The 66,870-nt window shown below is 42.4% G+C and overlaps 4 protein-coding genes across 4 annotated transcripts in view; all 4 read right to left on the bottom strand.

Annotated features, from left to right (window-relative positions):
* baiap2l2b (BAR/IMD domain containing adaptor protein 2 like 2b) overlaps nt 1-3,745 on the bottom strand; it is a 10,306-nt gene extending 6,561 nt beyond the window's left edge. Inside the window, exons 1-4 of the mRNA XM_071530031.1 lie at nt 3,692-3,745; nt 3,315-3,390; nt 1,865-1,951; nt 335-396 (exon numbers count right to left, since the gene is read on the bottom strand). Of these exons, the coding sequence (XP_071386132.1) occupies nt 335-396; nt 1,865-1,951; nt 3,315-3,390; nt 3,692-3,745 (279 nt within the window). The remainder of the gene's footprint in view (nt 1-334; nt 397-1,864; nt 1,952-3,314; nt 3,391-3,691) is intronic.
* A 2,382-nt stretch (nt 3,746-6,127) lies between these two features.
* Nucleotides 6,128-46,370, bottom strand: LOC139653059 (extracellular serine/threonine protein kinase FAM20C-like). Its single transcript, XM_071530008.1, has 11 exons — nt 46,118-46,370; nt 45,787-45,964; nt 44,855-45,030; nt 43,269-43,347; nt 42,679-42,771; nt 42,256-42,371; nt 41,503-41,683; nt 39,768-39,877; nt 7,260-7,341; nt 6,823-6,882; nt 6,128-6,401 (listed from the first exon to the last, which is right to left on the bottom strand). Exons 1-11 carry the CDS (start codon nt 46,368-46,370, stop codon nt 6,128-6,130), a joined length of 1,602 nt encoding a protein of 533 aa, XP_071386109.1.
* LOC139653074 (dynein heavy chain domain-containing protein 1) lies at nt 8,270-38,069 on the bottom strand. Its single transcript, XM_071530030.1, has 44 exons — nt 37,660-38,069; nt 37,149-37,337; nt 36,593-36,796; nt 36,371-36,481; nt 35,970-36,126; nt 35,379-35,633; nt 34,926-35,069; nt 34,212-34,317; nt 33,709-33,950; nt 32,816-33,059; nt 32,135-32,292; nt 31,072-31,197; nt 30,635-30,911; nt 30,068-30,195; nt 29,616-29,814; nt 29,437-29,528; nt 28,937-29,165; nt 28,422-28,547; nt 28,150-28,247; nt 24,425-27,602; nt 24,207-24,318; nt 23,853-24,018; nt 23,133-23,415; nt 22,239-23,030; nt 21,203-21,980; nt 20,586-20,688; nt 20,046-20,164; nt 19,573-19,752; nt 19,064-19,166; nt 18,652-18,780; nt 18,220-18,411; nt 17,506-17,937; nt 16,218-16,638; nt 15,624-15,722; nt 15,330-15,506; nt 14,192-14,370; nt 12,811-13,854; nt 12,535-12,716; nt 12,154-12,221; nt 10,545-10,770; nt 10,004-10,095; nt 9,770-9,919; nt 8,862-9,478; nt 8,270-8,680 (listed from the first exon to the last, which is right to left on the bottom strand). The coding sequence occupies exons 1-44, from the start codon at nt 38,067-38,069 to the stop codon at nt 8,270-8,272; spliced, it is 13,728 nt and encodes a 4,575-aa protein (XP_071386131.1).
* A 13,606-nt stretch (nt 46,371-59,976) lies between the features above and the next one.
* Nucleotides 59,977-63,371, bottom strand: LOC139653073 (dynein axonemal light chain 4). Its single transcript, XM_071530029.1, has 4 exons — nt 63,302-63,371; nt 62,674-62,753; nt 62,048-62,131; nt 59,977-61,055 (listed from the first exon to the last, which is right to left on the bottom strand). Exons 2-4 carry the CDS (start codon nt 62,743-62,745, stop codon nt 60,891-60,893), a joined length of 321 nt encoding a protein of 106 aa, XP_071386130.1. The 5' UTR covers nt 62,746-62,753; nt 63,302-63,371; the 3' UTR covers nt 59,977-60,890.
* Nucleotides 63,372-66,870: the final 3,499 nt, after the last annotated feature.

Below are 66,870 nucleotides of genomic sequence, written 5' to 3'. Positions count from 1 at the left end.
TCACTGTGTTAGATAAAACCACCTATTCAGCCTGTTTTAGCGAGATAAAACTGTCACTTGAGAAATTTGTTATTTGGGTTATTATTATTCCTTCAAAGATGACCTGATCTGCCACGCTCCAAGCATGATTAAACACTTGACTGGCAAAGGAAAACAAAGGAACAGATTCCCATGACATTTCAAAAACGATTTGGATATTTATAATTCTCCTTAGCCTTCCCAGGCCTGGAAAATCAAATATTCAAATTCTAAGATCTTGCCAGGATTGCAAAGACTGGAGGAACCCTGTGTTACGCTCTTATGAAATGAGTTCGTATTGAAGAAACGTACTGACCACTCCCTCCATCTCTGCAGTGAGTCTCCTCTGTGTTTCTGATATCTGGATCAGAACGTCCCCTGTTGTTTTAATGAAGACACAGGAAAAACACACTGATAATGTTGACTGATGTTCCTGAATTTCCCCAAGGGGATTAATAAAGTGCCATCTTATCTTATTTTATCTTTCTTATAAACAGATCAACAAACAGACCAGAAGAAGTTTGGACACACTGCCACAATTCAAGCTAATGGACAAAGTCTGTGACACTTAGAAGGTCTAGACTGTTTCTACAGCCTCCACTTGTTTGAGATTATACTTCCTGGAAACAGCATTTTGGTGCTAATGCAACAAAAAAAACAAAAAAAACAGTAAGGAAAAAAAGGAAAGAAAATCCAGGAGGTAAAGAAAACTAAATCACTACAGCCTTAAAAGGTTGAGGCCCCGTAGAGTTGCAAATTATATCTTTATATAAATAAGCAATAAAATAATAAACAGTATAGCCATTTGAGGGAAAATATGTGAAGTTCATCATTTAAATCTCTGAAATACAAGGGACCAAGTGTTAAGTGCTACAACTTAAGTTGTCCACTATCTTTTACTAAAGTACTACTTTTATTAATTTTACTATTGTGCAATCAATCATTTTGCATTAACATATGTCCCTTTTGATGATGATGAAGATGAATATACAGCATTATTTCAGAAGGAAGCTCTGTATTTTGATATATGACTCTGCCACAATTCCAAACCTCTCAAGTCATCCAGGTATTTCTTTGATCTAAAGAATAGGCTGCCAAGATGGTGGAAAGTTAGCCAAAGCCTTTACATTAGGGGTGCTTCTGGTCTTGTCCATTGTCATGGGTTGTGGGTGAGCTAATGAATTGAATGCGGCTGCAAGACTGTCCCCATCTATAATTCAGGAGCAGTCACTCGATCGGGGCCGTGGTCACGCTGTGGCTCCCTGACCTTCTCAGTTAGCCGGCCTAGCAGGGCCGCCTATGTCATGCTATGCTAGCGCTGATGTATGAGCCCACACACTCTCAATGGAGGCGCGTTAGCATGAAGCTAATTACTGCTAACAATGCTATCGCAGGTCCCATGGGTCAGAGGGAAAGTGAAGCTTGTGGAAAATATGCACTCATGCATGCACAAACACACCAAACACACACACAGGCACATACTTACACACACAACACACATACTTACGCACACCCACAGACATGCACAGGTACACACACAGATACACAAATAACATGAACACACACAAACATATACTGTACGAGAGAATGAGGAAGAGCAAGAGAGGGGACAGATAACTTTGAGGTTATTGAGGGTGTGTGTGGTGTTTTACGACCTACGATGCTACAGTATGAGGCTTGACATTAATGTGACAAAGCACTTGGCCGTCTCTCGAGGACAATTCTGTTCCTGTCCGGCTAATGAACGCAATAAATTAACGACGAATACGGGGAATCCTGAAAGGGAAGGACTCAGCCATCAATCATACACACAAACACACACACACACACACACACACACACTTACCAAGGGAGCGAGATGAAAGTGTGTGAAGTGCCTGATCACCCATCTTAGCCACAGCGCTGAAGTAGGCCTCACTGCAAACAGCCAGGGCTGTAGTACACACACACACACACACACACACACACACACACACACACACACACACACACAATAGACAGAATGCTTTTCAAATACTTAATACTATATGATACACTCATTAGCTCACATTTGGAAGCATCCTCACACTCTAACAATCTCCAGCCGGTATAACTGCTCCTAATTGGTTCAATCAATTCTCATTTCATTCACTAGATGAAAACGAGCCTGGAAGCCTTGCAGTGCTGATATGCGATAGGCCGATTTCTGTCCAGGAATAGCCCCATGCCAGTGGCTATCGTTTTACCACGCTGACTAGTTGCCCCGGGACTGGAGGCCTGTCATGGGTTTATCAGGCAGAGAGGTGCATTAATGATACATGCTGCTCACCCAATTACCAACGTAACACGCATGATAAAGGCTGGAGGAGCGTAGACAAGTGGGAGGAGTGAGGTCAGACAGGCGCATACACTTGGTTACATACAGAAAGTCCTATTCCAAAACACAATATGTCAATTTGGGGGGGGAAATCATTACCTGAAGTTCACTGTTCAATAATTCTATGTAAAAGTGTTTGGACATCCAAGAACTTAAGTTAGTAGTAGTTAGTAGTAAGATGTACTAAAATTTGTTTTCATTTTGTGTCATCATTTTGTTATAATTTTGATCAAATGGGAGATATCTAATTTTGGAACAAAACTCTTCATATCCATATAATGGCACATGCATATAACATTTGGCCATCAAATTCAAGGGCTTTTCTGCTACTTTCAAGGTCTTGTTTAGTGAAATTCAAGGACTCACAATTGGTATGTTTTGAGGTTAGATAGACATCACAGATGCCTCATTTTTAAGTCAAGTGAAATCAGTCAATTTAAAACTTTATTTTTCTCAAATCCACAAACTTTCAAGGATTTTCAAGGCCTGTGGAAACCCTGATACAACTACAGTAATAAAACAACAAAATATTAGGACGTCCTTCCTAAGTTGCTTCCCTTTCTGCATAGTCCATGTCTACATTTCCTTAATGCTTAAAAATCCTCCTCCTTCATCTACGCTACTACAGCAGCAAGTGTAAAAAAAAAACATCCTCCATTACAGCATATATGTCCTCAAATGCAGGTGACAGCAGTAAGAGACTGTAGTATGTAGTATGTAGATACACTCGGTCACACACACTATTCCTTGGCAAATGTACATCAAAATAACAGATCTGTCGGTGTCTGTCTGTCTCACATACACCCACACACACACACACACACACACACACACGGTCAGACACACACACACACCCACACACACACAGTCATACACAATCACACACACTCATTCAATCACACACCCATCTAAACACCCAGTCACTCACATACTCACTCACCTTGGAAAGCCTTGATATAGCTGTTTCCTAGAGCGACCAGCTTCTGAAGGCCCGGGTTGAAGTGCTCCATCAGGTTCTAGAGGGACACACACACACACACACACACACACACACACACACACACAAATACATACACATAATACATACAGAACCGCACACCAAAAGAAATAGCTCTGTCAAAAACATTGGCAGGATGTGGAACTCACTGACGAAACTGGAATTCAAAATGTGTTTTTTTCCTCACCCAGGTCACATAGAGAAACTTTTTTACATCTCAGCTTTTCCTCTGATAATAACCATCTGAAATATTACAGCCCATGCGTCCCCACCATGAACAGAAGGCAAAAGCAGTAAAGTAGGAGACAATGTAAACTCACCGAATAGACCGACAAAGTGGATCTGTGCAGCTGGTCACTGTTGGCTCCCGACATAGTGACCAACTTCAAAATAAACTTGAAAAATCAACTTCAAAATCAACTTCAAACCAAAAGAAAAACCTCAAAAAAGACAAAATATGTTCGCAACGTGAACCTCAGAGAAAGTACAAAGTTCTGGAAGGAGTAGGTAGTCCCATTCAAACTTCTGAAGCAGTTTCCTCGGGCCTTTCTGCTCCTGTGGGTTATCAGCGTCTTAAGGCAGTGAAAGTCACCTTCACTGCAATCCCACCGCCACTGCTGCTGTTTTCCTCAGACCGATAACACCTGTCTGATGGAGTGATAGCTCTTTCCTCTCCCTCTCTCTCTCTCTCTATCTTTGTCTCATTCGTTAATGAGTCTTTTTATCCCGCTGTCATCGGCCGTTTTCGCGAAGAGAGCGAGCGGGCGGGCGAGGGGGAAGAGAAAAGGGAGCAGGTGCCATCGATACGGCCGGGCCAGGTGAATTATTGATCGGAGCCCTGAAAGGAAAGGAGAAGAACAGCCAGCTGCCCAACTGGCTGTGACGTAGACTCACACCTCAGGGAATACCTGGGTGAAGCAAACACCGCCTTAAAAAATCTAAATATTAGGCATCTACATGCAATCCTAATGCAATGAATACTCTCAGTGTACAAAATATGCTCTTTCTGATGGAACAGACTGAGAACCAGGGAAATGCTACGACTCAGCCTCAACCACAAAAACTCCTCTCTCATGAGACTCAAATATTAATTATCTACATCTATAATGCTGCAAAACACCAACTGTATAAAAATATTAACACCACTTGCTCTCTCTCAGGTGAACCCTGGTGAAAGCTATGATATATTTTTATTTCACCTATGAAATCCAGGCTTCAGTCATGAGGAGGAGATGTAGAGGGAAGGCAAGTTAAAGAAGGATTTCAAGTCTTGAAACAACTGAGATGTGGATTATAGAAAAGGAAGGTGCAACTCAATATGATGTTTTGTACTTTGTACTGTAGTTTATGGACTGCACTAAATGTGCTGCTCTTCATTTGTCATGCAGCAGATGTACCGACTGAAATTTTGCTGCTGGAGCCAGAATCTATGGCCTATAAATTATAGCTTATAAATGCTTAACTGAGCCTACAAATTTGATTGCTTTTTCTTTGTTTCTTTATTCCATCTCAGAACTATAATGTCAACCCACCACATCGACTCATAAACATAGTACATACAGAAGTTGGGAAAACAAAGCAATAACATGTTATTATTCTTTTGGGAATTTATTGTGCCACATTCTTTGTCAAGGAAACTGTTGCTCAATAAATTCATGAAACAATGATTTTGTCCTACAGCTCAATGTATGGAGTACGATTGTAATACTGTGACGGCAAGAGTTTAATTTACTACTGTCTTATATATTATATTAGTATAGAAAAACTGTATACACTCATGGTTAGGGCTAGGCATCTAAATTTGATACTTCTTAGGGACCGAGTCCGACTAAATAACAACAATAATTACATATATATATTACATGTGTTACATGTATGTATGTATTACATACATGTAATACATACATACATACATATATAATAATAACAAAAGGACTGGCCAAAAGTACAGGAACACATGCACACACACACACACACATACACACACATACACAAACACACACGCACACACACACACACACACACACACACAAGCTCTGACCTAATGTCAAATTTCAAAATTGTTGCATTTATTGGAATTGTGAACCTGTTTTTATCTGTGACAGACCAATTTTGTTCAAGTCACAATGAAATGAAAAATGACTTTTTTACCTTGTTAGCTAATTCTCCATATCATAACATACACATTAAAAATAAATTCCAAAAGATTTACGAAATTTGTATTATCTTGTATTTTTATGTCAAAATCCTACTAGTTTTAGTTCCTGGAAACCGGGGTATCTGTAGTGGTTACATATCAGTAGGCGTACAGAAAAATTCCCACCAAAGCTTCACCCTCTGCCCGTCCCATCATATAAAACCTGCAACCTCACAGCTTTCAAAGTCACACGAGTGGCAGCACGATATGGCGGTGCATTTTTTTTTCACCCCCGAAAACCCTGTTACCTTTTCCTAAGACACACCGTGGTTGCTATCCCAGTGGCAGGAATTTATTACTTTTGAAGACTCCAAAATTTGTGACAGCTCAAGATCATAGATCAAAGAATTTTTTAACAGTCCCTCCTCACGCTATGTCCCGCCGCGACTTCCTGTTTCAACCGGAAATACACTGAATTATGGAAAGCAAGACGCCGTTGAAATGCTGTTTCCTTGTTACTTTAAAAACATTTATCGATAAACTTGACTTGACTGGTGCCACCATGTCACTGCAGTGCTGCACCTTTTCATCTAGATAACATAATAGAGGTGTGTTGGCTCTACCCGGCAGGAGTGACCATGCCTTTGAAGTAGGCAATATCATCATATATGACCTCATCATCGCCACCATCCCCACTCTGTCGCTCTTGGCAGCGGCTGACGGTCTGCAGCACGGTGGCTAAACGCCGGTCGAGAGCGGCGAGGTGGGGCTCCGACAGCAGAGGAGCCACGCTGGCCAGAGGATCATGGGATAGCGACTGCCGCATGACGTCGCTGAGGCGGTACTGAGGCAGAGACAGGAGGCGCAGACGAAGCCAGGTGGAGCGACGGATCCTGGAGAAGAGGGAGAGGTGATGGAGAGAGGGGAGGAGAGGATGGGAGAGGGAGGAATAGAGGAGAGGGGGGTGATGGAGAAGAGAAGCAGAGAGAGAGAGAAGGGAGAGAAGGGATAAAAGAGGGAATGAAAATAGGGAGAGAGAATTGTTAGAATGATAAATTTGTAGGTGCAGCCTCTGATGGTTTTAACAGAACTTTGTATTTTGAGGTTATGGGTGATTTCACATTGCACTTAACTGATTCACTGACTCCCACTCTGGTAATATCAAATGGCACTTTTCTTGAGGTGATTTGTTATGATTTTTTGCAATAAATAACTGGAGTGAACTGAACTGAACTGCACTTAACTGGATTGCATTGAATTGAACTGGACTGAAGAGTTCACATTCCCCATGCTTTATCACATTGTTGTTTGTACCTGCAGCACTGTTCTAGTGGAGCTAAGATAGATGGCTCATCTTTGGAGTGGCGCCCAAATCTGCAGTGAGAACAGACCCAGTGTCAGTCAAGTCACATTTACAGCCATACGATTAAACCATTAAACTAAGAAGGATTTGCCTCCAAACATTAAAGTGAGAAGAACTCAGACAAGGACAAACATATAACATTAGGAACAGTATATCAGAAAATACAACAGTAATGTTACAGAGCCAGTAAAATCCCAATACATCTAAGCATCACTCCAGACCTCTTAAAAACTTAAAAAGACTTGTTTAAGTTTAAATGCATCAACACTGACTTGTTAAAACAAGTTAAAGTTGCAGTGCATTACAACAAAATGATCGTTCATTCTAACACACACACACACACACTTAAAACACACACACTGACCAACACATCACCAGAGATACTCACGCCCTCCCGTTGTCGAGGTGCAGCAGAAAAGTGTTGTTGCCGAACTTCTCAAATGTTTCATAATGGTGCCTGTCCATGTTACCTGGGGGAAAAGACAGAGGTCATCAGTTACTCTTGGTAATTATCATAAGGCCATCACTTAAAGTACAAGCCTCCTCAGTAGGTCTTTCTGCTGTAAATATCCTGTGGGAAAGTATATACATCAACCCAAAAACCAGCTAGCCTCTTGACACAGTTACCTTATCTGAACTGCAGGTATTTTCAGTGGAGGTCTTTCTCAAGGTGCAATAGAAATATTTTTGTTGGAAATAGCCGTTGAGAATCTACCACCGAGACAAACTCCTGCACATTTACTGTACTTGACAAATAAAGTGTTTCTGGGTGGAATTAAATATATTCAGGTGAAATGCACAGTAGGTCGTGACCAACCCATGTTAAAACTACAAAATCTTAAGCCTGGAATTTCCTTCATGCAGTTATAAAAGGCATTATAACTGCAAATTTATTTCAGGGCATTTTGTGTGTGTATGTGTGTAGGTGTGGAGGTGCGTATAGTCATATGTATGAGTATATGCAACTACATGTGTTAAAATAAATAAAGCTTTGGCATGACATTTCAGTGACATTCCCATTCCTCCATTCCCAGGGGTCTGTGAGATTCTGTTTTATCACACAAGTTATAAAACAATCGATTTAAGAAACGATCAAAACGATCTAAGGATCACCAAGATATTTTGTATTAAGATATTATGTAACAATGTTTTAATAAAAAAGAAATCAGAACATTTCAAAACTGAATGCATAAAGAGGTTGATAAATTGTCACACAATTCATGTGAACATTGATTCTAACGACACCTGTTCAAGATTTCTCATAAAAAGTATGGCACAAAAAGAATCGTGACTCTCTTCTATAGATCTAGTCTCGTTTATTCACAAGTGTCGTAGCTACATCAGTGTGTGTGAGCCTCAGTCAGGAGTATCACAGCGGTAAACATCAGGTCTGTACAGTCAGAGCGTGCTCACTAGCCTCACTCTTCTCAAACTACACAACACAGGATTTATCTTAGCTGGGAGGGGAACCGTGGTGATAATGTTAGCATCAGCCAGTCCCCAGTCTGCACTCTCCCGCTCTCCATCCAGATAGAGCGGACAGTGGTAGACTGGAAACTGAGGGGCGTCAGATGGAGGAGCGTCTGAGACTTGGACAGCGTCTGCGTTCTTCAAGTGTGAGGTTTTACGAGGGCGGGTGTCTAGGGCTCGAGCCTGGACGTGAAACAGAGGCATCAAACACGACTGGGGAGAGAGTGTGTCCTGCAGGGCTCCCAGCCGTGTATCCCACAATGCCCCTCTCAGCTCCAGGCCGCACAAATACACACCGTCCAGGGGGAGAGAGGCCGGGGATGTCAAAACACTCAGAACCTGGCGGGACAAGAAGAAACATCAGAGTCAGGGTGGGAAACTAACTTTTTTGATGAATTTGATTCCAAAATGTTGCCAGCCAAAATGCTTTTGAACTGCCTACTTGAACAGCATTTGCCTGAAATGGAGTTCATTTCCCACCCTGGTTACATTTTAAAACTTTAAGACTTTCTTGCTTTACCTGGAAATGTAGGGCTATATTACTGAAACATTTGCGTTTTGCTTGAGCAGCCTCCCTCATCACCGCCGCTAGAAAACCTCTGGCATTTTTGAAAGCAGCTAGTCGGTAGGCAGCGGGTGGATCTGTAGTGGCGTCATCCCAGAGATAAACACTGAGCAGCTCCGCCCTCCTCTCCAGGAGAGACAGGTTAGTGAGCTGGAGGAGGGAAGTGAAGGTCGGTGTGCTGTATTGAACGGGCTGGTGGAGCTGTGAGAGGAGCGAGGACACCAAATCAATGAGATCATCCCACTCAGCCTGGAGGAAGGCACGCAGAGGGCCGTGAGAAACGCCTCCTGCATTCATGTCATCCTTGTTCTCTAGGTAACTCTTCAGAGCCTGCAGTCTGTCCCTGGCCTGGCTGTAATCTGGCAGAGTGGCAGGGGGGTTCAGCTCGTTGCTGGAGCTCCTGACTCTTCCTAGAGGAGTCTGGGAGTCCCGCAGCAGGACATTCAGGGTGTGACCTTTGATCTTGACCATCTCTGCCGCCAGATCAGCGCTGAAGCCCAACACCAGGGGGTCACTGATGTTGACCAAGTCCTGAACACGTTGCTCCAGGACCTGCAGTAGTCCTGACAAATCTGTGGATGTGAAATGATACGGTGACAAAAACAAGTTTTATTTACACAGAATAGATGAGAAAACACACTCTCTGATCCTTGTACTTCTCATTATTGGTTATGATTTAGGAATTTAAGCTCATTCTACTGCTGCACTCATTTATAACTTGCTCTCGACAAGTGCCAAATGTCAAAAACGTAAAAACAGAAAATCTTGGCAGGAGTCATTGTCTTGCCTGCAGATTACTGTATGATCAATGAGTTTGTAAGCTGTACAGTTTACAACGCATGAGTAGAAAGTTGTTTGAGTACCAAAGCGGCCAGGATTGCTGATGATATTAGAGAGGACGTGTGGCCCACTGCCCCACAGAGGCGACACCGTACTGAGGCAGGTCTTGGCAACACTCTCCACCACCGCCAGGTCTGCAGAGTCTGACACATGGCCGCCATGTACCAGACTGACTATGAATGAAAAGTACAATGAGGTCAAAGCATAATACAGTAACTGAACTAGCGGGACAGTTCCACCTGTTAATGCAGCCTCACCTGCTATGTACTCCAGAGCCTTCGTCTTGTCGTGGCAGAGACTGGCGATGCGAACGTGTGCCTCCACCAAAGCCAGGAGGTCTTCCTGAGTCCTTCGAAAAGAAATAACCCACATACACATACAAAGGCTACAGTCTTCTTCCATCATGACATATCCACAATTATGACAATATCTCACAAAAAATGTGAAGCTCATAACCTCATGTGAATGTGAAGCTCATAATGTTGATTTAATATCATTTAGTTATCATAAGTTATTAGTTATATATTAAGACATTTAAAAATTGTGATATTGTTGAGAATGGGATATCCTGTTTATTAAGTAACATTAGCATTATTATTAAGTATTAAGTAAGTCATGAATTACAATTATATTTTGATTTTCTGTAAATACAAATACAAATATTTTGGGATGGGACATACAGTTTTGAATTTCAACACCGCATCAAGCAGAGATTTCAAATTGTTTAAATGAATTAATGAGAGGAAGGATGAATCTACAGTATCTGTACAGTATACATATGTGAGATAATTTTCTCACCAGTGGTAGATGTTCCCTTGGCCTAAACACTTGCAGGTCTGTCTCTGCAGTAAGACAGAGTGCAGGATGGCACAGCGGAGGAAGGGCTCCACGTCGTCGACCGTGACGCCCGACAGAGATTCAGGCTGAAGGAGGGACGCCACCTGACGCAGAGAGCAGCTCAGCTCCTCCTTCACATCCCAGGGGGAGTCGCACACCAGAGGCAGGCCACACATTCGCACTGCCACTGTAATAATAATCATCATCATCATCATCATAATCATAAGTATAAGGATTACAAAAAAACAGAAAATTAAAGTTACAAAGTGTCTAAGTACAAAAATAACAAATAAAAGGCAAAAGTTAAAAAAAAAAAGAGACATTAATTAAAGGCAAGGCAAGGCAAGGCAGCTTTATTTCTATAGCACATTTCATACACTGGGGCAATTCAAAGTGCTTTACAGAGTGATAAAAATACAGTAAAGGTAAAAGATTTACAATTAAAAAGTGCAAAAGTACAGACAAGAGATACAAAAGATAAAAGACTTAAAAGGTAAACTAGTGCAGTTCAAATCAAATGAGATAGAAAGATGAAAGAACACAACAAATACTCCCACTTTTAGATGCACATTGTGAGTGAACCCATATGTTTTTCTGTAATTTTCTTTTCCCCTGTCCTTCCTGATTCTACTCTTGATCTGATATTTACGTCAGATCTCACTGCCTAAGGCAGACGAGAATCATAGATTCTCCTCTTGGTCAACAACCTCACCATCCACAGATGGATGAGAATCATACAGGGTAAAGCTCTGTCCCCCCCACATATAGTGTTCACTCATGCGCAAGTAAGCATTACCTGGACAAGACGAATGAAAATTCGTACTTGCCCGTGTCAGCTCTGTTGGGATCCTGAACAGAAAGAGTTAAAATTAAGGTTATTTAAAAGCTAAGCTGAAAAGATAAGTTTTTAGCCATTACAGGGTAGAGTAGGCAGTGTAAAATAAGAAAGTTTTTAGCTTTGACTTAAAAGTGGTCAGAGTCGGGGCTTGTCTAATATCATCTGGGAGGTTATTCCAGGTCTGTGTTGCATGATAACAAAACACTGCTTCACTGTGTTTTGTTCTAACTCTTGGGACAGCCAGTAGGCCGCACCAGATGTCCTAAGGCAAGGCAAAAACAAGGCAAGCCAGGTGTGTGCCCATTATACAAAGTGACTTATTAGGAATGTATCAATATAAATACTGCAATGGGATTTTGGATACTGGGTATTGTAGGGCATTGGTATCAGTGAATTTCACCAATAGTAAAGTTCATCGAGAACCATGATCAACATCAAAAATTAAAACCAGGCAACTTGATTTTCTGCGTTTATTCACACAAAGAAGGATGTCCGACCTTTTTAATGGCGAAAAATTGAATATATCTGCATTGTTTTTGTGCACTGACTCCAGACTAATGTATTTTGTTCATGGAAAGGATCAGACTGATACTCTGTATTGGACAATATGTCTATCTTAGTACCTGGAATGGGTAGCGAAAGAGAGAGACTGGTTCATCCAAAGGACTGAAGCTATAGTGGTTGATCTGGAGAGGGGGATCTGGATAATTAGCAGCATAGGAACAGACCTACCAGGTATGGAGCATGTTGTGTTTCCTCGAGTTATAAACCACAGTCGGAAGCATGGGTGAACCAGGCTACTTGTGCATGGTGCTGCTGTCATGAGCCCCTCGCCTGATAGATAGATAGATAGACAGACAGACAGACAGACAGACAGACAGACAGACAGATAGATAGATAGATAGATAAGAATGTATATTTAATTCTAAGATATCAGCCGCGGATAGGTCATCACTGAATCAATCCATTATTGTGTGATTGGATGTTTTATTTTAGGCTTTCGATCATTATACAGGAATCATGTATGAAAAATAGTGTTATTTTCTAAATACTGTATGCGTTTGTATTAAAATTGAGTAATCCAAATCCAGTTTACACTGATTCTTTATGAACAAACTACCTTTAGAAGACGAGACCAACTGATTGAGATGAAACACGACTTTGTCATCCCATTGTTCCAACAGGTGACAGTTGTTAAAAACCAACCAATGGCCGTCATTAACAGCTCTGTCCAGTGCTGAGAGGATGACCTCCCTGTCACACTTAGCTCCAAATGAAATGACTTTCAGCTGAACCTAAAAAGAGACATTTAAAAACACATCAAAGAGTGCATAGACATGCAATGGTTACAGCTATTCAAATGAAATAAATGAATAAAATGTATGTTACCCCCTTTGCATCTGCTTGATAGCGGTTTAACTGTTTTATCAAGTGAAGAGGCTGAATGTTTGTCCACCTCTCTCTGCCTGGACTGGGCAACGTAAGAATGATGGGTCCCTCGTGTCTGGCAAGGAATCGGGAGAGGGCCTCTGGGTTCCCGGTGTGAGGAGCCTCAGGCCCCGCTGTCTGTCCAGAAACACCGAGGTGGCAGGCGGCCATGTCCTCAGCCACTCCTCCCAGGCAGTGAGGGAGCATGGTCTTCCAGAGTAGAGCCCGCTGCAGCGAGGACAGATGGGAGTGGGAGCGACAGGGAACAGCTCCCGCCACGGTGGAGGAAGGGAAGCGCAGGTACTCCTGCCACTGTTTGGGGGAGGAGGCCAGTGATGCGATCAGCCCTCTGAAAGCTGGGATCTTCTCCAAGCAGAGGAGATCTGGGTGGATATGAGGGGGTATCCAGCTAGGCAGAGCAAGCTGGGATGTGGCAGGATGTGAGGACGTGGGAGCAGGGGTGCAGGATTTGGCTTTAGGTCCAGGGAAATCCATGTCTCCGAGGCCCTTGAGGAAGACCGCCCTCTCAGCCTCAGAGCAGAGCTTGTTGTGCCGGAGCAGAGCCACAGACACCAGCAGCTTCAGAAGGGCGGCATGGCTCTGGAAGAGACAAGGCCGGTACTGGACCAGCAGCTGAGCTACCATCCTATGAGTGAGCTCTGATATTATGACCGCTGGTACTTTCCCATTGAAATAGGACACATCTGGCCTGCCCTTCACAGCGAAGGCCCCACGCATCACCGTGATGAAGCCACGCAGGGAGAAGAAGTAGACCGGGGAGAGACGGGACACCTCCTGCAGGGCCTGGTAGAGGGCAGCAGCCAGCCTCGCTGCTCCTCGGGGCCCGGCCAGCAGGGCCTCATGCTGCTCCAGCTCCACACTCAGCTGCCGCATCTCAGCTTGCAGTTCCTCCATTGCTGCCTGACAAGTAGCCACGTGGGGGAGAAAATCAGAGTCCTGCAACAGTGGGGTGTTGGACTGCAGGATGTAGTCCATTAGAGAGACCTAAGAGAAGAGTGATGTACAGGAACTATGAACAACAGCAAATAATTAACACTATCGTCTGTTGAGAAGAATGTTGCATGAAAGCACTGCATCATGTTTCAATTTGAAACAGTGACAGGTGGATTAAGACATGCATCAGCCACTCTCACTATTTCACCACTATTTTACTGCTTTTTAGAGGACAAAATAAGCCCCAAATGATGGTTGGTTACCTCTTGGAGTGGCTGGTTGAGTAGATAAAACCCCATTTGACTGTACTTCACTATATCATGTAATACTAAATGAACTGACAGGAATATTAATAGCTTGGTATGATATTAAATGCTGGTCTCATCACCTCCACTTTGACCAGTTTGTCTTGCAGTAACTGCTTGTCATTCTGGAGGACAGAGTGTTGAGTCAGCAGCTCGGTACACTCAGACTGCAGCAGCTGTGTCAGCATCAGCTCCTGGATCTCTGCTGAGCTCAGAGAGAGGTCAAACACTTGTACCGCAGCCAAGATGGACGGGTGGATCTCTAAGGAACAAGAGCAGGGAGACCGATAGTAAGCCACTGCTTTCAGATAGCTACACACAGCTAATACATGTACTTACATGTATATATGAAGAGTTTATTCCCAAAATGCTGTTGTATATATTCATATAAGTTTAGCTGACCATTCAGTATCTCTAAAGTCCAGAGGATCCAGTCTGTCAAAGTGTTACAATTTTGTCAACCAAGGACTTGAGTTACATACTATTCATTAAAATGAAACCATCATTTATTAAATGTTGTGACATTAATCATTTTGAGTAGGGGTTACATTTTTCAAATGGTGGACATCTCATTTTGGAAACAAACTCATGATATGTTTAGTCTGCTGTCCATTGTACTGTATGTTTGGTATTGTCAAGTTGCACTGGATGTGATGTCCTGTTGTCCTTGTACCATGTGTTTCACTATGCTCTGAGAAAAAATGTGTGTCTCAGTACCAATGACAACTTTCACCAATTACCAAGACAAATTGCTCTATATTGTTTTTACTTGCCCATTAAAGTGATTCTGATAGTTAAATGGCTTACTCTGCAAAGAGTCTTTCTATATCCCTGCTCGCATTATGATAATTTTATAGCTTGTTGACAGCAGAGATAGGAAAATATGTATAAAGATGACAGCTAAATTCATTGAAGGCTAACAAAATGTTTGGATATGGTTTACTATAGAGTTAAAATATGTGGTTTGAAAGGGAATCTACAGTATAGGATGAGTGTGTACCCATTTCCTGCTTAGCCCAGCCTCTTTGTGTGTATTCATGCGATGATCAACAAATGCAGCTACAATCTAAGTCTTACTATTTATATGGTTGTTCTCTCCAACTTCTCTCCAACTCCTTCAAATCATGCACTACTAATGCAGTGCAGGGAAAACACAAAGTAGGACAACTTCAACAATGACTACCACTATACAGTTGTATTGCCTCTCCCATTCCTCCTTACCACTGCTAAGCAGTCGGACAGGCAGATGGGTGCTGAGGAAGAGGCAGAACTGTGGGTGTGTCGGCTGGACAGGCCGCTTGAACCCTGGGAGGAAATTTCCAGCGGGACGCACCAATCTGGCCAGAAACTGTGGGCTGGGGACGGCACGTTCCACATGAGTTACCAGCACCCTCAAACCTGCACAAAGAAGGGGTACAGTGAGTGTAAGGCTGAAAAATATACTGAGAAATGAAGCTATCAAAATTAGCTGTTGTTTATATTAACTATTGCATCATATTGCCACTATTAATTCACCTTTCTCAGCGGCGTGGTCCAACTTGTTCAGCAGTTCTGGGTCATCAGCGCAAACCACCACTTCATATTCAGCCTCCATCCCAAGCTTGGTATTGTCTCCTGCAGAACAGACAGTTGTAGTTATGTTTTGTAGCTTTTATGCTTTTCAATCCACATTTACAACAATTTAGATCCTATTTTGGAGCCAACAGACTATGACAGATAGAAAGACACTTAAACTACCAATATAGGCTTAGGATATATACAGTATATATAGACATTGGGATATTTGTTACATCTATTCTCTGAGCACTGAGGCCTTTGCACTCCTTGTTGCTTGTAATGTTGGCTAGGCAGTTAAGCTTATTCTATTGTTGCACTCATTGTAAATGATTCTGGATATGGGCATCAGCTAAAAGCCTGAAATGTAATGGATGGGATGCCATTAACCACTCTACAGGATATGATGTAACTATCCCTTGTGCTATTTTAGGGTGGGCACCTGTGTAGAAACCTGGCTTGGATGTTAGAGGAAAGGGGTTTGGGTGACAGCGGGTGCATCATTGGGGTCATGTCACCTCCCATCATAGATGTTGTGTAAATCTAAGGGCCTACCTGTGATGAGCCAGCTCTGACAGCTAATCTCTACATGATGCTGGGCGTCTGTCAGTAGAGGCCAGTGCTGAGCCCAGGGTCTTCTGTATCCCCAGAGCAGCAGCTTGACCACCAGCCTGGCAGATAAGTCCTGGACCTGCGCCTGGTCCATGCCTACTGCCCGAGCCAGGACCAAATGAAGCTTCTCAGCCACAGGGATGGCAACACAGAGGGGGGGGTCAGGGGGCGCAGGGTCACAGTCTGTAAATAGGGAGGTTCTGGGGTCCTCAGGGTTTATGTTAATGCTTCCTGTCTGACACAGCACCTTCCACTTGCTCAGTAGTTCTGTGCATGTGTCAGGTCCAAAGGGACCCAAATAAGAGATGATTGCAGCCAGAATAATAGAATCTCCTGGGACAGTTTGGTTATTCAACTCTGCCTCCTGGAGGGAAAAGGGGGAACATCACATTCATTTAAAAAAAAAAAAAAAAAAACATATCAAGCAAAAATGTAACTGCTTCAAACAACAATAGACCCCAATGTAACTAAGTGGATCATGTTTAAACTCAACTCTTTAGTACATACTGTCTAATACTATCACCACTGGCACACTTGACTCCATCAGTAGCCTAATCATTCTAGCCAGATCAGAACTCACAGTTCAAACCTTGCGAGGGGCTCACCCAGTAATCATCATACTATAAAGCAAGGAATCTCTGTCTGTATGTGTGTCCTTTGCATATCTCGAGAACCGTTCGTCCGATCTACTTCACACTTGGCGGGTGTATTGCTGGGGACCCAAGGACGTCCAGTGTCGGATTGGACACGTGACACGTTCAATATTAATAAATTTTGAATAAACAAGCAAACAGCGCTCTGTGCAGCAGCGGGGCTCAAAGCAAGCGACTGATAGCCTACGTCTATTTTGAACGGGCACTGCACTAGTACTATAAAGCAAGGAATCTCTGTCTGTATGTGTGTCCTTCGCATATCTCGAGAACTGTTCATCCAATCTACTTCACACTTGGCAGGTGTATTGCTGGGGACCCAAGGACGTGCAGTGTTGGATTGGACACGCGACACGTTCAATATTAATTAATAAACTTTGAATAAACAAGCGAACAGCACTCTGTGCAGCAGCGGGGCTCAAAGCAAGCGACTGGAAGCGCAGTGTCGAGTGTGAAGTTGTTTGGATGAGCGGTTGTCGAGAAAGCTGCAAGCAGCAATACCGGAGGCCAAGCAATCGGCCCGTTCCGAACAGGCATGTTTTGAACGGGCACTGCACTAGTATGTGTAAATGCTGTGTTACCTGAGCAGCAGCCTCCCAGGCTGTGACATGTCTCTCCATCTGCCTGACAGCAGCAGCAGCCTGTCTCTCCAAGCTCTCGGCTCTGTGCAGCTGCATCAGCAGCTCCTCCAGGTCCTTCTGTACAAACTGCAGCTGGAGCTCCATGTCCTCTAGACGCCGGCACACCTCCTCCTCCTGCAGCCTGGCCAAGCGCAGACGGCCACGCGCCTCCATAGCCAGCGCCTCCAAATGCTGCTTGCTGGCTTCCTGGGAGAACGTGTGGTGTTCCCTGCAGGAACAGTCGTACACGGCCCGCACCCATCGGCACAGAGACTCACAGGCCTTGCTCACCTCTCGCACAGACTCTGGCACAAACTGGGGACTGTGAACTATCTGGCCCAGCTGCTGCAACTGGTGGTTAGTCAGGCTGTAGCGGTCAAAGAACTCCAACTCCTAGGAAAAGGAGAGATATTACCAATAGAGGACTCCCAAAACAGCCACTTAAAGTTAAAAAGGGTTCAAAGCGTAACAGTGCCACCAGCAATCTACAGATAAAGCAGTCGCTGCATTACTAGACGAACTGGACTAATCAATGTTTCTAACCTGTGTATGATAATACTATGTTTTCTATGCTGCCTTTGCAAAATGAATTTCCTTTGGCAGAATAAATTGGAAAAAAAAAAAAAAAGGCCTGTTCAAAGAAATGTGTCCAATATAAATATTTTTTCCACATACCTGGAAGAAGTTGGATTGCCCAAGAAGTTGTTTAGCGCTCTCCCAGCTGGGTGGACGATTGAACAGCAGGCAAATGGCATCCATGATTTTCATCACCCCATCAGGCGGATTTCTGTAGTGCCGCACCTCCTCCAGGTCAGATGGACTCAGGCACTTGAGAATCATAAGGCCTGACAGGAACACAGGGCTCACCTAGTGGAAACAAAATTCAAAACTTCAAGTTCATTTTCCATGACATTTCATTTATTATTTCTTCATTAGTTGACTCTTTAACTCATATGGTCATATTTTGTGACTGAGATTTTTTTGAATGCCGTCTATTCACAAGATACATCTAATTAATATGCTTTTGTCTGCAGAAATTAATAAACCTTGAAAAGTCAACAGTGGCACTTAGATGTGAGTCTTAATTTCCATGAAGTATCTGTTTACCTGCTGCTGAGTGTGATGAATCTGCTCTTCCAGCTGTTGCAGCTTGTTCTCCTCTACCACACACTTCTGCCCGGCTTCCTCAAGCAGGCTCCTCTCAACATCCACAGCGCTGAGGAGCTCTTTCTCACGCTGCAGCACAGAAGGGGAATGCGAATGTTATTGGTCAAGATTTGCTCAGTTAGAATTCAGTTTACAATTTTCTCTTTTTAAGCCAGGTAATCGGCATAGCACCAGAATACCTTATATACAAACTTGTTTGAAACCTGTTTGACTGACTATAAAAAATAGAATTTGCAGCAGTTAATACTGTTATTTTGTTCAATTATCTAGCCTTATTAGCCTTATTATATTCTTATCTTATCACACATCGAATGTTGATCCTAATTTCATATGATGAATTACTCTGCACAACCTGATGTGTTTCTGCAACTTTCTCTTGCAGTCTGACCAACTCCTGTTTGTACTGCACAGCCGTGTTGGTCATGACGTCCAAACGAGCCAGGACAGTTGCAACTCTGAGAAAATTAAATAATAATTGTAGGTCAGCATGTGGATTTCTATTTTGTTAAAAATAGACATCATACGTATTGTAAAACACCTCTGCTATACCTATATCACAAGTTTCTTTTGGCAAATTTGAGACAAATGTGTCCAGTGTTTATTACGTTCACTACAGTCTGTGCTAACATTTTGGCAAACTATATTTTAGTGCACTCTACAAGCTAGCTCAGCATCATCTCAAAAGCACTGGAATATGCACTGTAGCACACTAAATACTGGACACCCAGAAGTAAAACTCCTACCAAACTTGTTTTGTCCTACAATAGTAAGTTCTTCAATGATGGCTTTGCTGGGTTGTCTTACTTAAACAAGGATGATTTGGCTTATTTGCCAAAAAGTCCATTTAATGCTTTAACTTACCTGCTGGCCTGGTCCAGTCCGTGCTTGTGCAGGTGGTTACAGAGGTAAAAGAAGTGGGCGATGAACTCCATATAAGTCTCGGGACTGAAAGGCTGGGCACTTAGAAGAACAGAAGCGTATCTACATGCAGATTGATGGATTCCTGCCATGGCCAGAGACATGCTGGCCTCTAAGCCTTCTCTCTCCGCTGCATTAAAAACAAAAGAAATAGGGTGTATCTTACTACAAGCAGGAAAGTATACTTTTACATCATATGGGTCTGTATAGCTCAATAGGTAGAGCCTGGAATTAACACTGTCAGTTTTATGGGTTTGACCCATGTTAAAAATGTATACTGTCTTAACACTATAATACGCTTTTGATAAAAGTGTTCATCAAATGGCATATGTTATATTTTCTTACATACATACATACTCACATATTGTATAAAGTATATGAATGAAACAGGCATGAACTAACTTTGGCTGTCTGACTCAGGTTTGTGGGGATTGGTTTTGAAGCAGTGAGCAGCAACTTCCACTAGAGACTGTCTGGACCAAGCCTGGTACACCTCCACACAACAGCTGAGGCTCATGGCCTTGGTTATGTGTGCCTGGATCACAAAGGATTTGTCAGTATTAGTATTGACAATCAAATACCAATCAAGCATCAGTAAGGTCACAAAGTATGTACTTTAGTAAAAAGGACATGTTTGAGAGTTCTTAGAGGTATTTCATCTTAGTATTCTGTCTTCAGTGCATTAACCACTGATGCATTAAAGAGTTGTAAATTGCTGATTACTCCTCTTACAGCTGGCTGGCTCAAAGTTTGAAAAAGGAATGGGAGGACTTTTTCATGGGCTGATCACAATTTGTATGCAAATGTTTTAGTTTTCAATGTAACCACACACAGGTCTACGGGTTCTTTGATAAAGGTGGCGTGAAAAGTAGGATATTTGCTTTGTTGTATAGAGTTCCTTAAAAGGAAAACATCTAAGTCAATTACAAGAGTTATACTTGAGTGAAAATAGTTACATTCCAGCCCTGGGTGTTGTTGGCAGGCATCTGTCTGCTGTCTGACATGGTGAAAGGCAGCAACAGGAACACATGCACATTCCTGTGGAACTGGCTCAAGTACCTTTGTCAGAGGGGACAAAACAAATAATTCTTATGATCTACAAAAAATATCAAATATTCATATATTCTCAAATATTCTCTTTAAGCAGTCGCATTTTTCCTAAAGGCCCATCCCTGTGAGTGATTTTAGATCAGCATCCCTAAAGCTATATTTGAAAGTTGCAATTGTTCAATGAGTTATACAAGTGATTTAATTAAACATTAAACTGACAATGCCCTCAGCTATATTCTGATTATTCTGATGATATTCTGAATTGATGTGGGCCCATCCTCATAAACCCTTTCTGTCAAAACAACCAACACCCACTTGCCTGAGCTCAGTGACATCCGTATGAGTATCAGTCCATTCCAAGTGAACACACATTGTATGTATTTCTTTTCTATCTAGGCTTGACCATTCAATTATACAATGTAATGGGGTTGACTGATAACCCCCAGTGGTCTCTAAGTTAGGCCTAAATAATGTGGCAAACTAGCATGTGGGTTAAAGGATCAACTAGATCTTTTCCTCTTACTTCTCAAGCATCTGCTCATCCATGTGGGATCTTCTCAAGTTCTTCACAGTATTCACTCTGGGAACGAGATCTGTGAGCTCTTCATGCGAGTAAAGCCCCCGGGAAGTTCGATGGGCCATCGCCACCAGTAGTTCTTCCCTGACAGACTGGCTGATTTCCTCATGAGCCAGTATTATGACATGGGCGCCATTCACTCTAGTTTGACTCCCAGCCTCCTTTAGGATTTCGTGCAACTCATTCTCATTACCAGGATGTACCTCCATCAACTGGTATCCCATGAGGTAGGCAGCTAAACGCACAGTGGATTTACGGCCTGTGCCTCTGACTGAACCAAACAGGACTCCATGACCTCCAGGTATGAGCAAAGCCCTGAGGATATGCAACAGCTGATGCACCCTCTGCCTGTGTAGAATATAGCTGGATGTAATGCTGTGGTTATCATCAAACTTGTGCTCTTTGTCTTCCTCTTTCCTGTTCACGGTAGTTGATAGCTGTCGCACTAATAGATCTAGGTCTTGCTCCTGATAAGAGCTAAAGTTGAAATAGTGTTGTTGATCCATTGAGTTGACAGGCTCAGAGAGTTCAGGGCCAAAAGCAATCTTATCCATAGTTTCCTCCATGTTCTGAAGAAGCTGTAATGGCAGAAGGAGCATGTCTAGGCTTGGCTCCTCTGAGTCATTGGTTTCAGCCTGCAGGGATGGTTCAGTCAACTTATGGCCTCTCTTCCAGTCTGATCGGCCAATTGGTTTAGGCTCTTTTGGCGGAGAGGGGGATAAAGCTTTACATAAGTTTACATCTTGTAGGGGCAACTCATCATTCTTCTCCACTATCTTTTCTTCCCTCTTCACACTCTCTTCCAATAAATAATCTTTATTCTCACTGCCCCAAAATGAGCTGGAGTCTGAGCTGCTAGAGCCAGAGCTGCTTGGTCTAGAGTCTTCCTCTTCTTTTAGGGTTGCCAAAGGCACAAGAGGCGTAGTAGAGAAATGTGAGGGTGAGGCCCCACTATTCATCTCTCTAAATGGTGTATCTGGACTAGTTGACTTAAGAGTGTCTGGTGTTTCTGTGGGTAGTGTAGAAGTAATAGGGCTTGTAGCAGTGGGTGGTCCTTCTACACTGACAGGCTGGGGCTCATCAACCAATCTACTTCCATAGTATGTTGTCGATATCTTGGCTATCAGTGACACCAGAATTTTGCTTTCATCCTCTGAGCACAACCTATCACTGAAGGTGCGCAGGCACTCGTGCATCCACAGACTGGCTATGTTAAGGACACTAGCTGCAGGCCCTGGCATGGCTGGGAGAAGGCACGTTAGTGCAGACTTTGAAAGAACTTTTATGGGGCTGGCATTTTTCTGGAGTGGCTGTGTGTTTGAGTTGTCAGGCTGCCATAGACACATCCCCTGAAAAACCTTCTGCAGGTCATGATGGGAGAACATGAAATGGGGCCTCTGAACAGTAGGTTGGAATTGCTCACATACAGCATGATACAGACTCTGAGTTGCGGCGATGATACAACATGCCATGTCTGCATAACTCGGCACAAATGGGATGTCTTTGAGCCAGAGTTTTAGCCAAGGAGAGTGGACAGAGAATAGAACTTCAACAGATAAGCTGGGCAGGACAAAGATGGAGAACAGGCGGGAGAGGCGGGAGGATATTGCATTACCGCCGTGATTACCCGATCCAAACGTACGGCAGGTAGTCACGTAGCTGATGGTTCCAGAACTCAATAACTTGAAGTGATAGGTATTGAATGTTAGAATCCCTCCTTTTGAAATACTTTGTCGTAGTGTCTCTAGAGCCTTTGACGTCTTCCCAAAGACATCTACCCACAGGAAAGATATAGAAATATTAAAGTTTTGCACTATGAAAAATCTGATCTGATTTCATCACATCAGTTTCCCCAAGTTGATGTTTTCCTACTCACCACAGGGGGCTTCATGCAAATCATCCACAAACAGAAATAGCCCCGACTGCTTGGTCATGCCACCCTTGCTAGCTTGACAGGTCCTCCAGCGGCAAATGTTATCCAGCACACTGCGCAGGTCTCGGGAGCTCAGAAGTGGACTGGCAGGTAGGCTAATGTGTGGCCTGTGATAACTCAGCAAAGTGTTGCACAGAGTGGTTTTCCCCGAACCAGCCTCTCCTGCCAACAACACTGGCTGGTTTGCCTCCAACATGAGGTCCAGTAGATGAGAATATTTCTCATACTATGTAAATACACAAAGGGTACTGGTTAGTTCAATTCATAGTATTCCCATGATGTAACATGCATTTCCTAGCAATATGGCGCTTTACAATACACACAGCTCATTGGCCGTGTTTGTCATTTGATTGTAATCACCTGTTAATTTATTACAATTACCTGTTATTTTCCTACCAAGATGGCCGTGTGGTGATGTAACAGAATACTATGGATATTCCAATGCAGTGATCAGCATTTACATTACATTTGACATTTTCTACAATTACGGCGTAGAATTTAGACTTATAATAAGCATAAAATCCTAGATAACCAAATCAATCAACCATCAACCAATAGTAAGGAGTTCAATGATCATAGCAAAGCTGTAACATTATCAAGCTCTAAATGGTTGATATTTAAGATTTTACTGAAGTTCAATTTATTTTGACCTTGAGGACAAACCTTGGGAATCGTTGGATTGGCCAACTGTGTGTTCTTACTCCTGAGACAGTTGTTGCCGTTGATGTTAAAAAAGTGCTCAAACACAGTCCCTTCGCCTGGAACCTCAACTCTGTACCGGCTATTAAACATCACTTCTCGGGCTAGCAAGTCAAACTGTGGCCAATGGCTGAAATTAAGACACATAAAACATGAAGTATCAATACATTGGTGCGTGACGTTCATTTTGGAGTCTTTTACTGAAAAGAAGGATTAGATATTCTGACAGCAAGAGCATAGTTAGAATGCTAAGTCCAATATTTGTTTAGTTGTATGTGATTACATAAAAATAAAACAGCTACATGATGATTCCCTTACCGAGGATGCAGGTGTCCACCAAATCCCCAAATATAGGCCACCAGAAAAAGGTTCCTGGCCTGCAGCTCTTGCTGAGCAGAGGGAAATTGGGCATCTGTGCCTGATGTGTGGGCTTCAGGTAGCGGCATATCTGTTGGGAGAACTGGTAGAACAGACTGTTGTTAGGGAAAGCTACCTGTCTTTATGTTAATAAGTACAGTATGTTTATAATAGGCTACCTCTTTCGTCTGTCCGTCTTAGTGTAGCTTTTGCCCCATCCTTCCCAAAATGCTCTAGGAGGGCATGTAGGATCCTAATGAATGACAAGATTTCTTGCAGTCCATACATAGGGCTTTCACAAAATTTGCCGGTTCTGTCTCCTTCAATGTGCATTGCGGAGGATAGAGCATTGTGCCTAAGCAAATTGAGTGTGCAGCAGAAAAGATCCTCAGCTAGACGACGCCACATTTTCAAGATTCCTTTATCCAGTGTGTGCTCACTACAAAGAGCATCCATTTCACCCTTCCACACAACCTTCCACAGATCAGTCCCGGTGAAATACACAAGGTTGCATCTGGTCACTGCAGAGGGGCTTGCATCACTGAGGTCTATGGTCTCCACCAGTAGCTTTAGCACTGATTGGGACGGCACAAGCTTTTCACCTGATGACAAGCATAGAGATGGATCCTCAGGACTGCAGAAGTTGGTGAGGCAGTCCAACCAGCCAGGCTGCCCCAGAGGCTCCCCATCCATTACCAGCCACTTCACTTTTGGTGTCTGATCTCTCTTCCTCTTATTGTTGCAAATATCCAAAGCTGAGAGGTTGTGTCTCTCTGAGTCTCTGAGCACTTTCGTGAAAGCTCCATCCCGCCACCCTCTCTCTTCACACAAGCCCCCAAAGACCTCCTCATGGGACATAGCATTAGGAAATAAGACCACAGTCTCAACAGAGCTCCAAGTTGAAAAAGAGATTTGAGGCTCTGTCTGTGGGCCATCTCCTTTTGTTGTATTGTCATGTTCAAATACATCTTCCCCTGCCCTGGCAGCCAGACTACATAGTGCCCCAGCTAGAGCACGGTAACAGGTTGTCTTTCCACTCCCTGAGGGGCCCACGAGCAGAACTGCCTGTGAGAACTTTATGGCCTGGTAGAGTGTGACGGCACTGCAAATCATTTGTGTGTCGGAGTGTAATCCTGTTCTTTCCAGCTCTTCTGTAACTGCATCTTTAACTAGGTTCTGCTCTTCTTCCTCAATATATTGTTGGAGAACAGGAAATTGGCATGCCATAGGGAACATTTCCTTGAAAATGGTGTGGAATTGTGAGGCTTTCTTGTGCTCATAAATAGCGGGTAATAAGGCAGATAAAATAGCTTTGACAATGGCTTTCTCCTCCATTACTCCCTGTATAATGCGAGCACACTGACTACTGTGCATAAACCTTGAAGGATTTGCAGCTTTATCTTCTCTATCTCTCTCAGCCACGTTATCAGTCACATTGTGTGGAGCCTGAAGAGCCTTATCTTCCTCAGCCAACACTTTGTCTTCATCTAAAATGTCTTTTTGCCTGATGCTTTGTTGTAAGTATATACCAGAGGCGGTGATGATATTTTGCAAGACAACAAGCCAGCTGCTCTGCTCTTCATTGATGAATTCAGGCAGACAGAGGGAATCTTTGGCCAGGCTAAAGAGGGACACCAGACGTCGACTTAAAGACATGGCCTCTGAGAAACCAGTGGAGGCCAGCATTACCTCTGCGATGATCCTGTAGTCTGGATGGGTTAACGCAATGGGCCTGGTTGCAGCTCGCAGACTCTCTGGAACCTCAGCTGTGTACCCTTTTGATGAGATGATAACACATCCATAGCTTCGATTGGCAGAAATACTTTTCCCTGCAAGTAACATCTGGCATTCTTGCTCTACAATGTTTTTGCAACCATCACTGGCCTGGTCCTTTGGCTCTTTATGAACTCTTTGCTCCTTATTTCTCTTTAACACAGAGAAGAATTGGTGAATGTCTACTAGATGTTGTCCCAGTAATGACAGGACCCCTTGTGTTAGTAAGTCCACAGAGTCCAACAGAAGCCATGCTCCAGTCTGGAGGGCGCCAAACAGCATCTGCTGGACAACACCAGGGCCCATGCTCAGACAACACTGTAAAATGATGGTCTGTCGCCCAAGAGCTTTTCCCAATTGGACCACAGTCTTTGTCGTTCCAGACATGCATGGTCCATTCACAAACCCACATCTGTAGCTGGTCAGAGCAAGGAGAATCCCCAGTATTGCTCTATCTGTGGAAGGAGTATTCACCATCGTCCAATCATTTGGACCAAAGTACTCGTACCCATATGGCAGTTGATAGCCCAGGACGTCCATGTAACATGTTGGACAATCACTGCCATTCAGACTCTGAGTGTCTGAATTTATATGATACTTCATCAAACTTAGCCACTCAAAAGACGACTCCAGCTCACATTGTACCTCTGTGAGTCGAGATAGCTGCTGTGCATGATTCATTGTAAGTTGCACCAAAGCACGCAGACACATCATCATGCGGTTAGAAACCAGGGATTTACCACTGGCACCTGTGATTCCATCCCTTATGAAATGGCACAGGTTTTTCAGTTTTTCAGAGTTGTGTGTTTTTATGTGGCTCCACTTCACTGGGCTGGATGCTTGGTAAACTTTTAGAACTTCACTGCACCATACCACTTCCTCAGCCACCAGCAGACATTGAAGAGGGTATTCAGACAGTAGATCCAATATACATAGCACATTTTTCCTCCTTTTAGCATTAAGTAATAGTGTGTTTCCAACTTTCTTGTCACACTCTACCTCTTGGTCTAATGGTTGGAGCTGTTTTCTTACAACAGCACATTGTTTCATGAGCTCCATCATGGTCTTTTGTAATTGCTCCTCCAAGACACAAAGCCAGACCAAGGGGTTGAGATTTGGTTCCAAGGGACAAAGAAAGGTAATGTGCTCACGGAGGCTGCCAAAGACCCCCGGCACCTTCATCTGTATGTGGGTATCAGATATACTCCCACAACTGCTTAGATCTTTTGTACCATTTGGCATTTCACTGTCCATTTGAAGCCAGCGCACTCCTTTAAAGCATTTGCGCACAAAGGGTAGCAGAGTGGAGGGTGTAGAGTGGTGGGAAAGCAATTTTATAACTTCCCTGTCGCTCAAGAAGCATAGCCGGGGGAACTCTCCACGCGGTGCATCCAGGAGATACAACATCTGGTTGGAAATAGCTTCCATTGTAGACAGACCATTGACGAGAATCAGGCAAAGGCTGTTACCATGGAATTGGTCATTTGTCTTCTTAGATGGAACAATGTTCAGCACATGAGGGTCAGTCGATATAGAGTGAATTATCTCTCTGAATGTCTCTTGGATTGGATGGAACCTCTCCAGCTATGAAAAAAGAGACATAAACATAAACCTGATTTAAAGTTTGCTGTATACATGTAAACTTTACCAATTTCGTAGCATTGCACAGATTAGATTGGTTTGACTTGCCGCACATAGATGCTTTTATCAAACCACTAACTTTCTTTATGTTTCTGAAGACATTTTCTCATTTAGTCAGACTGATTGACTGACACAAAGACTGTATGTGACAGCTAAACATAATTCTTTCATGTATTTTCAGCCTATAAAAGATGATTCTTTACATTGGTTTGCATGTGTGCAATCACTGTAAACAAGTAAATTAGACCATTAATTTCGGTTACAATGAGTTGTGAATGTTGAGAAACGCTTAATTTCCATTTATACATTTACACATTACACATTTACTCAAACTCAACATGTGTATACCTAAAATTGATATGGCTAAATAAATGCAGGATTTAAATTGTTGTATATGTCTTGCTATTGTCATGCACTTGACCACAATAATTTTCTTGCCAGGATAATAATGTTCTCCTTGCACCTTGATGAACTTACTACTTGAACGTACCAGTTCCACTCTCTGAACACTAACAGGTGTTTCATGAAACATCTTGGTCAGGAAGGCCCATGTTTGCTGGTATCTTTCAAAGAAATCAAGCAGCTCCTCTATGAAGATTGAAAGGGAAATATAAAGAAAAAGCAATGTATAATTACAAGTAAAAGCAGTTCACTCCTTTAATGCATTTGGAGGCAAATATTCACAATTTGTCATATCAGCAAAATGACACTTAATTCTCATACACTTTATACTTTCAATTTTTTTCTGGATATCCACTTTACCAAGTACTTGTAACAACTGCACCCAGTGTTCCACCGCAGACCTGAACTCAGCACTGTGTGGGGAAACCATCATGTTGGACAAGGTCATCAAGCTGTCCTCCGTCTCAGCAAGGAGCATCTCCAGACCTGATGCACACAACATGTATTAGCAGATTACAGCAATTTGTATGCAAAATATACCACTGATGCACAGTTTACACTGGTAGTCATTGTAGATGTCCTACTTTATGCATTCATTCTGCATCTATGCTGCAATTAATACAACAGAAAAAGGTTTCTGGAATGTTACATAGTCAAAATGAATCAGTGCTGTAAATCAACCCTAGTGTTGATTAAACCAACAAATAACTGGACTATTCGATGCCTGGAAAGACTGCAAAATGTATTGTTCATCAAACAACCTCCGGGTGATGGAGCCAAAGGGCATCCGTAGTTGAGAAAACATGCAGTAGAAACTTGGACTTACAATGACTACATCTGTATTATTAATTTGTCAGTTTGTTACTCGGTCTCACCTGTGATGATGAGTGTAGCGCCATCACAGGAGTGTTGACTGGCAGTTTGGTGATTGGAAACGGTGTCAGGTGAGGGCTTCTGTGTGTGTACTGATCCATGTTGTGATTCATCGTGTTGCCACACAGAGACAGTGAACTTATCCAGTCGGAAAAGTCTGGCTTCCCATTCCTGCTGAAGCTTCCGGAAGTTCTGCTCCATGTCCCACTCTGCCTTTGCTTCTCTGCATATCTAACAGAGGAAAACATGCTAAATCAATCAAGTGTCAAGAAAAAATATCAGTGATGACATACGGCATTGGGTTTTTGGTCAACGCTACTTGGCAACAATGTATACATACAGTAGTTGCCTCAGCATTGCTGCACAGACTCACTGGAACTTCTTGTCGCCAGTAATCCTTTAAATGGATGTTTGATTGTTTTTGGTGCACTTGTTTCATTGCACTGTCCATCTATATAGCCCGAAAATTGCCCAGTGTATCCCCCCCCTCTCCTGCTCTCACCTTGTTAATGTGTTTCTGGTGATCTCCAAGCTGTTCAGACATCAGTTCAGCAACAGTCAGCTTCATCTCTGGGACATACAGTAGGCCCATGCCTGCCAGAAGAGATGTATTCTTATCACTTTAGATACAATGAGTATCACATAACTTGCATGTGTTAAAATCACTGCATAGTCTCTGACCTTGGAAAATTGTTCTCCAGTGTTTATGTTTGAGTGTGGGGCTCCACAGTTTGGCCATGACTGCAAGCTGATGGCTCAGGTGTTCCAGCATACGTAGAGTCTCCTGCAGCACTGGATCATGGGTAGGTATGGTCCTTGTCAGAGATGCAGCCTGCTGCTGCCACACATCAACTTTCTCCTGAGCTTGTGACACCACAAACTGACAAAAAATATATTTCAAAAGCTTAGTAATGTCAATATACCAATTCACTAATAGACAGATCTGTAGACAGACAGACGGACAGACAGGCCAGCAGACAAGAGACAGACAGTTACTGTTTTAATGGAGCTATTAGGGTGTTCTCTTAATATTTATATTTTTAAAATGGCACAGGCAGCAGGTGCCGTGGTTTTCAAGAACAATTTTCAGGTCATCCAGGGTGAAGCAAAAAGAAGTTCATATGACATGTTACCTTGCTGAAGATCAATTGCCTCCACTCTTGTATCCAAGTCATGTACACACTCATCAGCTCCCACAGTTCCTTGCGGGCTTTGATCTTTTGAATGGCTGTTGTCACAACGGTTAAATCCAGTGGATGTCCTAATGGGAAGCAACAAGACACACTGGTCTGATGAGAAGACGAGAGGTAGAAAATAATTTTCCCGCACCATTTTTCAAATAAATTCCATGACTATTTTCCATGACTATTCTAAGCCAAAAAATCAAGTTTCCAAGATATTTGCCAGTGTATATGTTGTATTTGTCTATGTATTTTTTCCTTTTTGGTTGAATAGATGATTTTAATGTAATAGGGATTGTGCTGGCTAGCAACTCTCACATGGGACTTCAAAAATTATTTTGAAAGTTTAAATTTGAAAGTGTTTCGCTCTACTAGTGGCCAGGTTTCACATTAAGTTGAAAATATTCTGAACAAATCTCCATGACATTTTTCAAATTTCCAGGTTTAGCATGATCATAAAGAAAGGAAAGAAAAACAAACACATGATTTGCTCGTTTCCACAATTTTCTACTACCTCACCTCTTAGGTTTTCACTGGTCCTGCTAAGCTCTTTCAGCTTTGCACTGAGAGCATGCACCTGTCTGCCCATAACATTAAGTTTGGATAACATTTCATTGGCATTCTGGGCGGGGTCGAGGAAGGGTCCCGATGTGGCATTAGACACCATTTTTTCCAGATCACAGACCAAAGACGAGAACATTCGGTCCAGTGCGTCAGCCATTGAGGGAAGACGCTGGCACACAGTGTCCTCTGCTTGCTTCAAGAGAGGGACATAGCAATCCCACAAGCTCAGCATCTAAATACAGAACACAGAGGCACACAAACACACACGCCGCAGTGTAAAAGCAGACAGAGTGGAAATGCAAGCAAACAGCTAGAACGTTCTGAAATGATGCATGAAATTGGGTCGTAATGTGTTTATTAATGACATCATTTTCAGACTTCTGCCTGCAGACCTGTTCTTCCAAAGTCACCTCCTGTTCAGTCATCTTCCTATAGTTTATGCAGATGGTATCCTGGAGGGAGTGGATGTACTCTAAACGTTGCTGCGTGTCAGCCAACATTTTCTCAGACTGCCTCACCTGCAGAAAGAAAGCAAAGTTTTCCATTTCTATCAATCTTACCATTTTCTCATACCTGTAATAAATCATGTTTTGTTAGTGATGTGGAATATCTTTCCTGGTAGGTCCCTATGGCTAGACGCTGCTGCTGTCATTGAAAAACTATGTAACTGCAGTTTTGGTATTTCTTTTTTTAACTCTCAAACTCTCACTGTGACTTGAATGTTTATTTTGCAAATGTTTAACAGCTCGTGACCATAAAGAGCGCACTCTCCAATTACACACTCACTGGTGCTAATTCAAATGACGGCATTACATATTGCAATGCACCATTTATCACTCGATCATCCTTGGACAATGTAATCAAAACTCTGAACACCTAAGCTCTGGTGAGGTGAAACTTGAAATGGAGAATTAAAAAGTATGGACAAAAGTTTGACAGAATGTGAAAGAAAGCATCAACTGTGATAGTTGTGGCACTTCTGCAACAAATCAGACTGCCATCCTTGTACTATCAATGCAGGGGAAAATTGTATTGAGTTCTACTCTTTTTTTTAAGTGGGGTAGGTCTATGGTTGGGCACCCTACAGCTGAATGGATGTGAATGAGTATATAAAACAATGTGATCAGTTTTAGGCCTATAACTACAGAGCTGATAATCATCAGTAATACTGGTACAGTTTTGTCATTTATGCATTTTGCTTTTGTTATACCATTTTCCTACTTGAGTTGGGTTTTGCTGCCATTTAGTTTCCTTTGTCTAATCTTCATTTGTCTAATTTGTTTGTTTGTTTTTGTTTCTTTGTTCTTTTGAGATTTGATGTTTTAATTACCTCACTGGCTTTTTTATCTCACCTGGAAAATCTATAATCTATTTCTTGTCTTACGTTACTGTTACTAAAGCTTTTCCTTCGTTTTTTAGTTTTTATACATGCAAATAGTTTAAACAATTCTATACCATGGAAGCGTATTTTGCAAAGTCATAGAAGTCTCTGGGTTCTGTCTTGAGTTCAGCAGTAGTCCTCTTCAGGTGTGATATGAGGCTCTGTGAGTGCAGCTTCATCTGCTCAACCAGCTGTTTTAACAGTTTCTCCTCAATGGACTTCAGCCGTCGTCCTGGGGAAACACGGGCAAAGAGCAGCCACTCACCCAAAATCCCACATAAAGAGCACAAAGTTTCACAGAAGACAAAGAGTCGCCACACACACACTTTGTATAGTTTCACACACACAGACCCGGGAGCTGCCCAGTGCAACCACAGTCGTCTACTGGAAGACTTCTACTGACTTTTACTATTCCAGATATGACCAGACCATTCAAATCGGTCACTGGTGACCAATAAGCCCACTTCCCTAACCTTTAAGCTACTGCCACCCCAACACACTCATACAAACATCAGAGGGAGAAGATTAATCAAAATTTACCAGCATTTGGCTGGTGGCTGGCACTAGCAAAATGCTGGTACATTTTGTCTGTGGTTGGTAGACAAGTAACCAGTCATCAGTCAGAGGCTCTATGTTATGTTGAAAAATCACTGGCTGGTAAAACAATTGAAAGTGGCAGGTGGATTTTGGAGTCCATCAGTCACTGTGGCCTGTGGATCAAAAGTTAGTTTAGATTGACACAAATGCAAACATACCTAGATTTTCCTGGATGCGACCGCAGTGGATGATGAACAGTCGGTTGGAGGTAGAGAACGACGGGGGCAGTGTGCGGATCCTTTCAGTCCAGTTGCGTACCTTCTTAATGTGCTCCTCATAGACTAAGGCAGGCTGACGCTTCATGGACTCCAAAGAGGCTGGGCTCCACCGGCTAGTGAAGAAATGAATGTCTGCCAACCACTTGTACCCGTCACACAGCTGTTGGATCTCTGATTGAGCTTCCTATCCAGAAACCGGAGACAATTACCAGAAACACTTAAAGCCAGGATCACACTTAATGCACTGATGCATTTCTCTAATGGAGGTTCATTCCTTTCACAAGAGAAAATCTGTTACACCTGCATCACAAAGCAATTGTTTTGCAACCCAATGATGCAGGTGTAACAGATTTTGTTACATTACATGTGTTGGATTTATTTTACTCGCGTGTTGCTTGTGCATGTGTAAACTAAATCTAATGTTTTTGCAACATTTTCCTGGCTGTGATGTCGCATAACATCACAGAGATGTCACATAACTTATAGAATCTAATAAAAGTGCTGAATGTGAAATTGAATTACGTGTCGTTTTGTGAACTGTAAACAAATAATGGACACTCGTCACATCTCAACATTCTATTAGCAACTTTGTTATCTCTCTGATCTCTTTGTTATTAGCTTTGTTATCCCTTTTTGAAAAAGGATTAGCTGTCCAATGTGATCACAACAACAGAAAATTGATACCTGTCTTTCAGAAACCAGGAAATAAAAGTGAGTTTGGCAGTTACTATATTGGAATGCCTCTCTCCAGTAATATATGACATAAAAATGTGTTTCGAAAATATGATGTGTGGGGGTTTGTTGAATATTGAATTTGAAAGTGACAGTCTTGCCTGCATGATCTTGGCTTGCTCTTTCTCAGCTTGTTTTGAAACGTCATTGATGCTGATCTGCCACTCCAGCTGTCTCTTGGAGAGGGGATGGTAGCAGCCTCGCAGGCTGTGGCCCTGCACCGTGAGAGACGTCAGCTTTGGCAGCACCAGCCAGCGAGCCGACTGGTCTCTGAGCTCCTGCTGCTCTCTGCCTAAAACCCCTCTAAGACCAGTCGTCCCATCGTCACTGTCCTTATTCTCCCCTGGAATTGGGAAAACATGTACAGTCAAGGCTGTCTTCAAAGTGTACATTGAATCACTGCTGTCATGGAAAAACCCTAGAGCCAGTGAAACCCATTCAGAACCAATGATACATTTTCAAAAAAGCATGGTTGTCAGTCAGAACAAAAGGATGTTTTTCTAAATTCTTGAAAAGCTGACTTTTACGGACAAAAAGTTCTGATGTGAGCAAAATAGTGCAGCAAGGCGAACCAGAGAAACAACCTCAAAGCAAAAGGCCTTACCTGTGATAGCAGAGAGGTCAGAGGTCAACTCCTGAGCAGAACCAGAGACGAAAGCGCTGTTGTTGCTGCTGTTGGTCTCCAGGAAGAAACCGCAAGTGTCAGACATCTACCAGAGGGGAACCAGGGAGTCAGGATGAGGTTGTATTATGAGTTCATGATCAAGACGTTGCACAGTACAAAACCTCATTTATTGTAACTACAAACACACTGGTTGAGTGAATGCATGAATGAACACAGATAAACAAAGCTTTATTAGTTTTGCACAATCGTTGGAATTTTCTTACGGATATGGTTTTCTTATTGATACACCCAATTAAAATAATCTGAAATCATTTAACACAACTATAACCATAACTTTGAAACGTGTGCAAGTAAACATGTTTGTTTCAGATATTCAAAATAATAATTTGTCCTCCGCATTTCAATGCATTTCAGTCATCCAATCATTTCACTAGTCCAAACACTTTCTATTCATGGGGTGTTCAGATTATGACCCATAAATTTAAGATCACACCTTAATTTCTTTATACCAAGTTCAAAATGTTCCAAATATGAGACACGTATTTCCAGATACATAACTACCATCCAGTGCCCGCCACTGAAGCATATGGGTGTCTATGCCACAAAGGGTCAGTGTGCCCAGCTTCTCTGCACTCCTAACACACCAACAGATACGTAAGATTCAACTAAAAAATGTGGAAATCTGTTAGTCACCTGAATTGCAGAGTCACCGACAGTCAGGAGTGCTTCGCTCACCACTTCCTGGAACAGATGCACTGGTGGGTCAAGAGTCAGCCGACCATCTGCACGGAAAATCAGCTCAGCTTGGAAGAGGCAGCACTGCTGAGATTTCTCCCTCTAGTAAACATAACAAAAACCAACCATCCACAACATGAATTTAATGAAATGTTCATGAAATGCCTTGTTGATTTACTCTATCTTGTGCTTCCTCCATGATTTTATTTTCTAGTTTGGGTTCCACGTCTCTCCTGGTTATATTTCTACTACAGTTGCAGCAGTGCTCAAGCATCTTTGGTTACTTAATTATAATGTGTTTTAGAGAAATTCTGGCTAGATTATTGTCTTTTAAATTTCCCATTTTCTCTAACAATGGAGGTCGGGACACCACTGCTGCATGAAAACAGCACATGAATATTCTCTTGTCACCTTCATAACATTGCTGACGAAAGAAGTGACGTCTTGCCGGGTGATCGTAACGAGGCTCTGCACGATCATTTGATTGACGAGAGCAGCCAAGTTTCCCAACTTCTGCAAGAGGCTCTCAGACCGGGCCAACTCTTTCTTCAGGTCCTGCTGCTGAGCCAGCTGAAGGTGAAGGGGCTGGTTGCATTCATGTGGCTTTTTAGAGGACTCAATGCACAGCTGCAGCTTCTGGTGTGCTTTATAGCTGTCCTCCTTCACCTGGGGACAAATGAGCATTGAGACTTTAGCAATAATATGGGTAGCGTTCTATAGTGCTACCATTTTAGCCTATGTTCTGAAAGAAAACAACATAAATAAACCTAGAAAATTACAGGTAGGGATGGGTATCTTCAATTATTTCTACAATTATTTTCTCAGATCATACTCTAAAATTTCTTTCCTATGCTCCAAAATTTTCAAATTATGGAATACATGCACCTGGAATCATCGTGTAGCTCTAGTCTTATCATTACTACTATGCTTCATACTTAGGTTTAATATTTGTTATAGTTTTGTTTTACTGATTCAATGTATGTCAAGAAAATGTTGTGGTACCACATTCAGGATGACAGTGCGATACTGTAATAACTTCTCAAATATCCCCAGACACTCCTGATTCTTGGTTGTCAGGACATTCTTGAATTCCAGTAGTGTGTACGTCTTCGACTCATCCTGAGGCAGCCAGTGCGCCCCTTTCAGTTCTTCAATTACTCTGTAAAAGATATTATTGTTGGGTAATCCATACACTCATATCTGTTTTTGAAATCATATACTTGACCTAAAAGTTAAAGATCCAGTTCAAAATTTCTACAAGTCTGACTCTTTAAGTATTACAACAAAAACAGACATTCAAATGATGGTGAGGAATTTCTATAAATACTAAATAACTCAAACAGGAGTCAGGCAACATTAGTGGTATAATTATGATTCAAGACTGGGAATTTGATCTTAAACACCTGGTGAGTAGAAAAAGAGCGTTCCTGAACTGAGGCACGGCTGTAAGCAGCATGTCCTGCAGATTCTCACACTTGCGCCAGAAAGCGATCTTGCGCACATTTCTGTGCCACCTGGAACAGCAGAAAACACAACATAGGAAAAATCTGAAGATCCAAACAAAGAAACCAATTTTCACAAATCTGCTGTGAGTGAGACAGAAAACATAGTGTATATGTATTTACCGGGAGAATGCTTTCCGCATTCTGTAGTCCCTGAAAAACGGGATGTCCTGCAAAGCTGTCCACAGCACACACTCTCTGTACCACTCTGCCAGAGTGACAAGTCCACCATAGCCGTTCTCTGTCACATGCAGCACAGTGCTGGGGGAGAAGATGTAATGCTCAGAACCAGCTTTACTGGGATGGACCGCTCGCAGGTCGTAGGGTCTGGAGGAAAGGGAAGCATACAGTCAAGTCGTAAAGTCTCATTGACGTAGAAGAGGGGTTGATTAGGGATTGTCTGTTTACATGACAATTGGAATCACTTTATTGTCAAGGATAGTAAAGGTACAAACTTGTACACAGTACATACTGAGACATAATGGTACAAGGACAAAGGGACCTCACATATACAGTGCAAAGGAACAGTACGGGACATAACATGGACAGTAGATAATACATGTCACTTTGTATATCAATAGTCTGTAACTGTGTGTGTTCAAGCAGCATGTCTACCTACATAAAAACAGTTATGAGAGTCTGCAATGAAAGACAGTAGATAACCTTATTGAACGAGTACCTGTAAGGTTCGCCACCCACTTCTTTCAGGTAATAAAACTCCAGTTCTCCCCGTTCTCTTTTCTCGGCAAAGATCTCAACCACCTCTGTGCCGGTGAGAGGAAGCTTACTCGGCTTGGTCTCTTTCCCAGTCTTAACCTTTTTGTCCTTACTTGTTGTGATTTTCATGGATTCATTTTTATCTGTAAGACTGAAACAGTAAACAGTCAGTGAGCATAAACATTAGAATACTACTACTCTTTAAGCCACTTCAGTAAATAAACAACCACTGTTTGAGAGATTTACTATAATTTGGCTGGCTTAAAAAAAGAAAAGGCTGGTGAATTTTTATGTCCAGCTGACTTATACAGGCCTATAACATACTGTATATCATCATTCAATATTTGCCTATAGGTATAATATTTTACATAAGCTATCATCTCTGCCCCCAAACCTTTAAAATATGAAACTGTATAGAAAGCATGGGTGTGTTAAAATCAGACCATCCAAATCAGTGTATGTATTCTGTGTACCTCTGTGCCGTTGACTCCTTAACCAACACATCAGCAGTTCTGACAGGGATGTCGGTGCTTAACGCTGAGGCCATTAGACGAGGTCCCTCTATCCATTTTGTGTCACCTATGGCCCTCTCAGGACCCACTTGGGCTATAAGACGAGGGAGCTCCACCACTGATAAAGGAGTGTCAGGGGGCAGAGTTTGAAGGACAGTGCTGGGACCGGACAGCGGCTTGCACACAAAGGCCGCTGAGAAGAGAGGACGCTCCCGGCATAGTGGTGGGAAGGTCAGTGAAGGCCCAGAGGAAACACTGGCCGTTGGAGTATGGGCCTTTTTCTTAGCCTTGGATCCGGGCCGAGTCCCGTCTCTGGCACCGGTCTGAGAAGCTCCATCATGTTGTCCTTCCTCTGTCGGGGCAGCGAACATGCTGCTGATCGCTCTATGAATACCATCAGCAGGTTTTCAACTGATACCTGAAACTTTAGCCATTCTTCGTTAAGATTTTGATCAGAATTTCTGTGCAAGGAAAAAAACAAAATTAGGAAAACCTGAGGATTGAATCTCCATCACATCTTGCTTTTATCATCCTGCAAGTTATGTTAACTATCTGCGTACCAAAAACAAGTTCCAACTTTCTAGATAGAGATGCACATGACAAGTAATCATGCTCATGTTTCTTTGGCAACAAATACAGTTTCAGCCAGGGGTGAGCTGAGATTTGGGTTATATGAATAACTGTTACTGATTAGCAAAGAAAACAAAGTCAAAGAAAAAACAAATAGATCATTACAGTAAAAACTGAACAGCTTTTTGGACAAAGTTGTGGGGCAACATTTTCGAAGGAGTTGGATCTTATCCTCATGTGACTTGAATTCGTTTGATACTTACCATGATGTTTAATATGAATTTTATATTTTTACATCAGCCTATTATGAGTATAGAACAAATAAAAATGAGCATAAACTGGGTTTAGGTACCCTCCACTACAACCCTGCGTAACGTTAACTAAACTTAATGCTAACACTACTAGCAAGCAAGTTTTGCTAACTTAACGTTAGCTGCTTAACATATTTCCTCCTTGTCAACAGACCAAACACACTGTAACGCATTAATACTGCTGTCAATAACTAGAAAATTGAAACACAAAGTGGCGTTTCTACATTTAAACCAAGAAGTTAAATCTGTAAAAAAAAACAAAAAAACTTACGACTAAACTAGCTAACTTGAGCTACTTTCTTACCTGACTGTGAAGAAGTTGTCAGCGCAACCACAGCGACGTCTCGTTGCCATAGTAACGCACAGTAACTTCAGCTGCGCTCTGAAGTCCGTCTGCTGGGCGAAGGTCAAGTAGCCCATACAAAGCTGCGGTTGTTTATAACCTTACAACCTTTTTTTTTTTTTTTTTTTTTTTAGAACATTTTCTTATATAATAACGATTTAATTAAACAGGAACTCAACGATCATGAGAAATCTATCCTAAGGAGAAATCACAGTTTTGTGTCTGTGATTGACCTTTATGATAGTTTTCATTTCCAATGTTGTCACTATAATTTTCTCATAAAATAACTATAGTATATTACAAGAATTTTGCTTGATGTGTGTACCCCTCTAAAAATATTATAGGTTATTATTATAGTTCTTTTGCAGGCATTTTACAACTGTGTCATGAATGGCTCTGTAATATGTTCATTTAGACCATTTTGAGGAACAAAAACATTTTTCCCTTGTGTTGCCTGCATAGAGAAAGACCTTGTGTACACCATGTATGTGTGTGTGTGTGTGGGTGGGTGTTTGGTGTGTGTGTGTGTGAGCTGCTTCATCAACAGAAACAGGCCTGAGAACCCATAGATCAACATATCCTCCCATGTCTCATATTAGGCAAGCGAGAGATGTGATTTGAACCATAACCTTTTGCATCCCACGCATCTATGGGAACAAAATATACCCCAGAGTTGATGCGATGTTCCACCCAATGCACTACTCTAGACATAGTATACCTACCTCTTCATTTTGGTATAACTGAACATCCACCATTCAGCCTTATTGCTACAGAAACATCGAAAAAAGTGTTTGGACTGATTTGAATCTGACCTGTTGAACACAATATACACAATATGAACCTACTTATTAGGAAGTCCAGTATGACCATGTCTATGAAGTCGACCAGTCTGGTGCCTTTGTCGTACGGCGCTGTCTTTTTCACTGTCGAGCAGTAATCTTTTTCTGTCTCCCACCTGAAAGAGATAGAGGTCAGTCATTTCAGATCGTGGCAGCAGGGTGGGAGTAGTGGGTAGAAAGATCAGAGGACCAGGATGAAGCCCCCATACGGGCAAGCATCACTATTGAGGATCAATAAAGTATTATTATAAGTAGTAGCAGCATTAGTATTATTATTATTACTACTATTATTATTTTATCACCAGGTTTCTTGTGTACCGTGAGGTTTGAGCCCACATCCAGCACACAGCTTTTCTCAACCTCATAGTTCAAGGCCCGTGTGAATTAAAGGTGCCAGTGTAGCATTTCTAAACATCAGTATATCATTGTCAAATTGATTGTGATACCTGTCTCACACCAGTCGTGTTGTTTGTGCTAGTGTTTCTCAAAATCAAGACCACATTTTGTCATGGTTCTTGCCTGCCCTTGTATTTTCCTTGTGTTTCTCTGTGTTTTCTGCCTGCCCTTGTGTCTCCGCCTCCTGGTCTCCTGTCTCTCTGTAGTCTGTCTGTTAGTGTGTGGCGTGGGTGTGGCTCCCCCTCCACCAATCAGCCCCTGGACTAATTTCCCTCCCGCCAGCTGTTCCTCGTTCTTCGTTAGTCTGTGTGTTTAAATAGTCTGTGTTTCTTAGTTGTCTTTGTCAGTTTGTCTGTTCTGTTACCTGTTCAGTTCCTGCTCTGTTCCTGTTTGTTTCCCTGTGCTACCTGTCCTTGTGTTCCCTGCCTCGTCACCAGTTTGGACTTCCGTCTGCCTAGTTACCGGCCAGGTTTGGTTTTTCTTTTGCCTTTTGCCTGTTGGCCTGTTTTGTTTTTTTCCCTTGTTGGATATTCCTGATTTGTACTCTGCCTCAGTTGTTTTTTCATTAAAACTCGGTAACTTCAGTAAAGCCCCCTGCCTGCCTGTCTGCATTTGGGTCCTCACCACACCTCCCCGTAACACATTTCCCATAAACCCTGTTGCTTCCTGACGCAAAGAGGGTCTTGGTTTACATTACCGCTGTACAATCAGCGGTCCTCTTCCTGCTTTGTGCCGTAAAGCAATATCCATTTGTGCTGTAAAGCAATAGAGCAGATTTTCTGAAAACAAAATCCAACCCAATGGCACACAACGTAAAATGCGAGGCCAGTACAGGCTGACAATCTTCTCTGCAATGGTTTGTTTGTTTACAGTAATTGTATGAATGTCTCATTGTGTTAAAATGTGACACATACAGCCTTTAATCACAGTGAGTGGTAAATGAAAAGTTAATAGTAAACTTACTGAAACCTTACTTAAAGCTTACTTACAGTAAGGGATTATGTGACAGGGTGAACAAAAAACATTTAGCCTACATTTTCAGAGTGGCATTCTTTTGCAGAACCTTTTCTAGCTTTTGTGATTGTGTGTGGAGGGGTGGGTGACTTTTTGGTGCTATGTAGAAACATTTTATGAATATTTTATGTAGTAATATATTGGTTCCCTAGTAGAAGTAGTTCCCACTAGTAGAGCGCACACACATAGAAAGGTGCAAACCATCAGTCCCACTTCTCTCCATACAAAATATTTATTTTACACCACCAGCATGTTTTGGCAATATGCCTTCCTCTGGGTGTGATTTCCCTCTGAATGTGACCAAAGACCCGCTGAAGAACCTCATACCCACTTTGCCAGCTTGCTGCGGCTGTAGGAGCGTCTCCAGGGCGACCTCCAGGTCCGGCGGGTCGCCAGGGAAAGATCCGGCAGCATGACGGCCAGAGAGGCCTCCAGGGCCCGGGGCCGGCCGCACACAGCATGCTCTGTCGAACAGTAGTATGAACACTGGCCATAGAAACACACATTCCCCACTAGGGGGAGCCAGAGGAACACAGAGGAGAGGAGAGAAGAGGAGAGGTGAATGAGAGGAGAGGAGGGGAGGAGAGGAAAGCAGAGGAGAAGAGAAGAGAAGAGGGGAGGAGAGGAGAGGAAAGCAGAGGAGAGAAGAGAAGAGAAGAGAAGAGGAGGGGAGGGGAGGAGAGGAAAGCAGAGGAGGAGAGGAGAGGAAAGCAGGAAAGGAGAGGAGAGGAGAGGAGGGGAGGGGAGGAGAGGAAAGCAGAGGAAAGCAGAGGAGAGAAGAGAAGAGAAGAGAAGAGAAGAGGAGGGGAGGGGAGGGGAGGAGAGGAAAGCGGAGGAGAGGAGAGGAAAGCAGAGGAGGAGAGGAGAGAAAAGAGAGCAGGAAATGTGTGCAGATGTGGAGAGAGCAGGAAATTGTAAAGAACAACATTAATAATCAGTGGCATATGAGGCCATTTAAAGGATCATCTACAGACAAGATGGAGTAAAAAATAAACAAAGTACATTATTGATACGCTCAATATGCAAAGTGTGAATCCGAGAAGAGCAGGGCAAATTAATAATGGAGTGAGTGTGTGAGTGGTACCAGGGGAGGTGAAGAAGGTTCGGGCCAGTTTGCGATCGGTGGTGATGTCTTTGATCTCTTTGACCACATCCACCAGCCTCCCGACCACTGGAGGGATCCTCCTGTACCCCAGGATCCTAGAGAGAGAAGCATAGAGAGAGAGACATAGAGAAAGAAGGAGAGAGGTGTGGAGAGAGAGAGAAAGAGCGAGAGAGAGTAGAGACAGAAAGAGAAAGCCAGAGAGAGAGAGGGAGGGGGGGGGGTGATAGAGATGTAGCAAAGAGTAACAGAGATGAGGAAGGGCTACAGAGAAGAAAAAATAATTGAATGCAATGTTACATAACATTCATTATTTGATGGGCTTATCCACCATTTTAATCACTGTGCTCACTGTAGTTTACTGACAAAACACTAATGCTAACAAATTGACTTGGTCTGCTCTACCTGTCCAGGTGGAAGGCTGCGATTTCTGCATTATGTCTCTCAAAGTCAGAGAAGTAGTAGAGGTTGTAGTTGGTTTCTTCGTCTCTCTCCTGCCTGTCAGAGAGAGGCAAAGTCACCTTTCATAACACACTCATGGTTTATACATCTGCACTGACATCAAGTAAAGCCTCTGAAACTCAGAGCAACTTAAGAAATGAACAACTTCAGTTGTTTTGTACATGTACACATGCACTGTTGTCTTTCACAGCCAAATGTGTGCAGCAAGACGAGGTGACTAACCTACTCAGAATAAAACTATTCACTGCACCGAGTGTATAAAATATTAGGAACACCCTGCTAATATTTAGTTGCACAATCCATATCTCATTAGTCTGAAGGTTTAAAGATCCTTCTTTAACCTTTTTTCTTCCCTTTATCTACGTCTTTACCTCTTGACTGAAGTGGATTCAACAAGTAAAATCAATAAGGGACCATAGCTTTCACCTGGATTTACCTGGACAGTCTATTTCATTGAAAGATTAGGTGTATCTTCTATTTTGTACACTCTACCCAATATGACTGGTGTGTTGGTTTTGCCACGTGTGACTCACTTCATGGGCTTGAACATGGCTTGTCCATAGTTGGGAAATGACATCACCAGCTTCAGTTGCGTCCCCCCAGACTTCTGCGCTGAAAACAGTACCGAGAACGTTACCATGGCAACACCCCGCACGGCACACACCGCGCGTCGTGCCAAAACACAGCGTCACTAATGGGGCACACACACAGAGCAACAAGATGTAACACACAAACCTGTGCGTCACTGCCAAGAAATAACACTGTTAAATCGATTTGTACACATTACACCCCCTCTCTGTCGCTCTCTCTCTGTCATACACACACACACACACACACACATACACACAGACACATATGTTCAAATGCACAACACAGACGGGGGGGGCTGAATGACACTGAGATACACAATTTGCTGTGCAGTGACTCACATATCCCTGTCCATGTTGGAGTACCTGTGCTGAGGCCCCTGCAAGCTTCACACTAGCTTTCAATTCAAGGGAACATCAAAATGACCCTGGCCCTCAAGTGTGTCTGGTATACAGCACAATCACACACACACACACACACACACACACACACACACGCTTCTGCCACCAGCCTCCACATAACCCACCCACTGCCACCACCACATAGACCAGAGTTTCCTCTGTTAGGTTTAGGCTTAGTACTGTGATTTAGTACTTTGATTTTTGTGTTAGTTCCATATCTAATCCGGTTGTAGTTGCTCTTATGGTTCTTGTGCAAGCGTTGATACCAATCTATTCAAGAAGTGCATCACGTCATCCTCTCCAGACTGGATCAGATCCCTCCTCTACTCCCAAAACTTCTCTCCTTCTTTCTCTCTTCCTTGTACTTCTCTCTTACATGATCATTCTACACTCACAGGAATATTGTTACAGTACTGAGCCTCTGAACCTTGTGCTCCGTTTTATTTGTTGCTTATAATGTTGTTCATCTAAGTGCTTAAGCTTTTTCTACTGTTGCGCTCATTGTGAGTCGCTTTGGATAAGAGTGCCAGCTAAATACCTAAAATGTAAATACAGCAAATGTGACATTATCACAGTCACAACATGAATTGTAAACATTAGCATGACACTTCTTTGTGTTGTAGAAGGAAATTAAGCTAAATTATACTGCTATATAAAAGCGCCATTGGACAACTTTGCACGTTGACGGCTCCAAATGGCAGCAAAATGTAACTGAACAAGTTAAAGCTAGACTACCCATAAGTTATGTAATGTGATGTCAGTAAACTGCACACCACACGCTCATGTTTACCAACCCAGAGAGTTTGTATTTCCCTCTTAAATTTTGATTTGTCACTCTCTGTAGGCAGAAAAGTTTCCACACCCAACACCAGAATTGTATTTAGGCAAAGAGGGTGAATCTAGAGAGTCTCAATTAAGGGGGACGGTACACTGTTCTCTGCTGCAGCCCCACTTTGTGATTTAGGCTGATGAGACAGATGTATTTTCACATAAAAATCTTGCCTAGCATAGCTTTAATTCCCCATTTCCTGTGCTCTGGCTGTGGTGAGGCACCACCGCTGAACACATGCAGAGGAAACACTGCACAGACAGCGACACCGAAACCGAAACTCTGAAGCTGTGTGTCAGACCTGCGCTGATGATGCGGTGCGTGGCGAGCTGCTGGGCCAGAGGCTCCATGTTGGGGTCGCGGTGGGGGTAGAGCTGCCAGCGGGACACGCCCAGGTGGAAGCGCAGCCAGGGGGGGTGGCTCTCACTGCTGCTGTTCCACCGGACGTCCTCGTAACCCTCCCGGCTAGCGCTCACCCTGAGGGAGAGGGAGGGGGAAAAGGGGTGGAGGGTTAAGGTGGGAGATGGGACAGAGGAGGGGTAGTGAATTGGTTTATGAAGAAAGAAGGGAGATGATGTCAAAGGAGAAATGTTAAGTAGTTGTGACTGTTCATGTTCAGAAACACACAAACCAGAGGATGCTGAATTTTGAAAATGTCATAAACATAAAATGTCATACCTCCACCAGTGTTGGGGAAAGTTACTTTTAAAAGTAATTACTTTCATTTGTAACTTACCTTAAAAAGTAACTCGTTGCAGTACAAAGTTACTCTGTATTAAAAGTAATTTGTACTTTTGCGTTGCTCACTTCACATGCCGTAGCAATATGGCTTGTGCTGCCAAGTGTGTTGTTGATCATTGTTTTAAAATGCAATAGATTGTTAATCTGTTTTTAAAACAGTAAGCCAATCGAATTTATGTTAGCAGCATGTTGTCTACACAAGATAAGATTAAATTTGCACAAACAAAAATGAAACAAAATGAAAGAAAAATAAAAGTAATGGTAAATGGACTGTATCAAGTATCAAAATTTCCATTTTAAAAAGTAAATTGCAACGGATTGCAAGAATTGAAAAAGAAAAAAAACAAAACATGTTAAGTTACTAGTTAACACAAAAAAAAAAAAAAAGTAAGAGTTACTCTAGACACTGACCTCTACACATGCATGCACACACACACACACACACACACACACACACAGACTTTCTGCACCTCCACAGTGCCGCACACTCACCACATCTGGGAGCTCTTCTCACTGGCCTTGAGCTTCGGTTTGACTTTCAGCAGCCAGTCCTCCTCCGGGACGGGCGGGCTGGGCATATTGTACAGCGGGTGGCTGAAGAGTGCCTCTAACTTTGACAGCCCAGACTCCACGGGTTCAGCCACGCTGTCGCCATAGCGACCCACCTTGGCTGCCATGTTGAGCGAGGAATTTTTACCCTCTTTCATTGACAAGCCCTTGTCAGCCATGTTGACTGAAGCAACAGGTTTATCCCTGACTGACAAGTCCTCAAAACCAGCCTTAGTGGTCGTTTTGAGTGAGGCAGAAAGCATTTGTGGGTGACCTTTGGCATCCATATTGGGAGAATCCATGTGTGTGTCATCAGGCAGCGGCTCGGCCAGACCGCTGACCCCCACGGCGGTGTGGTTGGTGCGTGCCAGGGCCCTCAGGGTATGTGTCCTGGGTGGAGGGGGGGCGTCACAGGGCTGCTGGGAGATGGAGAGAGACACGAGCGCCAGGAAGAGGTGGAGGAAAACAGTGACGAAGGCCAAGGACAGACAGATTGTCCTGGAGCGACGGTGCATACGCCACCTCATCCTACTGAGAGAGAGAGACAAATAGAGACAGAGAGAGACAGAGAGAGAGAGAGAGTTATGTAACATGAATAGAAGGAGGGAAGGAGAAGGGAAAGCGGAAAAAGAAAAAGTGTTAGAGCAGAGTTAAAAATGGAAGTTAAGAGAGATAGAGAGAGCCATATGGCATAGAACAGAGAAAATCAACCCAAGAGACCACATCAAGCAAATGGAAGCACACATAATGAAGAAAATGGGCTTGATAATGGAGTTAAGGCACCGCTAACTTTTTACACTCTCATTAAAATATATCAACAGATTTAGTAAATCAAGCTACTCCTACATAGCCCTTTAAATCCCATTCTAGTATCTGCTGTTGTCTCTCTATTCACTGGACAAAACTACTCAAGCATGGACATAAAAGGATGCAAATAGAAAGTAACTGAGACGAATGAAGGCACAACTTTCAACTCACCCAGTTTTCTTTCTTTCCAAAGGCCACCACCGCTCTCTCGTTGTTGTTTCTCTGTGGACTGAGGCAGAGCTCCAGCCTCCGCTCACCTTTTATTCATTTGTTTGTGCTTTTCTCCACTTTTTACTTTCTTCACACGGGCAGGGAGCGGTGCCAGGTTAAGGTGATCTGGATACAGATCAATGTGTTTACTCATCTCTTTTAAAGTTTGCCCTTCTCTCTGTCAGTCTATTCACCAGTTAGACTTTTCAAATTCCAATTTAGGCAGGAAAAATGTTGCTGTTATCATCCAGCAGTTCGATATTGTTAGGGGATTCATATTAAGGTCTGCGGTCCCTTAGTGACCCTTTATTGATTTCACTTATGAAATACACCTCAGTAATGAAGGTGAAGGGAGGCAGACAGTTGAAGGGTTTCTTATCCTTGAGACAACTGAGATATTGATTGGGAGGAAACTCATTATTAGGAAGGTGGTTTTGGTGTTTTGACTTTTGCAGTTGGCAACTTTGGCTCTTGCAGTCATTACTATTGGTTGCTTGTAATATTGGTGACCTAGGAATTGAAGCTTATTCTACAGTTGCACTCACTGGAAGTCATTCTGGATAAGAGAGTCAGCTAAATAGCTAAAATTTGAATCTAAATGTTGTACACTTGACCCTCTTTGCAAATTGCAAACTGCCTGACCATCATAAATAACAAACTGAGACTAAAGACTAGACAGCCTGGTGCCATAGAAACAGCTTGAGGACAGACTGTGTTTGTCTGTATGCTGAGGAGCTACTGTAGCACACACACATCCAAAAACTTGACCACGCACTTGGTATATAGACAGCAGGATGATGAAAAATGACAAGCCTGAAACAGCCTTCCTGCACTCTGGATTAATGTTGATGGTTTCATATTTTATTCACGATTTTAAAGGGGCATTAAGGACTGAATCAACACTAAATCACATTTTTTGAGCTGTTAAAATGGTTATATGGCGCCTATATAGTAAATGGCATTAATCCGGGATTTAATTTCAACATTTCTCAGATTAAGCCCTGCATCCGCTTCTAGGGGCAGAGGATCGTTGTTGCACTGCAGTATTTTGCTTTTGACCCCGTTAAATGCCTTGCGATCAGAAATATCTAATGAAGAGGTAATAGATCACCATGCTAAATACTGTAATGATAATATTGATTTGGCATTTTTTATGCTTTTTTTGGATTAAGAACGAGGCTTTTTTCAGTGTTCAAAGACGTAATTTCTTGCAAGCCAGAATCTCAGCACCTAGTGAAGTCATCCAGTCACTGAGTAATCTAGTCACTGAGAGCTATGCGACAGTGAAAACCTTACTTATTGCTTAATCTCACTAATTAAAGAAACTGCAGAGTTCAGCTAATTGTATTTCCTCAGGCAGGTTGTTCCAAATGCTCTACCTTTGTCTTTAATGTAGGCTTCATAACAGTTAAAGTTTTTTGCCTGTGGATCTAAGTCTGTTGATAGAGAGAAATACTGAGAGACAGAAAGAGAGGCAGAAAGGAAGAAACTGTGAGTGTGTCATTTGGAAATGACAATGTAAATATCCGTACAGTACATTATCTTGTCTGCCAGAGGCCTGAACAAAGCAGCCCTCAAAGGCAGACGGTGGGCGAGACAGACCTTTCATATTCTGTGTGTGTTCGTGCTGAGACTTTGATAAAGGCTCAACAGACCTCATGGAGATTCCCCCAGGATACACTGCAACTCGCTCTCTGAAGTACGGCTCTTTAGAATGTGTGTGTGTGTGTGCGTGCGTGTGTGTGTGCGTGCGTGCGTGTGTGTGTGTGTGAGAGCAGACCTGTCCACGTGGAAGATCTGACAGAGTTCAGAAGTATTGAATTGCACGGCACTGTGTATGATGCCATGGTGACGGTCTGACCATATAAAATAATCATACATCTGACTATTTATTTGATATACATATTGTATATACTGAGTGTGCAAAGGAGAGGACCACCTCCCTAATATTGAGTTGCACCTCACTTGTCCTCAAAACTTAACTCAAGATTTTAGGCATAAAGTTTAAAAGTCTTTATTTTCTTGGCTATATCATAATAGAAAAGTTAAAAACAGGACATGAGGCCCAGATAGGGAGAAATCTTTAGTGCCTCACATCTTGAGTGCCTTGGATTGTTTTTTCCCTATAGTTTAATACAACATTTCCCTCTCCAAATATCACCTTTGAGTTTGGAAATACTTTCTGAACATTCATGAGGCCCGGTTGACCCTTTGAATTTTTGTAATACTCACATCTACATCTCTGCTTCACGGATGAAGTGGATTTAACAGGTTCATTCAATAAGGAATCACAGCTTTCACCTGTATAATGTAATTCATTGGTTATGACATTATCTACCCTACAGATACAGTGATAGATAGATAGATAGATAGATAGATAGATAGATAGATAGATAGATGGGCTTTTCTTCTCTTCAGGAAGAAAAAGTGGATGTAGGGAGTCAGAGCCCTTCATTGTAACAAAAAGACACGGATTTCAAAAACAATTCACATCAAAATAACAAAATAACAAGTCCCATCAAAATATTTACACATATGACACAAACAACGCTTTCTTGAAAGAAAACAAAGAGATTAGAATGAGACAGAGAGAGAGATAAAAAGGGGGAAATGACATGCATCTGCCTCTTATTTATTTTCCTAGACATCACTTGTTGGAATCAACTTCCTCTTGCGATTAAGGAAGTTAATTCTTTGGAAACCGATCAGTTTTCCTTACCATACGATCTATTGTCTATTTCAGGACTAACACAGTCTCTTCTCCTACCTTAGCTTACCTTAGCTTTGAAACAACGAGAATAGGCGTGCTCGACTCCAAACTTCAACTTCTTCGGGTGCCAACTCAAGAAACGTAAGCTATATAGAAAAATGTCTTTTATTTGCACAGCAGCCACAGTAACGTATGTGTTTCAGCCCTTGGCCTTCCTCAGTGTTTCTGTTTCCCTAGTGGGAGTGGCCCATATTTATAAACAACCAGGGTCTTCAATTATCAATCAAGCAATAACTGTGCATAGAACATAAGTAAACATAAGAAAATATATTTACAGTATTATATACATATATATATACAGTCATCAATATGAAAACACACGTTTTTTTTTTACCTCAATGCCCTGAAAACGTAGTCTACAGACCTCATGGCCAGTAGCAGTGAAATGTCTGGCTATGGGAGACCGTTCATCTTTGGTCCTGATGTCCCCTCTTATGTTCAGAAATTCTGGTCTTCAGTTCTCTGGTTGTTTTCCCAACATAACAAAAGCCACAAGGACATTTCAGTAAATACACCACATGTGTAGTTTTGCATGTAATTCTACCCCTGACACCTGATTTTTTTGCCTGTATGTGGGTGTAAGAAGTGATCTCCCTTGATCATGGCATTACAATTGATACAGTTGGAACAGGGGAAATTACCAGGAGGGAGGGAGGACAAGAAATGTTTCGGCCTTATATAAAGGTCACTCTTTACCAGATGTCGGAGGGTTTTGGAAAGCACAACCTACTGTAGGGTCGCTGGACAATATGTGCCAGTGTCTCAACACTACCTGTTTAACTTACCTTAGCTTTCACAGTATTTATATAGGAACCAGCCATTGGGAACCCAGGTTAGGGCTGCCTCCTGGTCTGTCTGTATCATTACACACTGTCTGTCTGCTGTATTACATCATTTGCAGAGCTCAGGCTCAGCTACAGAGCAGCACTCCTGGAGCTGGCAGGGGTTCAGTGTTTTGCTGAAGGACACTTCAGCAAGGAGGATGCCTGCTGTCATGGGGACTTGAACCTGGTCCCTCTGGCTGAAGGACGGCCCCTCTAACCACTGCATCAGGCTGCTGTGGCTTTCACCCTTGCCCTTTCAGGAATATAATGTTATTCTCAGGTTGCACTTCTGGATTAGAGCATCGGCTAAGTGCAAGTGAAGCAGAGGAGATGAGTTGGTTGAAACCAAGCAGTGTCTCTTATCACCTTTGAGTTTGGAAATACTGTCTGAACATTCATGAGGCCCGGTTGACCCTTTGAGTGCTTCGCTCTTCTTCATCTTTGTAATACTCACATCTACATCTCTGCTTCGTGGATGAAGCAGATTTAACAGGTTCATTCAATAAGGAAACACAGCTTTCGCCTGTATTCACCGATAGACAGACAGACAGATAGATAGATAGATAGATAGAAGTGGATTCAGGGTGTCAGAGCCCTTTATCATAACAAGACAACAAAGGATTCAAAAACAAATTTTCAAGTCCCATCAAAATGTTTACACATATGAAACATGAAACACTTTCTTGAAAGACAACAAAGAGATTAGAATGAGACAGAGAGAGAGAAAGAAGGGAGAAATGACATGCAGCTGCCTCTTATTTATTTTCGTGTTTATTTAGACATCACCATCTCACATTTGATCATTACTGTGACACTTTGTTGGAATTAACTTCCTCTTGCGATTAAGTAAGCGAATTCTATGGAAATCTTCAAATTTAAACTGAAAACCAATCAATTTTCATTACCATATGATCTATTGTCTATTTCAGGACTAACACAGTCTCTTCTCCTACCTTAGCTTACCTTAGCTTTCACTCTTGCCCTTTTAGGAATATAATGTTATTCTCAGGTTGCACTTCTGGATAAGAGCATCAGCTAAGTGCAAGTGAAGCAGAGGAGATGAGCTGGTTGAAACCAAGCAGTGAATTTTGAAGCCAATGCCGGCAGCGGCAGTTCTTCTAACGTCCACGAGATGCCGGCTCCAAAAAGACTCCAAACCGCCCAACTCCATGAAGTCAATGGGACCACAACCCAACTTCTCACTAAAAATATAAAGTTAATACATTTTTTCAACAAGAGGTTATGGTCTCAGTAGCTAATTTCACTTCTTCTAATGTGTTTCCTTATGGCGATTTTCAAAGTAATTGTGTCATTAATGAGATATAACGGATATAAAATGGGCTTGTTTTCCTAATGATTGACAGCTCGCAGATCATGGACCATCATGGGATCATTTTTTCCCTTCTTTCTTGATTTGGCAGTTTATAAACATGGAGCATAAAGACGGGTGAAAAAAAACATTCTGAAGGATAACTTCAGGCCAAGCAACGTGATGAGAGGCATCAAACAGGCAGCATCTTGTCTGCCTGTGCACCTCCATCTCTTTCTCTCCACTCGTCTGCTTTGGGTTTTTTTCTTCTTTCTCTCTTCTTATCCCAGCTCACCTCCCGGCCCTCTGGTTCTTTTCTTTTTTTTTTACTAAATTTCTCACTTTTCATCTAATGCACTCCCCCTCTCTCTCTCTCTCTCTCTCTCAGTCTCCCACTGATGTATTATAAACGAGCTGCTTCACACTTGATCCAAGACACGTGCGCACAACCACACACAGCAGTCATCTTTTATCATTATCACATCTCCCTCTCCTCGCTGCCTCTTCCTTACCACTCTTTCTCCCTCCTCCATCTTCTCAGTACTTTGCGGGTTGTTTTTATTTCAGGCTGGAGTTGAGCTAATGATATAACTCTAGCCACAGCTGCTGACAGTCCAAATGGACTCAGTGGGAGCTACACACACACACACACACACACACACGCATAAAGACAAACACACACTCGTATTAATATTGGATTGTGTTTCTCATTTCTCAACAGAAAAGCCCACTAGCGCTGCACAGATGAAATATTTATCCCTCCCTTTAGCTCTCTTCTATTCGGCTACTGTCCTGTCGCCCTCCATCTGTACCTGCTGACCGCCCGACCCGTTCCTCTCTTTCTCTCCTACCCTTCCTCTCTCTCTCTCTCTCTCTCTCTCTCTCTTCCTTGAGTAGCTGTTGAAATCTGTGAATTTGGAGTCACTGAACTCTCAAACACCCACTTACTCCCTCTGTCCGCTCCTTTTCTTTACCAGCTATTGAATTCGGTTAGATGTCAGTCACCACACTCTCAGCTACCTGCCCACTCCCCTCTCTCTCTGTTCTCTCTCTCTCTCTCTCTCTCTGATACACACACACACACACACACACACATAAAAACGCTCATGGACACTCCAGTCTTCCATCCGTCATTGCAGGTGGTAAGGAGGTTGCTAAGATACTGAGCTTCTCAAAACAGAGCAGCATGGGGTGAGGACACAATGTAATGGTACCAAACATTGTTAACAGCAACAGTTAAATTAATAATCTATGATATTTTGCATATCAATAACAGTCTACTCCCTCTCTCTGACTGATGTAACACAACAGTGATTCAAGTTACATGCAGCATATGAAAGCTTTTACATTTGCTGCTGTAAACGCCCGCTGTCGACAGCAGCAACAGCGGTTTGTTTGGAATGAACATCCTGTACTGTTTTCGCTGAAGTTTCTCATAAATTAAGAATCCTCCATCTGTCTTTTTTAAAGTTTAATATCGCTTTTACCTTAACTTGTAATTGATTTTCTTCCAGTCCCTGCAAATGGATGATAGCGCACCTATTTTTGAGATTAAAAATTCGTATCCAATTCCGGACACTTACTTTTGTCCGTGTCGGTGTATTCATATACTCAATATTAACCCTTTATTGATCCTTCCTGTACCTTCATAATGTTACAGATACTTGTAAGATGTAAGATTGTAACATTAATCAGCCAATACCGATTCTCTACATGAAGTAACTGTCGCCCAAAGTGGGATTTAAGGCTTCCCGCTAATTGTTCGTGACTAAGTTCGTAACTTAGTGTTTTATATGCTTAAATGTGTATAGATATTTATGAAATTTGATACCTAGCTTCTGAAATGTGTATGAATTTACATCACTTAGCTTTCAGTTGGGAATTCTGTATAAAAAATGCTGGTAAACACCGGAAATTACGTGAGTGACCGAGTGTCCGGAATTGGATACAATTCCGTTACAGAAACTCAAACTGCATCAAGAGAGAATCCAAGGAAAAATACGTCACAGTGATTGACAGGTGATTTCTGGGAAGTGCAGTGCAAGAAAACACCACAGCGATGAGCGATTCACACCAAAGATGGAGACAAAATAAAAAATAAAAATCTGAGGATTACCACTTTGCAAGACAGACATTCACTATTCACACTAAGTGCCTGTTTACTCTGGTGGTGATCGGTTCCTCACTTCACTCAAACTTTCAACAAAATAGCAAAGCAAAGCAAAATAATGAGTCTACATCCTGGGGAATGTATTCAGCGTTTCAGTGTTGAGATTGAGCAAGCCACCAGCTAGAGTCCTCAGTGTGACTCTGTGGCTCTTTGTATGAATATTTAATGAAGTCAAGGAGACACAGGGAGAGGGAGGAGATATATAAAGAGCGTCTGAGGTGAATAATGAATGAGATCCAGCGGAGGGTGGGACCGTGTTTACTGACACAAGACTGACTTGATTCATCGGTGGGGGTGTTAGACTAATTGCAGCAGAACAGTATATGCTGAGTGTACAAAACATTACAAACACGGGCTCCTTCCGTGAAACAGACCGGCCCGGGTGAATCCAGGGGAAAGCTATCAGTGTATTACTTTCACGATAATCCGGGGGAATCCAGATCTATCCCTATCAAATCCACTTCAATCATGAAGGGGAGATGTAGATGTATACGCGGTGGAGAAAGGTCAAAGAAGGATTTTGAAGCCAGAGGTTCTCAATCCTGGTCCTCGAGGCAGAGAGTGCTGCTGGTTTTCTGTCCTGCCAGGTGGTTCATTGAATTCACCAGGGCGTCTCAGGTGTAAATCCCTGATTAGATGGAGAGAGTGAAAGCCAGCAGAGCTCTGAGTCCTGACTGAGAACCATTGAGTGTGTTTACATGCACACCAATAAACTGAATATAGTCCGACTAAGGCAATTCCCCGATTATTCAAGTGTTCATGTAAACAGCAGAGTGTGATTTGCTTGATCAGATAAAGGCCGTTATCGCATTATGAGAAACCCAATTAACACCGCTAGGAATTTGCCCTTAGACTAATTTCTTTTGGTTTTTACATCTGTGCATGAGAGCAAACATAACCGGGTAGAGAACGACTTTCCCCGAAGCAGTAAACATCTACCAGCATGTTCTGTTTGCAAAGTGCAAAGTAATGAGACAGAAACTAGAGATGGGACAATATTCTTATCTCACGATATGATTCGATACAACCACGATATGATGTAATAAATAAAAGTTCAGTGAGAACAAAGTATGGCTGTCCAGAATTCTGTTTATATCTGAGACACAAATCTTTCTAGCGATGGCACTGGCTTGCTAGGATGTAAACAATTTAAAACTGTCAACAGAAAGTGAAAATAATATAATGTGGATGGAGAGCTTGTGAAATTGTGATGGGCAAGCGTCTCATTGAGCTGAGATCATGATTCATTATTCTGCCCCACGCTACGTATTGTCACATTTGTGTATTGCGATATATTGCATGTACAGACCGGCCGGGTGAATCCAGGGGAAAGCTATCAGTGTATTACTTTCACGATAATCCGGGGGAATCCAGATCCAGATATTGTCCCATCCCTAACAGAAACTTGACCAGATGAAAATAATGAGTTTTACGTCACTTAAGGAGAGAAATCCAACTCTGACTCAATCATGTAAATTGGGGTTTTCCCCGTTATCGTGTTACTAGAATGCATGTCAACACGTCAATAAAATTTGGTTGGAATGAAAACCTGCAGACTTTCCAGACTTTTCATGGCACAATTGCCCATCCCTGCAGCTCAATATTAGAAATATGATCCTAATGTTTAGTACACTGACTGATTGTGTGGGAAATGGAGAGATTTGTGCAGTGAGTGTGTGAACAGAAGGGAGAGAGAGAGAGAGAGTATTTGTGAGGCTAGAGTGCAGGCTGACCTGATTCGGGGTCAGGGTGTTCGAGTAAACAGATGCTCAGGTGGAAGTTGCCAGACTCTGCTTTGAGTTGTAATTTGTCAACAAACAAAAGCTGCCTCCCTCGCCGCACTCCTGGGTCAAAATGCCCTCTTCTCTCTGCTGCACTTAACAGGAACACAGGAACATTCTGAATTTTAGTTCTTCTTCCTCTTTGGATACTTGTCACATCTATCTTTCATCTTCGCTATAAAGTATTCAGAACTGTCCCATCCCTACGCTCAGCTCTGGACTAATCTGTTCATATCAAGGATGCATTCCTATATATTTCTGTACTTATGCTCTATTCTGTACATTTGCTTCATATTTGCATAGTTGCCCTGCTTGCACGATCTGTATGAATTACTTGGTAATTAAAGGTCCTTTTTAAATGATCACATTCTGTTCATGTTACCTCCATCTGGGAGTCTGATATATAGATGGTTAATGATGCACATTTGTAGGGCTGCAACTAATGATTATTTTCATTGTCGATTAATCTGCTGTCGATTATTTTCTCGATTAATCAATTAGTTGTTTGGTCTATAAAATGTCAGAAAATGGTGAAAAATGTCGATCAGTGTTTCCCAAAGCCCAATATGACGTCCTTAAATGTCTTGTTTTGTCCACAACCCAAAGATATTCAGTTTACTGTCATAGAGGAGTAAAGAAACCAGAAAATATTCACATTTAAGAAGCTGGAATCAGAGAATTTTGACTTATTTTTCTTAAAAAATTACTCAAACCGATTAATCGATTATCAAAATAGTTGGCAATTAATTTAATAGTTGACAACTAATCGATTAATCGATTAATCGATGCAGCTCTACACATTTGCACATCCTGCACATACAGTTGAGGCCATATATTTAAATACACCTAAGCTAAAGACATTCAAACTCAATTTTTCACAACTCCACATATTTCATGTTACCATACATTTCTTGTGTTAAGTCAATAGGGTGTCTACTTTATTTCCATAAGAAATCATTTCAAAATAATAGCCAAGAAAGATATTTATTTCAGCTTTTATATACTAGAACAGATTTTCAGTGGGTCAAAAGTTTAAATACACTCTGTTAGTATTTGGTGATGTTGCCTTTTAATTGTTTCACTTGAATCAGACGCTTAGGGTAGCCTTCCACAAGCTTCTCACAATACTTTGCCGGAATTTTGGCCCATTCCTCCTGACAGAATTGGTGTAACTCGGTCAGGTTTGTGGGCCTCCTTACTCGGACACGCCTTTTCAGTTCAGTCCACAAATTCTCGATTGGATTCAGGTCAGGGCTTTGTGATGGCCACTCCAATACTTTTACTTTGTTGTCTGTGATCCATTTTGTCACAACTTTGGCAGTATGCTTAGGATCGTTGTCTTGCTGGAAGACCCAATTACGACCAAGCTTCAAATTTTTAGCTGATGTCTTGAGATGTTGCTTCAGTATTTGCAGATAATCCTCCTTCCTCATGATGCCATCTATTTTCTGGAGTGCACCAGTCCCATTTCTAGCAAAACAACCCCACAACATAATGTTGCCACCCCCGTGCTTCACAGTTGGGATGGTATTATTTGGATGGAAAGCTTCACCCTTTTTCCTCCACACATAGCGCTGATCATTGTGGCCAAACAGTTCAATTTTTGTCTCATCTGACCAGAGAACCCTCTTCCAAAAGGCTATGTCTTTGTCCTGGTGATCATCTGCAAACTTCATTCTCGCTTTTTTATGCCGGTCTTGGAGTAGGGGCTTCCTCCGTGCACGACAGCCTTTCAGGCCTTGGCGATGTAGGGCTCTCTTAATAGTGGATTTAGACACATTGGTACCCTGTGCCTCCAACTCCTTCACCAGCTCCTTTGTTGTTGTCTTGGGGTTCAGTTGAACCTTTCGGGCCAAGGTTCGTTCAGCCCTAGGGGATAATTTTCTCCTTCTTCCTGAACGATTCAGTGTCTGTGTGGTTCCAAGATTTTTATACCTGCGTACAATGTTTTGCACAGACGCTCGTGGGACCTTCAGTCGCTTGGAAATCGCCCCTAAGGAGGAACCAGACTTGTGGAGCGCCACAATTCTTTTTCTGAGGTCTTGGCTAAGTTGCTTGGATTTTCCCATGGTATCAAGTGCAAAGAGGCACTGACTCTGAGGGTAGGCCCTTAAATAAAGGTGCACTCCCCATTACAACACAGGTGCATTCCCAATTAGCTCCTAATTATGACAATTGGCATATCACAAGCTTCCAAAAGTAATTCCATCAATTTCTGGAATCTTCCATACAGTTTAAAGAGACAGTCAACTTGGTGTATTTAAACTTTTGACCCACTGAAAATCTGTTCTAGTATATAAAAGCTGAAATAAATATCTTTCTTGGCTATTATTTTGAAATGATCTCTTATGGAAATAAAGTAGACACCCTATTGACTTAACACAAGAAATGTATGGTAACATGAAATATGTGGAGTTGTGAAAAATTGAGTTTGAATGTCTTTAGCCTAGGTGTATTTAAATATATGGCCTCAACTGTATGCTCTTGGACTGGATTGTATACTTGTGTTGAATCAGGTAACAGCATCTGTATCTGTAAAGTCCTTGACAGCAAGATGAAGGTGCTTTTTTTTTTTTACCTTTTGTTATATTTTCTTCTTCCTATCCATATCGTACTCTCTGCTTTTTGATATCTCTCTCTATATCCTAATCTTTGTGGTTGTGTTTTTTATTTATGACTTTGATTTCACTTCTGTAATGATGCAACGATGCACCTCAAACAGCTTGCTAGGACTGGAAGCATTCCTCATTGAAATCACGAAGCACAGCCAGCTGCATGTCTGAGTCTAGCCGTGTCTGTCGGTTTCAATGAGGAATGCTAAACTTGACAGATGTAGAAACTGTTCCCCACAATATGACAAGTGCCTTGGGAGAGAAGTAACGACTATTTAAATGCCACAGTAATGTCCTGTCAATGCAGCTGTCCTTCTTCCCACATTTCTCTGGGAAAACCTGCCTCATCTGCTCTTCTTCATCCACCCTGACAACAGGCTCTAACATTCAATTGTGTACGTTTTTTTTCTTTTTCCATATTAACACTAACCCGTCAATGTTCTTCTCTTTTTTTAGTGGTGTCTGTTCGTCTTCTCCTCAGTATATTTCTGATGCACACAAAATCTTATGAAAGTAGCTCCTTGCAGTTTATTCCAATATGTAGAGCAGACGCTTTCACTCATCTGTTGTGACGTTTTAACACCCGACAGCTGACACTCCACATCTTTTCCTCCACAAGAAAAATGTCTCTTTTGATTCCTAGCAAAGCCTGTGTAGCAGCTCATACTGCATAGCTGTGTGGGATTTAAATCAAAATCTGTGTGCACTGCGATTCTAGTGTTCATCCAACTCCCAATTAGTTTTTGGAATAATATTATAACAAGTGGTTTGAAAAATGTCATGCCCCCAGCAAATCTACCTCCAGGAGATGTATTATCTCTTCTGTAATCTGAGGACCACATTTCCAAAAATTAGCTCTCTAATCCGTGCTCCTGGTCTCACATTCCCTCCTGCACAGCTAATCACATCTCCTCTCCCATATCTTCTTCCGCTACACATTCTAATTTGCTCTTAACTCGACAGAAATCCCTTCTTCCTCTCTCTCCAACTCTTATTGTTATTCTTTTAACGGCACTCCTCTCTTACTGATCTCTCTGGGGTCACAGGAATGGCGGTTGCTTGTAATGTTGGTGCTCGAGGACTTGAAACTTAACTCTACTGTTGCACTCATTCTAACTCTCTCTGAATAAAGCATCAGCTGAATGTAAAATGTAAATGTAGCCTTCCCAGCCCACTAAGTAATCTAGTGAGGAGTAGGGCTGCAACTAACGATTATTTTCATTGTCGATTAATCTGTCGATTATTTTCTCGATTAATTGATTAGTTGTTTGGTCTATAAAATGTCAGAAAATGGTGAAAAATGTGGATCAGTGTTTCCCAAAGCCCAAAATGACATCCTCAAATGTCTTGTTTTGTCCACAACCCAAAGATATTCAGTTTACTGTCATAGAGGAGGAAAGAAACCAGAAAATATTCACATTTAAGAAGCTGGAATCAGAGAATTTGGACTTATTTTTCTTAAAAATTACTCAAACCGATTAATCGATTATCAAAATAGTTGGCGATTAATTTAATAGTTGACAACTAATCGATTAATTGATTAATCGTTGCAGCTCTAGTGAGGAGCACAGAGACGACACTGACGTTCACCTTTTCAGATCAATCAGATCAATCAATCAATCAGATCTTTTCAATCACAATTCAGAGTTTATTGTACAATCAGGTCAGTTCACGCATACCGGTCGATTCCACTGGATCATTAAAACTGGCTTCAACATAAAACAATCACATTTGCTAATATCACCCAGCAGGGTGATATTATCTTATTAGGGATTATTACAAACACCTCTACAGGGAGAAAAACTGGATCTGGTTTAGTGTTGTTTGGCTCCAGAGAGTCTGAGCCCTTCAATATAACAAGAACATGACACTGGTCTTTAAAAAGAATTTTCTTCAAGTCGCATCAAAATATTTACACATAAAAAATATTAAAAATTTTCTTGAAAGACTACAGTGTAACTGGAGAGAGCGAGAGAAAGAGTGTGAGAGAGAGAGACGGTGCGTGAAAGCTTACAGATGGCGTGAACATTTTTCACTGTTGCACAAAATCTGGTCAGACTGCAGAGGAAGGCGACAATGTAATGTTTTTCAAAAACAGTGTGTGTGTCCAGCACACACAAACATACATACACACGCACACGCAGTCCCTGAAGAGAAATAAGGAGAAAGGACATTGGAGACCCTGGCTGGCTGCATTTTTTAGGAGGTGAACTCGTGCTTGCACATGCACGCTCACACATGACAAAATGCGGATCCGGCATCAGAGATGGATGGAGGGTGGAAAGCAGAGAGAGAGCAGTGACAGACAAGGCATGAAAACTTTTTTTTTTTGCCTACCAGCCACAGTGACTGTCGCACTCCAAAATTCACTTTGCCAGCCAACTACATGTTTAGGACAGGATAAGACCTCCAAATGATGGTTCATCACCTGCTACTGCGGCTGTTAGCGCAGACAAACTGACCTGCCGCAGCCAAAACGTAACCAGCATCTGGCTGGTAGCTGGTGTTAATTTCCAGCCTGGTCATAGAAAAAGTCAGAAAGGAGGAGGGAAAGGAAGGATGTGCTAGGAGCATTTCCACACACACACAGCCAGGCTCCCTCCGAAGAACATGTAGAGCAGGTTCTTGACCTCGTGTGTGACCTCGAAGCCGAAGCCCTCGCCGATCACCACATGCCACGAGCTGCCGAACTTCTTGTCCATGGACTCCTTGATCATCTTCGCTGCACTCTGGGAGAGACAGAGAGACGTAAAAAAAAAAAAAAGAAGAAATACAGAATAAGAAATAAATAAGGCATTGTGTGAAACAGAGTAAGGGGCCGTGTCCACCAAAGACCTGCGAAAAAAGTGCTGGTGCTGTTTCTTCATTATTTCCTATGGAAAAGTTGCACTTTCAACGCTTACGACCTAAAACAGGTACCTCACCTGTTTTTAGCACCGTGACGCTGGACCTGTTCTCAAGTTGAAACAATTTCAACTTTGTCTGAAGCACACCGCTCATCAATGTCACTTCAGAGTTCTACCAACCAATAAGGATGAAGCAGGGACAGGACCAACCCGTTTTGTAGCTAACGTTAGCTAAGCTAACGTTTATCATAGCAACAACACCCGGAGACGTCGTCTCAGCTCCTCGCTCAGCTCCTCGCTCCAGCGCTCACCTGACGCTGCCAAAGCGCTCAGCACCAGCGCTGCAAGCGCTCAAGAGGTCGGTGGTGGACACAGGCCCCAAGAATCCCAATGAAGAATATGGTCGACGTGGTGAAGGACTTTAAGACCCCATGAAACACATCTTTACTCCCTTGATTTGATGTGTTTCCTGTTAAAACAGGATGTTGGGGCAGTACATAACGCAGGGAGGGATCATTCAAAAGTCTAATCCAGTGGAATATCAGTCAGGGAGAGAAAGGCAGTTTTATTTGATGGGAGGGGTGGAGGGGCGGGATTGTTCAAAGATCTCTGATATTTTATTGGTTTTTATTTACGCCTACTGGTGCAGCATGATGTCACCATTAAAGATACTCTGTTTTCCAGGAAGTAAAAGTAATGGAAGTTCATTTCATGGGGACATTAAGCCTTACACTCTCAACAAAACAATTGCCCATATCAGGAGAGTGACTAATTCCCTAGCAGGAACCAGTATCTATGGACACAGATGTCATGTATACATCGATTTATAAACAAGCAACAACTGTCATCGAAGAACGAAAGCACAACACACACACCTCATTGTTGGTGGCAAACTTCTCGCAGGCTGTCACACACAGCTCCATGGTCTCCACCCTCATTTCCTCTGGCATGTCTGTGTGCTGCAGACAAACATAGTTGATAATGATCTCCATTTCACTCTTTGAATCTCTGTCTGTCTGTCTCTCTCTCTCTCTCTCTCTCACATCCATATATAATACAGTAAACAGGAATTTAACAACTAAGATTAGTTGTGATTGCCTTAGTTAACTTTGATTCTGCAAGCAACTGACGAGTGTCAGTCACTATGTTAACATGTAATGCAGCAATCTGTGAATTGGGGTATTTTACTTATAATCCCAATGATCTGAACGTATACCTAATCTTCAAGGTGATTCTGATTTTCTCAAGAAAATTAAGTCAATTTAATGCAAACCATCTGACTACTTTTAAGTCAGGATCTGTAGATTTTGCAGTCGCAGCCATGCCTACTTCACATCAGCAGCCAAGTCATACTACATCACAGCAAAAGCTTACTCATCACTTACAAATGCAATTTAGATTTTTGTCATTATAAGAAAGGACTGCTCCCAAATGCAGACAGAACATGTTCATAGGTGATGTGCCCCTGGCTCTTATTTCCTGCCATCGTCCCACTTCATACCCTGATGAGAGGGAAGCTGTTCAGCCTCTTGTAGTCGGCCTCTTCCTTCTTGCCCTCTCCAGTCCCAGCCATTCCGACTCCTGGAAATAAGACGTGACATTTAACAGTTACATCATTACATGGGAAAGAATCAAAAAGATATGTAGCTGCCTGGTCTTGTTGGCTATGAAATGGTACATAAAGAAACATATTCTGGTGCCAGCATCAGCACTGCAGACCCAGCTTGTTATGCCAGTAACAACGCTGTGTATATTGTAACATTACCCGGCCAGAGACGAGGCTAACGTTAGCCAACCTCACTTAGCTAATGTTAGCTAGCCACAAAAAGTGTCTCATCGTCGTTTCTGGCAAAGTAGCTCGTTTCTCCATTTGAAAACACTGTCAAACATCACCCGTTAAGGTTGTTCTGTTAACGTTACCAAGCTTGGTGTGCGTGAACGCAGGCTTGGTCAGGTTAGTAACCGTAGCTAGCGTTTGCTAATTAGCTTAGCTTGTTAGATGGCAACCAGCTGACACTACCGGTTGATGTTTTCTGACCCAAATGCAACCTATTCCAACTTACTGGCGAATGAATACGACTTACATTTTGTTATCGGGTTTTATAAATGCAGTGTTACATGTTACTTACGTGGCTTTTGTTCAAAAGTTTAGCTGTTTGACTCCCGGACCGGTTGTTAAGGAGACATTTTAAACAAGAGATGCCCTTACAGGGAAAACCCCGCCCACTACAACTGAGCTTCGTCCCTATTGGTTCAGAGTTTGTCAATCAACTGGATAAGCAACAGTGGTTCTAAACCACCCGTTATGTCACCTGAATGGATGGATGGATGGAGAGTGAGGGAGGGTGGGTAGATAGATGGATAGATAGATAGATAGATAGATAGATAGATAGATATGATCATATCATATCATATCATAATATTTTATAGAGCTGTCATATGGCAATCCCGACGTCATCAAGTTTTTTGGCCATTCATTTTTAGTGCTCAGATTTCAGAATAGCTGGTTCCATATGGATCCACTCATTCAGTCGATCACTGATTTGCGTTTTGAAGTTTGAGAAACATTTGAAAACAATCAAGGCTGTGTACAAAACAGCCTTATCTGGGTAAAGAACTACAATTTCCACAGTGCTTTACGCCACAGCCGTCTCTCCATGATGAAAATGATGCAGTGTTTTGTGCTGGATTGTAACCACTTCTCCGGTGTCCACAATTGTACAGCAGTTTACAGATTCCCCAAGAGTGAATACATGAGGAATGACACCAGGGCTGTTAAGGAGCACATGGCTAGCTACCTTAGGGTCAAATTGGTGCTGAGGAGAGTGACAGAGATGTTCTGATCATGTGATAGGTCGGGAGTTGACAAGGCCTATGGGTATTGTAATAGGTGTCATAGAAACATATGTGTCTGACACTCAAAAAAGCGTATTTTTCAACACTAAGGTTGAAACATTCGCAATTGCTGATGATAGCAATCACATAACAGAGCCTTGCTTCCCCCCATAGAGGATAATAAGTCTACTAACGTGGGGGAAAATCACTTGTTGAACCACAGTACCATGTGGCTAGCCAGCTCTCTTCTGTTCTATTTTAATATTATGCCTCTGTCTAGAACCACTCTGGGAAAGCAGGCTTTGTTTTTCCTGCCTTTTGTGGACCATGAGTAAAACCATTTTCTATCCTTTCTAATCAGCCCTCTTACTGAATCTGACCCATATTCTGTTGGAAACATCTGGGTGGAATCCCCAGGTGGAGAGTTTTGACCCAGAATTGTCGGCGTGCACCACACACACACACACACACAAACAGGCCTACAAAGATTTGAGAGCGCGAGACCCCCAGAGTCTCTTTGAAAGTTTTGTATTTTTTTTTAACTTGAGTTGTGCATTTAGCCTCACACACTCGCTGTAGAACACAATCTGAATACCACCGATACCATCTGGATTCATTTGGTTTCTGAAACAATGACTCTTGTTCAATTCTGGATTAGAGTGGATTATCAATCCCTGGAGAAGCAGACAGACAGATCACATGGTAATCTATCTCTTTCTCTCTCTCTCTCTCTCTCTCTCTCTCTCTCTCTCTCTCTCTCTCTCTCTCTCTCCCTCCCTCTCTCTGTAATCAGGTTGAGGATGCAACCACAGGTATCTTCTTCGCAGATGTCATGATTATAAACCCCCTCCCCTCTCTTCCCCTGCCTCCTGCCTCCTCTCTGAAGAGTATGTTGGCTCAGAGAGACCATCAGCCATTAACTAATTGCGCAGCAACAGATTAATATTATGTTATGAAATGGGTTTGCAGGGTTTTGATCACCCCAATTGACTTGGTGACGACATAAATTCAAGACCCAGTAAATTAATTTATATGTGCGTGCGTGTGTATGTATGTGTAACTAGGTGTGTGTGTGTGTGTGTGTGTGTGTGAGGCAACTCACATTCTGAGTCCATTTCGACTGTCAGTAGCTGTGGAGTATCTATATTATTAGCTCAACTCCAACGAAAGAAATAAAGGGAACCACAAGTGTTGGAAAAATGGAGGCGGGTGGTATACAATAAAAAACAAAGGAGTGAGAAGAGAGGGATATAATGATAAAGATGACTGGTGTAGCTGTAGGTTGTGTGCACTTGTCTTGGATCAAGTGTGAAACAGCTTCTTATAAAACAGTGTGACAGAGAGAGTGAGAAATACTACAAAAAGAAAAGGGCCAGAGGTCTGATAGGTGAGCTGAAATAAAAAGGGCAAAACAAAGCAGAAGAGTGGAGAGAAAGAGATGGAGATGCACCCGACAGACAAGATGCAGTTAACAGATGCCGGCTGCAAGAGAGGAGGAGGTGAGACAAGACCTTGAGGAATGTATTCATCACGAGGAGAAGAGCAGAGTCTGTAAACACTCTGCAGAATGAGATGAGACTGAATTGTGAACAAAAAGGAAAAAAATGTTGCTACACTTAGGGAAGAAAATAAAGAAACTGAATCAGAGAAAACAGGTTTCAAGAGCAAAGTGGTTGGAAGTGATGGACGGATGGAATGATCGATGGAGAAATTATAGAATATAGTTATGGAGGATGTGGAAGAAGAAGTACCAGACAGGAGAGCTCACGGCGATGAACTGATTATAAATAAATAATAAAAATAGTTTTTATTCTATGTCCTTCACGAGAAAGACTGCAACATGCTGCTTGCTTTTGTGCAGCAGTGGATGAAAAAGGGTTGAGAAAGGTTATGAGAAGGATGAGGACTTGATGTACATATCAATATTCATGAGGGGGATAGAGAGCGATAGTGTATGTATGTGTGTGTGTGTATGTGTGTGTGTGGGAGTTGGGGTTGGGTTTGGGGTTGGGGGCGGTGGTGGGGTCAAGCGAAGATTTCCATAATTCCTGCCTGAGGGAGAGGTAATTATGGTGTATCTATTATTCAGCAGCAGAGGAAGAGGAGCGGATTGTTGGGAGGGGAGAGGAAGACGTCATGCGACGCCGCTAACAAGCTGCAGCCAAGGAGAGATCAGCAGAGAGAGAGAATCAGAAAGTATAAGGGTGGAGGGAAACATTGACTGGCCGGCTGACTCACTGACTGACTCACTGGCTGGCTGGCTTATTGTGTGATCGACTAATTAACTGATTGACTGGCTGACTTACTGACTGGCTGACTGAGTCACTGACTGCAGGCTGATTGTCTGATCGACTAACTGAATGACTGGCTGACAGACTGACAGACTCACTGATTGGCTGACTGACTGACTTGCTGACTATCTCACTGACTAACTAACTGACTGACTGACAACTGGCTGACAGACTGATGGACTGGCTGACTGACTCACTCACTGATTGATTAATTCATCCATTGATTGACCGACTGGCTGGCTGACTAACTGACTAGCTGACTAACTCATTCACTCACTCACTCACTGATTGATTGATTGATTGATTGATTGATTGGCTGCCTGTCTGACTGACTGATTCATGGACGGGCAGCCAAATCACCAGACACGATTAGAATACTGTAAGGTAAATACTGTATAATCTCCATGCCATACTTTGTGCAATTGCCAATTGTGTTGTATCCCACCCTACACACACACACACACACACACACACACCACATTTGGGTTTAACGCCTTGCTCAGGGGCACGTCAGCAGCATTAAAACTTTTGACAGCTCTCCTAATCAAACTGCTTCTCTTTTAGCCAACCAT

This window comes from Centroberyx affinis, unplaced genomic scaffold (assembly GCF_046629955.1).
Source record: "Centroberyx affinis isolate AG114_WGS23_722 - 3 ecotype Tasmania unplaced genomic scaffold, CSIRO-AGI_Caff_v1 ptg001860l_1, whole genome shotgun sequence".
Lineage (NCBI taxonomy): Eukaryota > Metazoa > Chordata > Actinopteri > Beryciformes > Berycidae > Centroberyx > Centroberyx affinis.
The sequence above is the reverse complement of the archived record's forward strand: the minus strand, read 5'-3'. Positions and strand labels throughout refer to the sequence as shown.

Bases quoted from the DNA above. Each gene is read 5' to 3' on its own strand.
- LOC139653074 (XM_071530030.1), bottom strand. From the start codon at position 38,069: ATGTTCGCTGCCCCGACAGAGGAAGGACAACATGATGGAGCTTCTCAG. The intron at 28,548-28,936 runs GTGAGACCGAGT...TGTGTGCATCAG, and splicing joins CGCTACACTCATCATCACAG to GTCTGGAGATGCTCCTTGCT. The intron at 10,096-10,544 runs GTGAGAAAATTA...TTCTTTTCGAAG, and splicing joins CAAGGGAACATCTACCACTG to GACTCAGGAAGACCTCCTGG.
- LOC139653059 (XM_071530008.1), bottom strand. From the start codon at position 46,370: ATGAGGTGGCGTATGCACCGTCGCTCCAGGACAATCTGTCTGTCCTTG. The intron at 6,883-7,259 runs GTGAGTATCTCT...TTCTCACTGCAG, and splicing joins CACCTCGACAACGGGAGGGC to ATTTGGGCGCCACTCCAAAG. The intron at 6,402-6,822 runs GTACAAACAACA...CCTCTTCTCCAG, and splicing joins CCACTAGAACAGTGCTGCAG to GATCCGTCGCTCCACCTGGC.
- LOC139653073 (XM_071530029.1), bottom strand. From the start codon at position 62,745: ATGGCTGGGACTGGAGAGGGCAAGAAGGAAGAGGCCGACTACAAGAGG. The intron at 62,132-62,673 runs GTATGAAGTGGG...GTTTGTCTGCAG, and splicing joins ACAGCTTCCCTCTCATCAGG to CACACAGACATGCCAGAGGA. The intron at 61,056-62,047 runs GTGTGTGTGTTG...TGTCTCTCCCAG, and splicing joins AGTTTGCCACCAACAATGAG to AGTGCAGCGAAGATGATCAA.